The sequence below is a fragment of the Nicotiana sylvestris genome, chromosome 1, assembly GCF_000393655.2.
Source record: "Nicotiana sylvestris chromosome 1, ASM39365v2, whole genome shotgun sequence".
Taxonomy (NCBI): domain Eukaryota; kingdom Viridiplantae; phylum Streptophyta; class Magnoliopsida; order Solanales; family Solanaceae; genus Nicotiana; species Nicotiana sylvestris.
The window spans coordinates 141,367,393-141,437,282 of NC_091057.1; the positions used below are offsets into that span (position 1 = coordinate 141,367,393).

At 35.8% G+C, this 69,890-nt stretch overlaps 9 protein-coding genes across 11 annotated transcripts; 7 read left to right on the top strand and 2 right to left on the bottom strand.

Moving 5' to 3' along the window:
* The first annotated feature begins 267 nt into the window (after window positions 1-267).
* On the top strand, window positions 268-6,697 carry LOC104223790 (kinesin-like protein KIN-1). The gene is made up of 15 exons (XM_009775293.2): window positions 268-523; window positions 671-773; window positions 881-924; window positions 1,338-1,367; window positions 1,441-1,563; window positions 1,694-1,719; window positions 1,840-1,921; window positions 2,300-2,341; window positions 2,420-2,453; window positions 2,555-2,630; window positions 2,697-2,916; window positions 2,999-3,090; window positions 5,347-5,461; window positions 5,538-5,717; window positions 6,452-6,697. The coding sequence occupies exons 1-15, from the start codon at window positions 410-412 to the stop codon at window positions 6,548-6,550; spliced, it is 1,380 nt and encodes a 459-aa protein (XP_009773595.1). The 5' UTR covers window positions 268-409; the 3' UTR covers window positions 6,551-6,697.
* A 1,413-nt stretch (window positions 6,698-8,110) lies between these two features.
* LOC104223791 (GDSL esterase/lipase At1g54790) lies at window positions 8,111-9,867 on the top strand. Its single transcript, XM_009775294.2, has 5 exons — window positions 8,111-8,418; window positions 8,529-8,729; window positions 8,820-8,986; window positions 9,080-9,350; window positions 9,514-9,867. Exons 1-5 carry the CDS (start codon window positions 8,181-8,183, stop codon window positions 9,780-9,782), a joined length of 1,146 nt encoding a protein of 381 aa, XP_009773596.1. The 5' UTR covers window positions 8,111-8,180; the 3' UTR covers window positions 9,783-9,867.
* Window positions 9,868-10,028: 161 nt separating this feature from the next.
* On the bottom strand, window positions 10,029-16,330 carry LOC104223792 (UPF0603 protein At1g54780, chloroplastic). The gene is made up of 3 exons (XM_009775296.2): window positions 15,744-16,330; window positions 15,237-15,429; window positions 10,029-10,389 (listed from the first exon to the last, which is right to left on the bottom strand). Exons 1-3 carry the CDS (start codon window positions 16,194-16,196, stop codon window positions 10,142-10,144), a joined length of 894 nt encoding a protein of 297 aa, XP_009773598.1. The 5' UTR covers window positions 16,197-16,330; the 3' UTR covers window positions 10,029-10,141.
* Window positions 16,331-27,564: 11,234 nt separating this feature from the next.
* Window positions 27,565-36,133, top strand: LOC104223794 (uncharacterized). Of its 3 annotated transcripts, none has more exons than XM_009775298.2 (13): window positions 27,565-27,728; window positions 28,291-28,331; window positions 29,063-29,155; window positions 29,309-29,409; window positions 29,655-29,732; window positions 29,889-29,971; window positions 31,067-31,118; window positions 31,369-31,458; window positions 31,579-31,647; window positions 31,934-32,035; window positions 32,973-33,041; window positions 35,198-35,254; window positions 35,759-36,133. In XM_009775298.2, the coding sequence occupies exons 1-13, from the start codon at window positions 27,658-27,660 to the stop codon at window positions 35,843-35,845; spliced, it is 993 nt and encodes a 330-aa protein (XP_009773600.1). In that variant the 5' UTR covers window positions 27,565-27,657; the 3' UTR covers window positions 35,846-36,133. The 3 variants fall into 3 exon arrangements, 2 of the variants coding, with proteins under 2 accessions (XP_009773600.1, XP_009773601.1); XR_011405788.1 differs by having other exon boundaries at window positions 27,582-27,728; window positions 35,146-35,254; XM_009775299.2 differs by lacking the exon at window positions 29,063-29,155 and having other exon boundaries at window positions 27,582-27,728; window positions 35,759-35,999.
* Window positions 36,134-36,469: 336 nt separating this feature from the next.
* On the top strand, window positions 36,470-37,654 carry LOC104223793 (uncharacterized). The gene has a single exon (XM_009775297.2). It carries the CDS (start codon window positions 36,512-36,514, stop codon window positions 37,391-37,393), a length of 882 nt encoding a protein of 293 aa, XP_009773599.1. The 5' UTR covers window positions 36,470-36,511; the 3' UTR covers window positions 37,394-37,654.
* A 1,843-nt stretch (window positions 37,655-39,497) lies between these two features.
* On the top strand, window positions 39,498-46,041 carry LOC104223795 (glutathione synthetase, chloroplastic). Its single transcript, XM_009775301.2, has 12 exons — window positions 39,498-39,963; window positions 40,202-40,371; window positions 41,418-41,493; window positions 41,967-42,097; window positions 42,353-42,475; window positions 42,558-42,638; window positions 42,818-42,898; window positions 42,989-43,058; window positions 44,313-44,434; window positions 44,864-45,003; window positions 45,086-45,275; window positions 45,549-46,041. Exons 1-12 carry the CDS (start codon window positions 39,604-39,606, stop codon window positions 45,670-45,672), a joined length of 1,668 nt encoding a protein of 555 aa, XP_009773603.1. The 5' UTR covers window positions 39,498-39,603; the 3' UTR covers window positions 45,673-46,041.
* A 422-nt stretch (window positions 46,042-46,463) lies between these two features.
* LOC104223796 (uncharacterized) lies at window positions 46,464-50,602 on the bottom strand. Its single transcript, XM_009775302.2, has 4 exons — window positions 50,178-50,602; window positions 49,806-50,006; window positions 47,071-47,094; window positions 46,464-46,964 (listed from the first exon to the last, which is right to left on the bottom strand). Exons 2-4 carry the CDS (start codon window positions 49,993-49,995, stop codon window positions 46,666-46,668), a joined length of 513 nt encoding a protein of 170 aa, XP_009773604.1. The 5' UTR covers window positions 49,996-50,006; window positions 50,178-50,602; the 3' UTR covers window positions 46,464-46,665.
* A 4,144-nt stretch (window positions 50,603-54,746) lies between these two features.
* On the top strand, window positions 54,747-58,105 carry LOC104231491 (receptor-like protein 33). Its single transcript, XM_009784499.2, has one exon. The coding sequence runs from the start codon at window positions 55,017-55,019 to the stop codon at window positions 57,867-57,869; it is 2,853 nt and encodes a 950-aa protein (XP_009782801.2). The 5' UTR covers window positions 54,747-55,016; the 3' UTR covers window positions 57,870-58,105.
* A 4,818-nt stretch (window positions 58,106-62,923) lies between these two features.
* LOC104223799 (receptor-like protein 32) lies at window positions 62,924-66,196 on the top strand. The gene has a single exon (XM_070168551.1). The coding sequence runs from the start codon at window positions 63,221-63,223 to the stop codon at window positions 66,032-66,034; it is 2,814 nt and encodes a 937-aa protein (XP_070024652.1). The 5' UTR covers window positions 62,924-63,220; the 3' UTR covers window positions 66,035-66,196.
* Window positions 66,197-69,890: the final 3,694 nt, after the last annotated feature.

Sequence of the window (69,890 nt, forward strand, 5' to 3'; positions counted from 1 at the left end):
CGGATATAACAATATTCACCTTTGAGATGAATGGATTAATTTGGTTTAAATATTAAATAAATTTACAAAGAATTCAAGTTTTGCGGGTTGAGAGTATAAAAAATATTTACAGAATCATGTTACTTTTCAGATAAATTACAAGTGAATTTCTTGATAAGCAGTAATGGGTAATTTGGTAAATAGAGTAACCAATCGGCTATAAAAAGTTTAAAAATAAAACAAAAAAGGAAAATCAAAGACTTAAGTCAGCACTTCCGAAAACGCCCCATTCTCGTTCTGTTCACAAATCACTTCCATCAGCTCAGTGGCATCCCAACCTTTTTTTGGCGGGAAAACCTTCATAGCTTGTTCATCAAAGAAATGTATACTTAGATTGAGTTTTGCAAATTGATCGTTGATCAGCTCAACAATGTCGAATATGAAAGTTTGCGCGCTATTCAGACCTCTGAATTCGAAGGAACTCTCTGAGTTTGGCGATGCTGTCTCTGTTCAAGGCATTACCTCTGAGTCCTTCATAATTAAGGTTTTCTAGCTCAAAACTCTATAATCTTACATCAATTTTGAACTCGTGTATGTATCGCAAAAAGTTGGAATTATAGTACTTAATTTTTACATTAGCAATTTAGAATGTGGTTTTTGTGATTTAGTTGATTTTGTTCAATCATTATAGGATGAAAAGGAACAGGAATTTGATTTTACGTTCGACAGAGTTTTCTATCAAGGATCTGAACAAGCTGATATATACGAATTTCTAGCTCTGCCTATAGTCCAAGGTACGAATTGAATTTTGTGAGTGTCGTTATTTAAAAAATGAACTAGTTTTAAATTCAATTACTCTTTTCACTTACAATATTCGTTGTTTGGATGAATTTGAAACTAGGTGCTGTAGATGCAATAAATGGTACGATTATCACTTATGGACAGGTACATGTTTGATTACAGCCTTTTATGTTAGCATGCTGCGGTTTTATATGTGAATTGGAGATTTTCAGTACAAATAGTGCATCTGATTTGTTAATGGACCAACTGTAGAAAGATGAGAACAGAGAGAACACTCAAATCCTAGTGCATAATTGTTAATTTGTTAGTGATTGACATAACTATGCCTCAGTCTCAAACAAGTAGGAGTCGGCTATTTGAATCTTCTACGGACCATGTTACTCCATTTAAACTCATCTCTTGCCAATATTATGAAAATACAAAATAAAAAGTATAGAAGTCATGTATATTTTCGAAATAATTGTTAGTGATTTATAGGAGGAGAAAATTCTTCTTTTCTTTTCCGTATTTTCATTTTTGACAATTCTTTGTTCTTTGTTCTTTTGTTTCTTTCTCAGACCGGAGCAGGAAAGACATATAGCATGGAGGTAAAATGATTTTACAACATTCATGATTCTGCGTTTTGTGAGAGTATTAGCATTATCAACTCTGTTGGTTTAGGGACCAAGCATTGTAGATTGTGAAAGCAAGAACAAAGGACTATTGCAGAGGGTAGTGGATGGACTTTTTGAGGCCATAATGACTTCAGAGAAACCAATCAAATACACAATCAAATTATCAATGGTGACAATCTATTAATTCTTGATGTTATTGTTATTGATTTCGATCTTTTATGTGGGGAGTGCAATGCTACTTTAAGCTCTTAGTCATCAAGGAATGAAAGCGATTTTAAGCAGATTTCTGACTCTCACAGGTAGAGATCTACATGGAGAAAGTAAGGTTTGTATCACGTATCAACACCTGTACCTGAGGAGATTTTCTTGATCCACATCTGTCGCTTTAACTCAATCTCTCTTTACTTGTAACTAAGCATGACTTTAAGTTGTCATTTTCTCTCAGGGATCTCCTCGATTTATCGAAGGACAATATACAGATAAAGGAGAGTAAAGTACATGGAATAATTCTAAGTGGAGCAACAGAAGTAAGATTTGTGCCCTTTCATTGTCTCACAATTTCCTCAAATTGTTATACTATCTTTGTTTTCAAGCATGTAATATGCTCAACTATAACCTGGTATTGTCAGTTTGGATTTTCCTTGGATTGCTTCACTGGTCCTGTGCTTTTCCACTTGCATAATTTAAATACTTCATTAACTACCACCAAACAGCTGGCTGGCTTGATGTTGGACGCCTGCTTTGCCTAAGTGCTGAACTTTCTGACTTTCAGAAACAACATAGTTTATGGAAAAACTCAATATGCCCTCGATTCACAGCTCAAGTGCTGTATATCTCTTTCTAACTTTCTTTTATGTTTTCAGTGGAAGTTTCTAAAGCCTCCAGAATCTTAAATTGTTTTCCAGGTAGCTATATCCAACACTGCAGAAGCATTACAAAGCTTATCAGTAAGGAAAAAGGGACAATAAATTTCCATTTGTGGTGTTCTATATATTTTGGTTCTGAAATGGCTGTTGATGTTGCAGAGTGGGATAGCTAATAGAGCAGTTGGAGAAACACGTATCCTTGGCCTCTTTTTGTGCATCTTGTTGTTAAGAACATTTCTTCCTTTTAGGTCTCTATTCTGTTTATTCTCCGTTAAATTTTCTTAACTAGTCCAGAAATGAATATGTCAAGCAGCAGAAGCCATTGCCTTTACATTTTTACTGTCCACCAGGAGCTGACAAAGGATAAAAGGTATTATCCCTCAGTAGGTTTGATATACTTGAAAGATCTATCCTAAATATTTGAATTTCCAAGCAGGACCAAATTTGGAAAGCTGATACTCGTTGACTTGGCTGGGTCTGAAAAAGTTGATAAGACCGGAGCTGAAGGTAAAATTCTTGAAGAAGCAAAGACCATCAATCAGTCCCTCACAGCACTTGGGAAAGTGATAAATGCTATGACTAGCAGTGCTCCAGGAAAGCCAACTCATATTCCTTATCGTGATTCTAAGCTCACTCGGATCCTACAAGATGCTCTTGTTGGTTTCTCTTCCTAAGCTCCATTTTCACATACTTCCAAGTTCCAGCCTACATGGTGATCATCTACATTGTGTTTCGCAGGGGGGATACTCTCAGACTGCATTACTTTGCTGTTGCTCTCCGAGCCCTTACAATGCTTCAGAGAGCCTCTTCACCCTGCGATTCGGTGCTAGGTATGCAGAATTAGTTTTCTTTGAACTTGTTATCATAGCATCAAGAAGGGAATAATGAGGGACATAACGCACAAAAGGAGATAGGGGAAATTATGTAAAGACCTCTATTAGCTCTACACTTGAATGGAATTTAGGGATTTCATTTTAGTATTACTTTCACTAGAGTAACTTTGTTTATTTCCTTTATTGTGATCTCGTAAGCTAAAGACGCATGCTGCCATTGTAGTTTTAATCTTGTTTTCGTGTCCCTCCAATTTACATTCAAGAATATTGATTTTGCTCTTATTTTTCTTTCATCAATTTGTCCTCATGTTAGTTTACTTTGTATCCCAAGTAGAGGCAGTTTCAAGTACCTTGGGTCAGTTATCCAGGGGGATGGGGAGATCAACGAGGATGTCACATACCGTATTGGAGTTGGGTGGATAAAGTGGAAGTTAGCATCTTGAGTTTTGTGTGACAAGAGAGTGCCACTGATACTCAAAGGTAAGTTTTATAGAGTGGTGGTTAGACCGGCTATGATGTATGGGTCTGAGTGTTAGCCAATTAAGAACTCACATATCTAGAAGATGAACGTAGCAGAAGTGAGGATGTTAAGGTGGATGTGCGGGCACACTAGGATGGATAAGATTATGAATGCTGATATTCGGGAGAAGGTGAGCGTAGCTCCCATTGATGACAAGATGCGAGAAGCGAAGCTCAGATAGTTTGGGCACGTACAGAGGAGAAGCTCAGATGCTTGGGTAAGAAAGTGTGAGCGGCTGGCTTTGGAAGGCACGAGAAAAGGTAGAGGGCGGCCTAAAAAGTATTAGGGAGCGGTAATCGGGCAGGACATGGCGTGACTTCAAATTTTCGAGGACATATTTAGATCAATGTCTAGCCCAGAATTAGCCAGAACTACTCCAGTGAGTCCTCCTATGGTGAACAAAAAGATGAACCCTACAACAAATAACATGACAAAGCGGGCACTACAGTAAGACGTGAAAACACCCGATCCCATTCCGACCTCGATATGTGGAATCGTCTTGCGCCATATGTACTGAGATTGTTCGGGAGATATGGTCCAAGCCCGGTGAAAAGAAAGCATAAGAAGAGTCCGATAATGGTCGGTCTTTAAAGGCCCTTAAGAAAGAGAAGCCTAAAGGCACAATCAAGGGAAGGCTCAGACAGCTGCCAAAGGGCTTCCCTTAGGGGACCTATTATACCGCTTCCCGGAATAGAAGACAAGAAGGAGGCTTGACATCACTCGTGACACAAGAAGGTCAGCTCACCAAAGGGGGAAGAAAGGTCAGCACTTGAGACGCTCGCTTCGATCAAAGGTGGGAAGAAAGGTCAGCACTTGAGAGGCTTGCTTCGGTAGCCCTTGATAGAAAGTCGTGGAGGTCGAGTATTAGAGTTGTAGGTTAGGAGGTAGTTGAGTCTATTTCTACGTCGTACCTATGTGAAGCTAGTCTGATAGGATTTTTGTCTTAGACTGCTAGTGGTTAATATTGTATTCTCACTACTCTTTTGTTTTTCATATTGCCGGGTCTATTTATTGGCTATCGCTTTTGCTTTTCATCTATTTTTTGGTCTTTATGATACTGTTATTATTCCTATGGTTTCTGTTGGTGGTACTGATATTATCTCGTTTCATCTTCTTGAGCCGAGGATCTTTTAGAAACAGCCTCTCTACTCCCTCGGGGTAGGAGTAAGGTCTGCGTACACACTATCCTCCTCAGACCCCACTAGTGGAATTTTACTGGGTCCTTGTTGTTATTGTTGTTAGTTTACTTTGTATCAGCCAATCATGTCTAGCTAGCAATATTTCTGCATCTAGGACATTTTATTTGGCATTAACTGGATATGGCACTGTGAATGGTCAATGAGTCTAGGTAGTGCAGCATGGATCTGTTAATTATTAATGATGTTTGAACAAAGATTCCACTAAAAATTACAATAATAAATTCTACATATGGTTCTCTTTGTAGAATGCAGAGCTTCTTTACTTGTGTAAGGTGTACTTTCACAAAAGCTAGAAATAATCAGAAATATTCATATGAAAGTGATTATTCAAAACTGAAAATATGTATCATCTTTCACCAAAAACCCCAAATCTGCTCTCTCTCTCTCTCTCTGGGCTATCTCATTTGTGGCATGATCTAGTTTTATCTAAAAGTTATGCTCTTTGCTGCTCGCTGGTACTTGTAAAGTACCTGCTATTTCGCTGTGTTACATACCAGTATGGCTCTGAGTTCTACTTTCTGTCCTATCAAGCAGAGCAAAGCATATAAAGGCAACAGTACATGTTAGTTGCAAGGAAGATCTAGACAATAACAAGGAAGCAATCGTCTCAACCAATGTAGATGAGTCCAGGGAGAGGATATTGGAAAAGGTCTGAATTTCTTGATTCATGTAATTTAAGCTATCCTTGGTTACTCTACTATAAGCTAATCATCTTATTAACATAGATGAGAGAGAGAATAACTGCCGAAGATGTTAAATTGCTTGAGGAATTATTTGTACTGGAGGGGATTCTCTTTGATCCCAATTCAGTTGAGGAGATAGAAGTTGCGTATGAAGATATTACGTCAAGGACAATCTCATCATTATATAAAATCGTGGAAGAGCTGAGTACAGTTGCGGAGAAGGTAAAAGATGCATAATTTGGAAATTCACTGTGAAATAAATAGGGATCTATTCAGTTGGATTTCACTGATTTCCTTTTATTTGTTCTGTTATTTAACAAATAAGAAAAAAATCAAAAAATATATTAGGGGCAACTGAGCTTTGCCAGAAGTTCTTTTTGGCATTAAAAGCTCTTCTGCGTCGGCTTGTTATAAATGCTAGTGTGTTTGCTGGAAGTACTTTGGAAGGATTTTTCCAGAAAGATTTCGTACTCGGCAAAGGCTTCAATGAGTAGGTTAGGAAGGGGTTCTGCATATATTTTTTGACTTAAGACATTTTTTGGTACAAGATTCTGCGGGATTTTTGAAAAGAATGAACCAACTATACCTAAAGAAGGCTGAAATTGAGAACATTAGAGAACGATGTATGATTTCCGTAGAAGTAGTAAACTCCTCCACATTTTTTACCTTCCCTATTTTTTTTCCCTTCAAGTACGAGCAGAAGATTGATGTTAAATAAGTAATAGTTTATGGGTCACATACTGTTTTAGAGAACATTATCAATTGGACAAAACTATTGTATAGTAGAACCAGCAAGAAAAATATGTAGGGAAGTATTTTAGAAATTTATGATTAGAACTCTACCATTCAAAAGCTTTTCCCACTCAATCGCATAATTCTTTTACGAGGCGACTTTTCCTAATGACTATATATAGAGCTTCATTTTGATTGTGCGTGCCGTATAAATCATTTTGCAGTTAAAGAGGGAGAATGCCGCTCTTAAGGCCAGCTTGAAAGCTTCTGAAGAGTCTTATCTACATCAACTCGATAGAAGGCCGCTCTGCTTGATTCTCTGAATGTAATAATGGACCTTCATTTTTAAAGACGGCGTTTAAGACATGAATATCGAATAATCGATATTAGGTTGTTTGGCATCTGATGCTTTTGTTAATCCATCATAAAAGGTAGTAGGTCGTTTGTCTTTTTGTTGGCTTACTCACCAATCATATTATCATCTTCCATCAGGCATTGAACCATGCAAAGTGGTAAAACAGCTACAACTCATCCGCAGTTACAAGGTGAATTTCGTTTCAATAAGATTAACTGATTTAGGCATAAAACACTCTTTACCTCGTTGGCCCTAATCTTTTTACAATTTGCCCACTTTGTAAAGACTAAAAAGTGACCTATTTGCGTACGTGGTAAATGGTAATCTACTTTATGTTGAGTTCAAAATAGTCTCGTCAAAATAAATTCTGAAGGTAAATATAGAGTATTTCTTCCTAAAATGAATTATGAATTAAAGGGAGTCAGAAATTTGGGTGATAGCAAAGAGCTATTCAATCTTCGGTTTAGTTGGACTGATTTCCCCAGCCAAGAAAGACGTGTTTTTGATATTATTTTGCTGAATTGAGGTGGCGCTAGTAGTTTTCCGCTTTTATAGAAACCGAAAATCTGAAATGCTTTATTTTATTTTTGGCTTTTGGTTAAAAAATAACTTTTGCAAAAAAACTCTTCAAATTTTTGAAACAAACACCACCTTAGATTGGTGCACTTTCTTTTTATGGACATGTAACAGAAGCCTTAAAGGTTTGCTATTCGTAGAAGCAAGTTCCAATTTTGCTTGTAGAAAGGAATTGAAGCCTTTTGGTCCCATTTGCCTTAGCCTTATGAGATTTATAATTTTCACAGTACTCAAATTTGTTCTCAAGCAATATTTTGTAAAAAATGCCCTTATTCTTGCCAGGACTTTCGTTGATTGTGTAAAATATAAATGTAAACTAACTTGATAAAGAAGTATAGAATACCACTTATGGTTAGAGAAATATATTGTATGCATGGCAATCATTCAATCTAAGCTCAGATTAAATTAGTATAGATCACATGCGGAGAGTTGGCGACTTATTTAGTAGTTTACTAAAACATGTTTGACCCTCCACCTAATGTTCGTATTCTTCATTATTTTCTCTATTTGGATCCACCTATTAATTAATTAGTTAAATGTTTAAAAGTAGAAATATTACACTTGGGAAGTCAAGAAAAAAAGGAAACGACAATGCTAATCATAGAGATACGTTGAAGACAAGCAACTTTCAAATGTACACGCCTGACCAAGATTGAGTAAAACATGACATCTGAATTGAATGCACTGACTTTTTAAAATGTCTTTGTACAGAACTATATCGCCAGTTTTTTCAGCTGAGTAGTTTATAAGTGGTTAGAGAAAAGAACACAGAAAATGACAACTTTTACCTGATTGATTACAGGAAAAATGTCCTAATCAATCTGTTTTCTCGTTAATGGAAACACGTCTAATCATAGCATCCATTATCTTAGAAGGATATGTAAGTAATTGAACAACAACCCATTCACAATCTTTTAACCTTTCCCACATCTCAAAGATAACTTGAAAGTGAAACAAAAGCCCACCAGCTCTTATTTTAAGATGATGAAAAATCCAACCTTTCTGTCAAAGAGGCAACAAACATGGCTTCTTCAACCACTTGTTTCCTCCACATTCTTGCCCTCTTCTTCATCTGCTTGCCTCTGGCCAACACCATAGATTTCAATTATCCTGCAGTCTTCAACTTTGGTGATTCAAATTCTGATACAGGAGGCCTTGTTGCAGGTGTTGGAGATCGCCTGGAGCCACCTAATGGACAGACTTATTTCCAGAAACCATCTGGGAGGTTCTGTGATGGCCGGCTAATCATCGATTTCTTGAGTAAGCTTCCCAATTTAATGTGCCATTTTTTCTTTTGGGGGGAAATGGTCTTCATTTCAAGTTTATATTGATATCTTGGTGTTTCTTTTGGTTGTGTATTTTTGTTGCAGTGGATGCAATGGACCTTCCATTCTTGAACTCCTATTTGGATTCCATTGGTGCACCAACTTTCAGAAAAGGAGTTAACTTTGCAGCTGCTGGTTCAACCATACTTCCTGCCACTGCATCATCTGTTAGCCCTTTTTCATTTGGGATTCAAGTTGCTCAGTTTTTCAGGTTCAAGAATCGGGTTCTCGAAATCCAAGCTAAGAGTAAGTTTGATCATCTTTTGATTATCAGAACTGTTTTTACATAACATCAGAATCCTATATCTTGTGAGATTTTATTGATTTTCTTTGCAGCCAGAAAATATGATAAGTATGTTCCGGCTCAAGATTTTTTCCAGAAAGGTCTTTACATGTTTGATATAGGCCAGAATGATCTTGCTGGTGGATTTTACTCCAAGACATTGGATCAAATTCTAGCTTCAATTCCAACAATTCTCGTAGAATTTGAAGATGGTGTCAAGGTCAATTCTAATAACAGAAAATTATGCAGAACTCCTGTAGTTATTATGAAATGAAGTGCTAAACTTATTTCTGCTTCCTTTTTGACATCACAGAGATTGTATGACCTAGGAGCCAGGAATTTCTGGGTTCATAACACCGGTCCTTTGGGGTGCTTAGGTCAGAATATAGCCAAATTTGGAACTGATTCATCAAAGTTGGATGAGCTAGGATGTGTTAGCTCACATAATCAAGCTGCAAAAATTTTGAACCTGCAGCTTTACGCCCTTTGCAAGAAGCTGCAGAGCCAGTATGCAGATGCAAATATCACTCATGTCGATATTTTCACCATCAAGTCTAATCTGATAGCAAATTATTCCCGATATGGTAATTTTCTTTACTCACAATGCCAAAAAGAAAACATTATAGTGTGCAATTTCTTTGGGATTTTAGAATTTTTGAGAACTAAATGAAGTTACGAAAATTGTTCCTTCATCAATGTCATATGAACTTTATTTAACATTTGATCTTTTGCTTTTATGTATCGCAGGATTTGAGCAGCCCTTAATGGCTTGTTGTGGATACGGAGGACCCCCACTCAACTATGACAGCAGGGTTGCCTGTGGTCTGACAAAGGTGATCGATGGAAACAATGTCACGGCCAAAGCATGCAATGACAGTAGTGAATATATCAATTGGGATGGAATTCACTACACAGAAACTGCAAATCAGTTTGTTGCCTCACAAATTCTCACAGGAAAATACTCTGATCCACCCTTTGCAGACAAGATGCCTTTCCTTCTTAAACTGAAGTTTTGAGCAATTAACATGCTTGTCGTTGTTTTATTCTCTGTATAGTACTTATATATTCTGATTTATTAATGAAATTCATAGCTTCCATGAATGCCTGAAAATATAGAACAGCTTATCGATCATGTGATGAAATGTACCACACTAAATTAGTAAATTCCCCTTTATATTATCAGCAATGCAACAGGGAAGTTTCTCTACTCTCATAAAAAGAATGGTAATATCCCTTGTGTTAGGGGAGGTCCAAAATTTTCATTTTTATCCTTTTTAAAAAATTTCATGAATCAGTTATTTCAAAATAGACCATTTGTACAAGATGATATACATGCTTACTCAAGTCAAAATGAAATCTTCCAGAATCAGACAGTTCACTTCTTTGAAACATATGCATAGTATTGAGCCATGGGAACAACGAAAGCAATCACTAACAAGCCACCAACGACAAGTGTGAATTGTCCTCTTTTCTCGTCTGTTTCCTCTCTGGATTTGAAGTTGGACTCTCTTTTGTTATCCTTGAGCTGGGGACCACCAGGATCAGGAAGGCCATCAATGGCCGCAACAAGACGTTTGGCAGTGCTGTAAACGGCTTCATTGTACTTCTCTTCAGTAGCCAAGACTACAAACATTGAAACCAATAGCCCCACCATCAGAAACAAGAGCATTAGTGTACAAGTTTCATTATGAAACAAAAGATAATTGTTCTGGAGTCCTTAATTCTTCTATATAAACAACTGAAATAGAGAGATCTTCCACTTCCTTCTTTTAACTTCTAAGCAAGCTTGCCTCTTAAAGGTATACTCCAAGTTAATGAATACTCATAAGCCCCGTGGACCAACTAAAGGGAAGTTAAAGAATGGAGCACTGAAGGCTCGCAAAGTAGATATCAGTAGCAAGCAACGACTTCTTAACCCCCATATCTTTCGCAGAACATACTGCAAGAGTACTAATTAACCCTACTGTTAATGACTAGCTAAAACAATAGGAGTGGACTGATCTCTTAGTCGATAAGCTGACAAGCATCCTTTTCCAGTGTGCATTTTTCAAACAAAAATGACAACTATAGGATAAAATTCACTCTTCAAAAAACTACTCGTCCCATAGTTTCCGCTTGTTGTGGAATCTAGCTACTGAGATTCGATTTCAAGCCACTAATTAGTCTTTTCACCTTTATTAGCAGCCCTGGTAATTTGTTGTTAATCTCGAAATACAACATAACAATCAAAGTTGATACCTGACCTTTGTAGTTTTTGTTTCATTTGTCATGATATTCAAGATTATGAATGGGTATTCTCCAGCAATACTTCAAGTCTCAGACTTTCAACCTTCTTGGTACTTTAGTTGGACCGCAAAAAGCCAAAAACTATCTTAATGCATACATATCTAGCAGGTCCAAGCTATAGAAAGATTCCTTGAATGAAGGAAAATTTGCCACAATAATGAGATCTCGCGACAAAATAGCAGAGAAGCAAATCCTGCTACCGTAGAATATGCTCCTCAGTGAAGTTTAAAGGAAAAAAGAAAGACTAGGGAGAATAAATGGATATGTTTCCATTTGTTTCATGTTTACATGTCATTGCCATCCAACTAGAATCATTTTTGTTAAACAATTCTTATTGCATAAACTGAATAACTAACAAGAAAAAATCCTCATTCCTCCATTAGATTCTCTCAAGATCATTACGAATACATAAACAACTAGGCAACTCTTTTGGAGTTTGTGTTTCTAGGTACTGTTGGTAACTCCATAGACATGACAAGGTGTTATTTGTGGCTTGAATTATTTCCTTGTATTTTTTAGGAAACCCATAGTCCCTATAGGTTTAGGAAAACCCATTGTCCTAATAGAATTGGGAAAGGAAAACCTATAGTCCTTGTCAAATTGGGAAACCTTTCTCATATATGTTTGGGACCTTTTGGGATCTATATATAGGGGTTGTAGTTGGGGATTCTATAGATTGTATTGTGTTTTTCTTCTCATTCATAGTGGAAAACTCTCTCTGCTTTTGCCCCGAGGATTAGGCTTGGCCGAACCTCGTTAAATCCTTGTGTTGATTTTTCTTCTCTATTTGCTTTGTGTGTGATTGTGTGCTAGTTAACCCACGATATTCCGCAACAATTGGTATCAGAGCAAGATTCGGGTTTCTACACATAATTTAGGGTTAAGATGTCTTCATCATCTTTAACAAAGTACGAAGTAGAGAAATTTGACGGAGGTTCTAGTTTCAGTCTATGGAAGATTAGGATGAAATCGTCCCTGGTGTTACAAGGATTATGGAAAGCAATTGATGAGGATTTTCCTGAAGATATGAAAGAGACAAAGAAGGAAGACCTGAAGGAGAGGGCTTTGAGTGCGATCTTCATGAGCGTTACAGATAGCGTTCTTCGGGAAATTGCTGAAGAAACTTCTGCAGCAACGGCATGGAAGAAGCTGGAAGATCTGTACTCTAAGAAATCGCTGACAAACCGCATCTACCTGAAAAAGAGGTTATACAATCTCCATATGAACGAAGGTACACCTGTTAAAACTCACCTTGATGAGTTTAATTCAATTATAATGGACCTGAAGAATGTGGATATCAAAATTGAGAGTGAGGATCAGGCCTTGATTGTGTTATGTTCTTTACCACAGTCTTATGATACTTTTGCCGATACACTGCTATATGGGAAAGATAGCATTTCACTAGAAGATGTTAGTAATGCACTAAAATCTAAAGAGTTGAAAAAGAGCTTTCCAGACAACAGAATTGAGGGTGAGGGTCTTGTGATTAGAGGAAGAACACAACAAAAGGACTTTAACGGGAAAAAGCCAACAGCAAGATCAAAGTCTAGAGCAAGGAAGCAAAACTGTTATGAGTGCGGGGAGCAAGGTCACTACAAGAGAGATTGTCCTAAGCTGAAGGAGAAAAGAGGGAAGCAGAAAATAGATAATTCGGCAAATATTGTTGACACTGGCAATAATTCTGATGATAGTGATTATGTAGGGGAAGTTTGTGCTGTGAGTTCTAGTCATGGGCAAAATTCTTGGGTTCTTGATTCTGGTGCTACTTTCCACATGAGTCCACACAAGAATTGGTTTGCAACTTACAAACAAATGAGTGGGACTGTCTATATGGGAGATGATAATCCATTACCAGTAGAGGGGGTTGGTAACATCAAATTGAGAATGTTCGACGGAATAATCAGAAACATTGAGTGTTGGCATGTTCCTCGGATAAAGAGAAATTTGATTTCTCTTTCGACTTTGGATGATCAAGGGTATAAATTTCACTCCGAGAATGGAATACTTAAAGTGTGTAAAGGCTCCATGGTACTCATGAAGGGTAAACTACATTCTAAATTGTATCATCTTCAGGCCAGTGTAGTTGAAGGGGAAGCTATTGTAGCTTCTGGGAAAAGTGATCTGAATCAGTCTCATTTGTGGCACTTGCAACTTGGCCATATGAGTGATAATGGATTGTCTTTGTTGAGTAAGCAGAATTTGTTGAATGGGTACAAAAATCAAGCTTTGAATTTTTGTGAGCATTGTGTGTTTGGTAAACAGACAAGGATAAAGTTCATCAAGAAGGCCGAGCACAAGACCAGAGACAAGTTAGATTATATACACTCTAACTTGTGGGGTCTAAATAGAGTTCCCTCCAAGAGTGGTGCTAGGTATTTTATGACTTTGATTGATGATTACTCAAGGATGGTGTGGGTGTATTTTCTGAAAACAAAAGATGAGGCATTTTCGACATTTGTTAAATGGAAAACGATGGTTGAGAGGCAGACGGAAAGAAAAGTTAAGCGTCTTCGAACTGACAATGGGTTGGAATTTTGCAATTCTGAGTTCGACAATTTCTGCAGCAGGGAGGGCATAGTGAGACACCGCACTTGTGTCGGAACACCACAACAAAATGGTGTTGCAGAACGTATGAATAGAACGCTTTGTGATAGGGCATGAAGCATGCTTTCACACTATGTGTTAGCAAAGATTTTTGGGCTGAAGCAATCAATACAGCTTGTTATTTGGTCAATAGATCTCCATCCACAACTATTGAGTTCAAAACTCCTTTTGAGGTATGGTCCGGTTCACCTGCTGATTATTCAAATTTAAGGATATTTGGTTGTCCTGCTTATGCTCATGTGAGGGATGGAAAATTTGAGCCGAGGGCAAAGAAGTGCATATTTCTAGGGTATGCAATTGGAGTGAAAGGTTATAAGTTGTGGTGCACAAATCAAAAGACTCCAGGGCTAATTATCAGTAGGGATGTAACATTCAATGAATCTGCCTCACTAGACAGTCAGAGGGAGAAGGCAATAGCAGAAACAGATCGTGGTGTCAGTGACCGCATAGAGCTAGAAATTGAATCTCCACTAGCTCAGCCCAGTAGTTCTAAAGTAGAGGAAGTGGATGAGGTGCAAAATATTGATCAAGACGATAATTTTGATGCACCTGCGCAACAACAACCATATAGCATTGCAACAGGCAGAGAGAAGAGAGTGATCAACCGACCGCAAAGGTTTGCAAACGTAGTTGATGGGAATCTTCTTGGATATACGAATCCAGTGGGATTTGCTTTGGCAGTTGCAGAGACCGTTGATGCGTTTGAGTGTTATAGCTATCTAGAAGCTATTCCGAGTATAGAACCAAATCGACGGATTAGTGCTATAAGTAAAGAGATTGAGTCTCTTAACAAGTTTAGGTGTTTCCTAGACTTGGTTGATGCATGCGAAAATGGATAGAGCCCTTGCGAGGGCTGAGGGCAAGGTAGAGAGACGTTGTTCCTGTTGATGAAGAGAATTCAAGCCAAGGGGAAGATTTGTTATTTGTGGCTTGAATTATTTCCTTGTATTTTTAGGAAACCCATAGTCCCTATAGGTTTAGGAAAACCCATTGTCCTAATAGAATTGAGAAAGGAAAACCTATAGTCCTTGTCAAATTGGGAAACCTTTCTCATATATGTTTGGGACCTTTTGGGATCTATATATAGGGGTTGTAGTTGGGGATTCTATAGATTGTATTGTGTTTTTCTTCTCATTCATAGTGGAAAACTCTCTCTGCTTTTGCCCCGAGGATTAGGCTTGGCCGAACCTCGTTAAATCCTTGTGTTGATTTTTCTTCTCTATTTGCTTTGTGTGTGATTGTGTGCTAGTTAACTCACGATATTCCGCAACACAAGGAAACAGCTTTTCTAGAAGCTAAGACCTAAGACTAGAAAATCAAGCATTTATCAAACTCACTAAATTGTTTAAATGCCATTGTTAATGTTGACGAAGAGCAATAGAACTTTTCTAACCTAGTAGCATCTATGCAAAGTAATATTCTCTCATATTCTAGTTCTCTGTACTATACTTAATGTCCTACCAAGATTGTTATTCTTACTTCTTGCGAATAATCCATTCAGTTGGAAATCAATTTCCATGACAAATTCAATCAATCAACACGCTCAAAACAATAAGGAATAGAAAGGAAGTGTTGCCTACCTGGAAGGTTCTCTGAGACGGCAGCATCAAGAACAGTGTCTCCAACAGCCTTTACAAATTCAGGACCACCAGTTATCGCGCCTTCCTTTTGACTTGTAACGAGCACAACTATACCCTTGTCATTTCCTTGTTCAACACTCGGGTACCATTTCTCCAAAACAGTGTCAGCGTACTCAAAAGCATCAGCTTTGCTCTACAACCCAAAAAGTTAACTTTTTGATTATTTTCCTCCCTCATTATATGACAGGTTCATTTTTTTCTTCTCCTACTGATCTTGTTATCGGAAAAAGAGAAAATGGGTGGGGGGGGAGTGTAATTTACAGGTTTAGGGTTACCAGCACTTAAGTTTCACAAAGGATTTATGAAAAAACTTAAGTTTAACAGCAAATCAAGCAGAAAAACACCATAAAGATTGAATTTTTTCTTCTTCTTATCATGGTCTATTAACAATTGATCATTCATGTTGTGGCTTCTCATGACAAAGATAAAGAAGAGAAGGAAAGTTACAGTGAGTTTGCGGACAGTGATGAAATTAATGTGGAAGCCTTTTCTCTTCTCCACATCAGACAACAATGCCTTCAAATCAGACTTTGTCACTCTACTAAGTACACCAGCATCATCAACCACGTAGGAGTCCTTTGGAGGACCTTCATTTAACACATCAAATTCAGATGCTAATGAAGAACCAGATGACACAACTGGACAAAAATTGAGGGCTAAAGAAATAGCTACAGCAGCTAATCCTTGCTGAACACTGGAAAACCAACTTTTGGGTATTGAAAAGGAGGAGTCTTTGCCAATCTTTGAAGCCTGTTTTTTAAGGCTGCAGCATATTGGCTTAGCTGAACTGATTGAACTTGATCTTGGTAAGTGAAAAAGGGGAAGAAAAGGCTTTGAAAGAGAAGCTGTTTTGGGGTTGAAGAGAGGATAACGAGAAGGAGGGGAGAGAATGGTTTCCATTAGTAAGAGATCAGAAATGGTGAGATAAGAGAGAGGATTCTGTACATGAGGAAGTTCTTGTTTCTGTTTCTTTTTGTCATTCGGGTGGTTTGTGTTGTCTCCTTCATTGGTTGTGGCTGAATATTAATCCCTATGGATAACGTTTTTCTCCACCTGTCCGCTGTGGAGAAACATAAGGGCCTTTTGGTCTTATTCATTTTTAGAGGGAACCTTTGTTAGAAAGTATTAGAAAAAATAATGCAAGTATTAACTCTATGTATTATTAATATTGTATTTGGTATATTTTTTTAATTTGTGTATACTTAATGCTTGTGTTAGTTATACATCATACTTGATATTATCCTATGTATAAGTAATGCATAAAAAAACATGGCATTAGTAATACCAAGATTATTAATGCATGCATTAGTATGGTTAAAGACAAAATTATCCTTAAAATATCTTAAAAGCTAGAGAATATGGAGGGCATTTTTGTAAATAACTATTTTTCTTAAAAATTATGCAATGCATTATAATTATAATACACGACACCAAACAGTAGATAAGAAATAATATGTGCATAACTAATGCTTGCATTACTAATACACCTTATTCCGTACTATTTTTATACACCCTACCAAATGACTCTAAAAAATAATTCCAACATAAAAATTTGTATAAGCTAATGCTACTACTACAATATTTTGGTTGGTTGTACAAGAAAAAATAATTGTGGGTTGTCTTTTTACGCTTTGTATTGTTAATATCTCATAAGTTATGTGAGAATATGTGTATTATTCATGCGTCAAATAATATAAATAAGAATATATTTATTAGCAATACGCGAGTAAAAGTACTTAGATATAAACAATGTAAGATAATCAATCTAATTATTATAACAATCCCCATGTTAGTATTATTATTGTACCAAATAAAAATATCATTCAACGCATAAACAATTCTTTCACTATAATTTTTTATATTAAATTCCAATGTAAGATTTCATAAACCCAAAAACTCCTAATTTCTTTTCTTTAATTTTCTTCATTTTCTTCTAATCCCCTAATTTCTTTCTTTTTTGTTTTCTTTCAATATAATTTTCATATTGCATTCCAGTGTGATCATTACATAAAACAAACAACTCCTAATTTCTTTCCTTTATTTTTCTTCATTATCTTCCAATCCCTTGATTTCTTTTCCTTTTCTTGTTTTTTTGTTTTTGTTTTCTCTGTACTATATAAGTTGAACATCTAATGTTTTGATTAATGTCAAAAAATACATTGCAATTTTGATATACCATGCACCATGGTCGAACATGGCAATAAATTTCACTTACCTATTATTTTTTACTACAAGACATTGATGTTGGAACTGGGTCACGTAGAGCTTAGACATGTCTACCAAGAAGCTAATATTGTAGCAGATGCCTTGGCTAAGCACGTGATGAACCTCACTCCCACGAATGGACGACATCCCTTATACTACTTATGCCCCCCCCCCTCCCTTTGCTTTATCAGCTTTCAAAAAGGACAGTTAAGAACACTTATACGTTTGAATAGTCTTGGCTTGTAATACAACTCTTATGTTACTTAATTTCTAGGGTTGTTCAAAATCAAACCGAAAACGTTTATCGAACCGAACCGATGGTTTATTGGCTTATTGGTATCGGATCATCGGGGTAATGAATGGTGAACGGATTTAGATTTTATAACTAACGTTTTTGTAGCAACCCCCTTTGGGAGGGTACTACTTAGGAAATAAATCTAATTTCCTACTTACAAAATATTAAAAGAGATATTAATAAAAATATTCAGAATAATTTTAGTGGCGGAAGTAGGCCCATGCGAAAAGGCTCAAAGTGCAATATATATATATTTTTTAAAAATACACCATAATTTTATTTTAAATAAAATACCATGTCAAAATATTAACATATGGTGATATAACCCTTCTTGATTAATCAACAGATTAAAGCAGTTTCCTAACAGATTTATACAATCATTCAAAATCACTGCAAGTTTGTATTGTACATAAATTTCAAACTATTGGGTATAAAAAGGAAACTAGTTTTCTCCTTTTCTACATATTTACAAGACAAAGTGTAAATTCAGCATATTACAAGACTTGAGTTATTAAAACACCCTAATACAATAAAATAGGTTACAAATTCAAGTTACAAGATCTTGGTCTTTAAAATCCAACAAGCCTCCAAATAACATAAGTGTGACATATATATATATATGTATATATCCTGTATATATATATATATATATCCTGGATATCCTATATATCATGTACATGTCCCAAAACTATGCAAACTAAGGTGCATATGCAAATATGATCTCCATAAATTCTCCCAAAAAGACTACTTCACCCTGGCCATCTTCAGATTTCATCCCGAACATTTCCTACGATAGAAAACAACTATCGCTAAGCATAAAGCTTAGTGGTGTATAAACTTTAGGCTTGGAGTCATTAAATTCTCCAATTCCCCTTTTCAGTCATAGTTAGCTCAATTTAACATAATTTAAAACAAGTGAACAAATATATCAAACATATCAATATCAAACTTTGAAGTGTTTCCAAATATCAATAACAATGTTCAAGAGTCTAGAAAGTGTATACTATCAATTTAAGAGAGTATACCAAATATCCATTTTTCGCCCAATATGTACGTCATGCCATCACACTAAGCATAATCAGATATCAAGATGGACCGAAGCCCCAAATCAAGTAGGGTCAAAACCCAATAGACAAGAGAATCAAGAACCATATTAAAAATGGCTTCCTAGTTCGTACTTAACACGGACAAATTTCATAATTCAAGACGAACTACAAATCCAAAGTCAAGATGGAAAAAGATCAAGAGGCATGCCAAGATGAGTGACAAAGTCACTACCACAAGAAGGACAAAGTCCCAACAAGAATGCAAAATGATCAAACAATCCGTACGAATGGGCAATTTAGCAAATATCTTACAATACTTGATATAATATGAATATAACAATATAAATCGAAGATAAGAAAAATAAAGTATCAAGTTATTTCAACATATTCAATCAAGCAAAAAGAGTACAAGTTTATACACAAACTTTGGTATTTTACCACAAAACAGTTCATCACAACTTGGGGACATTTGAATCTACGCCGTACATAAGTTTAGTGATTTAGCAAGTCAAACTAAACATGATATTGGTAAAAATTACCCAAAAACGTTTGAAAGCTAGACCAAAATCTAGATGTAAACCTCGGATCTCTATCAGACAAAATAGAAATAGGGATTCCATGCAGCTTCACAATCTCATTAATGTACAATTCTGCTAAAAGTTCAAGTGAATAGTCCATTCTGATTGCCAAGAAATGAGCACTCTTAGTTAGTCTATCTACAATGACCCAAATTGCATCATGATTTCTTTGAGTGCATGGAATTCCAGAAATAAAGTCCATCGTTATCCTTTCCCATTTCCATTCAGGTATTGACAAAGGTTGCAGGAGACCAGCTGGGACTTGATGTTCAGCCTTTATTTGTTGACATACCAAGCATTTAGAAATGAACTCTGCAATGTCTTTCTTCATACCAATCCACCAATAGTGCTCCTTAATGGTCCGACACATTTTAGTACCACCAAGATGCATTGCATAAGGTGAACTATTTGATTCAATCAATATCTGCTTTCTCAATTCATCATCATTAGGAACACACAACCTATTTTTATAAAATAAGGTACCATCTTTCCTTAATGAAAAATCTGATTCTCTTCCATTTTGGACTTCTTCAACCCGTTTCACAAGTTTCTTATCTAACTTCTATGCTTCTTGGACTTGCTCAAGTAAGATTGGCTTGACTTGCAAATTAGCAATGATAGAACCATTAGAATTAAATGAAAGGCAAACATTCATGGCTCTTAGTTCAAGAAGCAAAGGACTTAGAGTTAAACTTGCAAGGGAATTGCGACTCAACGCATCTACAACCACATTGGCTTTACCAGGATGATAATCAATCGTGCAATCATAATTTTTGATGAGTTCAAGCCATCTACATTGTCACAAGTTTAAATCTTTTTGTGTACCCAAGTACTTCAAACTCTTGTGATCAGTAAATATGTGACACTTCTCTCCGTATAAGTAATGCTTCCAAATTTTTAAGGCAAAAACAATGGCAGCAAGTTCAAGATCGTGAGTGGGATAATTCAACTCATGCGATTTCAACTTTCAAGAGGCATAAGCAATTACTTTCCCTTCTTGCATCAAAACACAACCCAAGCCACGAGGAGATGCATCACTGTATACCACATAATCTTTTCCTTCAGCTGACAAAGAAAGTATTGGAGCTTGTGTCAACAAGGATTTGAGCTTTTCAAAGCTCTCTTGACACTTGTCATCCTATACAAATTTGGCGTCTTTCCCTAAAAGTTTGGTCAAGGGAGAAGCTATAATAGAGAAGCCCTTCACAAACCTTCTATAGTATCCTGCTAAACCCAAGAAACTTTTTATCTCAGTTGGAGTTTTAGGGAGGTTCCAATCAACAATAGCTTGAATCTTACTAGGATCAATATTCACACCTTCAGATGATACAATGTGCCCTAAAAAAGCCACTTCATTCAGCCAAAATTCACATTTGGAAAACTTCGCGTAAAGTTGTCTCTCTTTCAGAATTTGCATGACAATTCAGATATGCTTATCATGATCTTCTCTATTCTTGGAATAGACTAAAATGTCATCAATAAACACCACCACAAATTGATCGAGATAAGGCTTGAATACACGATTTATTAGATCCATAAATACAGCGGGAGCATTTGTCAAACCAAATGGCATTACCAAAAATTCATAATGGCCATACTTGGTCCTAAAAGCAGTTTTAGGAACATCTTGCTCCCTCACACGCAACTGATAATATCCAGACCTCAAGTTATGTTTTGAGAATAAGCTGGAACCTTTCAGTTGGTCAAACAAGTCATTGATTCTAGGCAGTGAGTATTTGTTCTTGATTGTTACCTTGTTCAGCTGTCGTTAATCAATACAAAGCCTAAGAGTGCCATCTTTCTTTTTCACAAATAAAACAGGAGCTCCCCAAGGTGATATACTAGGACGGATAAAACCTTTCTCAAGAAGTTCTTGCAATTGAGCCTTCAACTCTTTTAATTCAGCTGGAGCCATTCTATAGGGAGCGATAGAAATAGGAGTAGTTCCAGGGACAAGATCTATAGGAAATTCAATCTCCCTTTCTGGAGGCAACCCAGGAAGATCATCAGGAAATACATCAGGAAAGTCGCACACAGTTGGTATGTCCTTAATACTTGGACTCCCCAATCGTGTATCGGCTATATGAGCAAGATAGGAATCACAACCTTGACAAATCATCTTCCTTGCCAAGACCGCAGAAATAATATTAGATGTCAATGATCTTTCTCCTTGAACTACCATGTGTGAATATGCAGGAGTTCTAAATGTCACTTGCTTCAACCTACAATCAACCAATGCATGGTGCCTATGGAGCCAATCCATGCCAACAATAACATCATAGTCTTGGAAGGGCATTTCAAGCAAGTCGACAGGGAAAACTAGATTTTGAATTATGAATGGACAATCTCGATAAATCCTGTTAATAACAGCCTGATGACTTAATGGACTCGTGACCAGCACATCAAAGTCAAGTCTCACAGATTTAACAGTATCAGGAAATGCAAGTGATTTGCAAACATAAGAGTGCGAAGATCCAGAATCAAATAATGTAACAACGTATATGTCAAATAAGTGAAACTTACCAGCAACCACGTCCGGACCATCCTAGTCATTCTTCTGTCTCATAGCATAAACTCGTGCAGCAGCTCTCGATCCACAAGCCTGATTAGCTACACTCGAACCCACTGCTTGCATTATTCGAGGTCTAGCACTACTATTAGCTTGAGAATTAGTAGTGACAGGCTTTTGAACTGATCCTTCTGTATGTGTATAAGAAAGAGGATTAGGATTAGGACAATCCTTCACTTTATGATCTATACTTCCACAATTAAAACAACTTGGAGTACTGGCAGTAGAAAAATTTGACTTATTCTACTTATGATGTAATGATTTATGTGTACTCTCGGTCTTGGAATAGTCAAACTTTCCCTTTTTGGATGGACCGCCATAATCTGAATTACCCTTCCTAAACCTGTTTTCTCTCCTACTAGCTTCTTCCTTGTCAATTCTTTTCCAAGTAAGTGCACCTGAAATCAGCTTGGAAAAATCCTCAAGTTGTAAGATTGCCACTGATTTTCGAATGTAACCATTCAAACCTTCTTCAAATCTTCTGTACTTGTCTCTTTCACCATCAATAATACCTTTAGCATAGCGAGAAAGCCTGAGAAAGTTTTGTTGATACTCTGCAATAGACATACTCCCTTGTCTTAAATTTAGAAACTCTTTCTTTATAGCATCATAATAGACATGGGGAACATATTTTGCACGAAATGATTTCACAAAGTCATCCCAAGTCAGCACCGGAGGTTTTGCTTTTGCATTTGGCACACTTACCCACCAATCATAGGCATCTTTTTGTAAAGGGAGATAACATACTTAAATTTGGCAATATTAGTACACTCCAGTTGTTCAAAGACCCTCTCCATGCGCTCGAGCCATTGTTCAGCTACCGTGGGATCTGTAGTGCCTTCAAATTCAACTCCGCCCATTTTTCTCATCTTCTCATAAATTCATTTCACTAGGTTCTAACATTGTCCCAGCTAAGTGACGAAAGAATTCAGCCATCTGCTGGAATGGAGGAGTCATAAATGGAGTATTATGACTCATTGCTCTTGGATTATTGCCCACTTCATTTCCACTAACACGAGGAGGATTTAGGTCAGGCAAAGGGTTCCTCATTTCCTCCCTGAAGGTGAGACATGGCATTATACTGGGCCAGACTTTCATCAACGGATTCAACAACTCTATTCGAAGAAGAGGCCATATTAAAATTCCTATAAAAAATAAGATCACACTGCATTAGGGACATGTACATGATGCATATGCACACAAAATACAATAAATTAAATTAAACAAGTATGCAAAAATTTATAAACTCTAAGTCATTTTCAAGAAAAGAAATAACAACAAATACTAGGTACTATCACAACAAAACAAATCCTAGAATCATAAATCGTGGCTCTGATACCAAAACTTGTAGCAACCCCCTTTGGGAGGGTACTACTTAGGAAACAAATCTAATTTTCTACTTACAAAATATTAAAAGAGATATTAATAAAAATATTCAGAATAATTTTAGTAGCGGAAGTAGACCCATGCGAAAAGGTTCAAAGTGCAATATATTATTTTTGAAAATACATCATAATTTTATTTTAAATGAAATACAATGTCAAAATATTAACATATGGTGATATAACCCTTCTTGATTAATCAATAGATTAAAGCAACTTCCTAACAGATTTATACAATCATTCAAAATCACTACAAGTTTGTATTGTACATAAATTTCAAACTATCGGGTATAAAAAGGAAACTAGTTTTCTCCTTTTCTACATATTTACAAGACAAAGTGTAAATTCAACATATTACAAGACTTGAGTTATTAAAACACCCTAATACAATAAAATAGGTTACAAATTCAAGTTACAAGATTTTGGTCTTTAAAATCCAACAAGCCTCCAAATAACATAAGTGTGACATATATATATATATATATATATATATATATATATATATATATATATATATATATATATATACTGTATATCCTGGATATCCTGTATATCATGTACATGTCCCAAAACTATGCAAACCAAGGTGCATATGCAAATGTGATCTCCATAAATTCTCCCAAAGAGACTACTTCACCCTGGCCATCTTCAGATTTCATCCCGAACATTTCCTACGATAGAAAACAACTATCGCTAAGCATAAAGCTTAGTGGTGTATAAACTTTAGGCTTGGAGTCATTAAATTCTCCAATTCCCCTTTTCAGTCATAGTTAGCTCAATTTAACATAATTTAAAACAAGTGAACAAATATATCAAACATATCAATATCAAACTTTGAAGTGTTTCCAAATATCAATAACAATGTTCAAGAGTCTAGAAAGTGTATACTATCAATTTAAGAGAGTATACCAAATATCCATTTTTCGCCCAATATGTACGTCATGCCGTCACACTAAGCATAATCAGATATCAAGATGGACCGAAGATCCAAATCGAGTAGGGTCAAAACCCAATAGACAAGAGAATCAATAACCATATTAAAAATGGCTTCCTAGTTCGTACTTAACACGGACAAGTTCCATAATTCAAGACGAACTACAAATCCAAAGTCAAGATGGCAAAAGATCTGAATCAAGAGGCATGCCAAGATGAGTGACAAAGTCACTGCCACAAGAAGGACAAAGTCCTAACAAAAATGCAAAATGATCAAACAATCCGTACGAATGGGCAATTTAGCAAATATCTTACAATACTTGATATAATATGAATATAACAATATATATCGAAGACAAGAAAAATAAAATATCAAGTTATTTCAACATATTACATCAAGCAAAAAGAGTACAAGTTTATACACAAACCTTGGTGTTTTACCACAAAACAATTCAATCACAACTTGGGGACGTTCGAATCGTCTACGCCGTAAACAAACCAAATCTGTCCACTTCCTCAAACACTTCCCCTTTGATTTTTTTCAAGGGTTTATATACCTTAAATACATAATCAAATATCTAAATAAGTTCAGTAATTTAGCAAGTCAAACTAAACATGATATTGGTGAAATACCCAAAAACGTTTGAAACAGAAATTCTTGACAGTATCATTATTCCGAGTTGTGACTCAGTTTTGAAGATTTACACGGACAAACTAGACTTTATAGTCTTCACAAAAGTTGTAGATCTATGTCTTACAGTTTGAGAACATCTTGACTCACCTCCATATCAATTATGAAAAAAAAGTTATGCTAAAATTACTAACAACAGTACATGGAGTATTTCTAAAACCGGAAATCTGGACAGCACCTGCCCTGTACTTTCTGATCCTTTTTCAGGTAAATACCAACAAAACTAGATTTTGGTTCCTTCATAAGAGTTATAGATTTATGAAATACCTTTCCAGAAAGTCCTGGATCACTTAAATCGGAGCTCTGTATAAAAAGATATGTATAAAATACTAGTAGGTGTCTAGTATAACAACGAGTTTAGAAACTTACCAAGAGGAACAACTTGATCTTCACCAAAAACGAAATTTGCTTGTTGATTTAGTAGAAATCCATGATTTTTTTCAGAAACTTCAGATTCTAGTTTCTACGGAGGAGAGAGAGAGAGAAAGAAAGAGAGATAGATAGAAAGAGAGAGATGGATAGCTATTCTTCTTTGTCTTGAAGAGTAGAAAAAATGGGGAGTTTATGGATAAATATGAAATAAAATGGTTACCCAACTACTAAATATTCTTAGATAAATACAAAAGGTTGAAAACCCAAAAACTTAATTATATATTATATTTAATAACAATTAGTCAAAATAATATTAAGTGTTACATATAGCAACATCATGGAACTTCATTGCCAATATTAACACAACCTAAAGTAAGAAATTTTCATATATTGATCATTTCACATTTAGGAAGTGCAAAGTAAAATATTTCCTCGTTACAAAATGCTCAATCAAGAATGCAAATATTATAAAAAATTTGGGGTGTTACAGTCTTAACGGTTTGGGGGCATATTACTCAATTTTCTTATCGGGTAAGCCGTTAACTCGTTAAGAATTTTTATATTACACTAGTCTTTTTCATGTTTAGGATGCTCATATGGATTTTGTATAGTGCAATGTACTGGAAGTACTTGACTGATCATATTGTAATCCAGAACTAGAAGTAATTTGTTGAATTGTCTGCTAGTTTTATTCGTAATAGTTGGATTGTCTGGCTTTATGTCCTTTTTTTTTGCACGCATCTAACAAATTAAAGTATGATTTTTTGGGACCGAGTGTTGGCCGGTTAAGAACTCACATATCCAGAAGATGAAAGTAGCAGAGATGAGGATGTTGAGGTGGATGTGCGGGATGGATAAGATTAGGAATGAAGAAATTCGAGAGAAGGTGGGCGTGGCTCCCATGGAGGACAAGATGCGGGAAGCAAGACTGAGATGGTTCAGGCACATTCAGAGGAGGAGCACTGATGCACCAGTGAGGAGGTATGAACGACTAGCTGTGGTGGGCACGAGGAGAGGTAGAGGAAGACCTAAGAAGTATTGGGGAGAGGTGATTAGGCAGGACATGACGCGCCTTAGGATTACTAAGGACATGACCCTTGACATGGAATTGTGGAGGTCGAGCATTAAGGTTGTAGTTTAGGGAAAGTTGTGAAAATTTCTACAGAGCACTAGGGTGAGACTAGCCAGTTAGGAGTTAGTCTTAGGATGCTACTGGTCAGTTACTGATGCAGGGCTTTATATGCTGGATAGTATTATATCTTCCATCATGTTCGTATTTCCTATATTTCTTATATTGCTGTTATCTTGTTATTTTATGTTATTTTATGCTTATGTATATTATGTTATTTTATTATGCGCCTATTGATAGTACTAATATATAGTCTCTCTTGTTGCTTTCTTGAGCCGAGGGTCTCCTGGAAACAACCTCTCTGCCCCTCGGGGTAGGGGTAAGGTCTGCGTACATATTACCCTCCCCAGACCCCACTTGTGGGATTATACTGGGCCGTTATTGTAATTTTACAATCTGAATTTCTTGTGAAGAACGAATGTTACTGAAAGTTTGATTTATTCATACGTGTATGAGTAGTCTTGAATATGAACTAGATAGGAACTTGGAAGAAGACTCTTCAATTCAAAATATTGTTAGATCTTAGATGATATTAAAAATTTGGTATCGATTTGAAACTGTTTTGTATTGATTGAATGATTGTTCAAAACCGTTTTAGCCAATAAACTGCCCGATAATCACCAGATAATCGTTAGTTCGATACAATTCCACCCGTTGTCTTTATTGGGCGGTTAACGTATTACTACATTTATAATTCTATAACCGATAAGCCGAACCGTCCGCCTAATAACCACCCCTATAATAATTTCTAATATTATAAGTCTCCTTATTAGTACCAAAAATAAATTTTAATGAAACTTTGATGTCTTCTCTACGAATCTAGAAGTCTTGTCATTTAAATACTGTTTGATTTGCTAGTACTATTATTAACTTTTAATAATTATTTTTTAAAAAAATATTCGACCAACCAAGCACAATAAAAAAAATCATTTCAAAAATTTTCGTCACACCAAAGGGTAAAACCTGGTGCAAAAAAGATATTAGTGTAAAACCAGAAAATGGAAATTCTTAAAAAAAATGGTGACAGGTGGAAGTCATTAAGTGGTAAGAACTACCAGCTAAGTTATACTGCGAAGGAGCAAACAAATCCTCCTTAAACCCTCTTCTCCAAATTCCAAAAACCTTCCTTTTCCGTTCTGTCTCCGCTCTTCTTGATCGTAGATGGCTTTAGGGCGATATCACACGCTTCGAAACATCTATCAAACACTTGAAATTCGAGACTTTTCTACCTTGTAAGTAGCTTAATTATAATTTCAGGCATTTTTTATTCTGTATTCTCAAATTCGAGTAATGCGTATATAATTTTTTCTCCAAAGACTGGTAATTTATCTGCATACGATATCGAGTTTATCAGCAATAAGACAGCTATCCTTTTTTCCATTATCTTGTTTGATGCTTTTTTTTTTAAAACTTTTTTTTAAGATTAATAGCGTGTTTGGCCAAGCTTCTAGAATCAGCTTAGAAGTGCTTTTCTTAAAATTATTTTTCAAAAAAGTACTTTTGGTGAGAATCATTTTGTGTTTGGCTAATTGATTTGAAAAGTACTTTTGAGCATTAATTAGTGTTTGGCCAAACTTTTGAAAAATGCTTCTAAAGCACAAGCAGTTTTTGAGAAGAGAAATGCTTTTCAAAAACTGTTCTCCTCAAAAGCACTTTTTTTTCATCTAAAAGCTTGGCCAAACACCTCAAATTTTGGCCAAAAGTGAAGCACTTTTGGACCCCAAAAAAACTTGGCCAAACAGGCTATAATTGTGTCTCTTTGTTTCAAGTCTGACTCTTTTTCTGATAATGCAGGCTAACCAGCTCAAGAAGCTATTCAAAATCTATTGCAGATGGTATGTATATGCATATAACGCTAATACGTGCTGATGTTCTATTTCTCAAATGGGGTTGTTGAAATTTACTTCATTTTGGTTGTGTCTAGAAGCTGATGGAATGATATAAGTGGAATAGGCGAATGAATTGTACCTTATATTGTTTTTAGGGAAACGATCCAAATTTGCCCCTGTGCTGTCCAAAATTGCTCAATCCTCTGTTACACCTTTGGTCATTTCATAACCTTGCCATTAGCAAATCTTCTCATATTTGCCCTTGCCATTACCGGAACTTCAGCATGAAATAGGTGGACTCCAGGTGTCCATAAACCTCCAGAAAAAGGGTCCATTTTTACCCTCAATGGTTGACTATGGTTTAAACTAACCGTCAGGTTGGAGCTCCATTAGTGGTCAAGAGCAAAAAGCGAGACTTTTTCATGACAGTGAGCGTATAGTAGACCAAAAAATTAACGGAGGGTAACATTGCTGTAATTTGGAGAATACAGGAGTAAATTTGATCATTTCCCCTTGTATTAAGAGTGTCGTGTTCACTTAATGGGATTGGCTACACTGTGATATGCTCTATTAAACTGGTGTACGTATAGCTTAATTGCATTCATGTTGGAATAAATATGTTGTTTTCTGACTATCCCATTTACAATTTCTGCTGTCCTTTTTGCGTTTCAATCATTTAGTTCTTATTAGGGATAACTCTATCTGTAATGGAATGAATCGTCTTTTCCTGTAATAAGATACAAAGTGCTGGAGCAATTCCTCTTGCTTATATAAATGGCCGGACTTCCATCAATGGAATAATAGATCTACGGCAAAGACCTGTTCACTTGGTGAAAGACTACTTACTCTAAATCCACTAATTTCTTTCTTCATTTTCTTTCCTTTTTTCTTTTTGTTGACCTTTCTCCCTTTTAAAATTTGAATTCTGAGCTATTATTGGAAAGAGGACCTTTCTTACTTAAACTGTCTACTCCTGTGGTCAGTTCCACATCTCACATTGAGGAACATATCATCCTGCGTACATAAGGACCACGGAGGTATTCCCCGGACATTTGGAGATAAACCAATGCTCCATTCCACTACGGTAAGTTATACTTAAAACAAATATCAAAATTGTGTCAGGAGCCCTTTTTTTTTTCTTTTTCTTTTTGTAATTCTTATTTTGTGAGCATTTTATCTAAGTTTTAACTTGCTGAGTATCTATCAGCTGTCTCAAGTCGTTTCAGCACCTTGTGTTTGATAGAACGTATTGAAAGTCAAGAGAATCATTAGGAATATTTTGTTGAATGATAGCTTTGATTACTCCCATCACCTTCACTTTCCATGTAGATGCAGGAGCCAATAAGCAATGGTTACATGCGATCAGTTACAACGCAAGCAAAAGCTCCAGCCCAAGCACGACAAATGGTAACAAAACCTTTTAATGGAGACACTGCTAATGATGGATGAATATGCATCGTTTCATTTTGGTTGTCACTTGTTAGTATATAACACATTAATCTGTTACAGCTTTTAGAATTAAGTTGGATAAGCGTTTAAGTTTTTTATTTTTTCCATCTATAGGGAGCAGTCAAAGTGTCTATGGTGAGTCCTGGAATCGTGTATGATCCTTATGCCCCTCGTGAAAGAATCCCATTCTGGAAGAGGTATGAAGACTTTTTGTAAAATTGGCTATAACTGCTCTCTCTTCTGATTAACATCTAAATATAAGAGAATACTCTCTGGAATCTGTTTTTGTGTATATCTAACAGAGAGAAAAATATTATGGTATTTAGGTAACTTTTGGTGTGGCAATCTGGGACCGCCCAATTCTTTTTATTATTTTTTTGATAAATGGGAACCGTCAAATTCTTGTTCTAGTTAATGGCATTGATTAGGACAGGATGGAACTTATATGCTCACAAGAGAAGGTGTCATAAGTAAAAAAGTATAATGTGGAGGAAAAGTGGGGTAAGCTAAATATGGACAACAAGCATCATGGTGCACAGAAGAGGTAGTAAGTTCTAATGGGGTTGGTGTATCAAAACATATAAGAAAACCAATGGACTATTTTATTAGCAATATTCTAGTTCAAAATAGAAATAAATACTTCGTGCTGTAAAATATAGAAGTGTTCAAAATTTGTACTTTTGGATGAAAGTAAATTTTGTTTTTAATATGTATGACATGCTGGACTTGTTAGAATCTTTGAACCTGTAATGTAAACAAGTCCTGCTTTTTGTACTTGCTGCAGTACTGTCTTGGTCTGTTATCACTTATCAATAAATACCTTATCAAAAAAGAAAAATGTTTAGTTCAAAGTGGGGAATGGCAGAAGAGTTCACCTTGGCTTCATCTGTTCATCAGATCCTTACAGCCATATATCTAGGCCTGTGTAAACCAACTTATGTACTCCCTGCACTTAGTGCTGATTGTACTATTAACAAATTCTTGCATTCAATCATCCAATTAATCAACTGAACCTCCAATCCCAAATTAGTTGGGGTTGGCTATACAACTCCTCTATATCCATTTTGCTCTATGCGGACAAAATTCTAACATTACTTACCAAAGAAAGAAAAGGATCATTATTCTTTTAGTTGTGCTTAGTTCAGTTTTCATAGACCACTATCCTTAATTCATCATGAAGGGATGACGACAACACCATCTTTCTAGACCAAACTAATTATACATAAAATTAAAAGTGATTAATGTGATCGTGCAAAACTATCTTTGTTCAACTTTTGTAATGTTGATGTCAGGTATTTCACTAGAAGTGGTTGGAAAAGGACAAAGGAGGAACTTAGTTCAGAGGTAATTATTTGTGTATCTGACCATTATCTATGTACACCCTTTTGTGTATCTGCTGCTTCACCAAAAGAAATTGTTTCAAGATCTGCTATTCTAAAATTTCTTTCCCTTGTAGCATATTCCTTTACCTAGACTCTGAGTGGTTAAAAACTTTTATTGAGATTATATAAGGGTGAGTACGCACAAAGTTCTGATTGCATGTCCTTTATCCTTATTGTGATTAGTTTTTTACGCATCAAATTTGTCTTTTCAGCTCAAAAGTGCATATGCCATTGCTAAATTACGAAAAGGTGGATATTCAAAACAAAAGTTCTATGCTGAAGCAGTTGGCATATACAAAGAGGTGTGCTTTTTTCATAATTGTAGACTTTTGAGTGATCATCAATCTCTGGTTTCTGTGTATTTGTTACATATTTTATGTTCAGCATTTGACTCGTGTGTATTTCTGCCTTTTCCCTTTTAGATAAATACGCAAATGGCAAACGGAGGAAAGACACCTTTGAGAAAATTAGTCACAGAGCATATGTACTCTGTAGGTTCTTTTACCTGGTATTTTTATTCTGAATTCTTACAGAGCCTTCATCTTACTGCTTAACCTGTTCATTTGGATGAAATGTCGAGATTATGCTATTGACATGGGGTTAGGAACTGTTTGTGTGAGTGGATCTTGGACCACTTTGATTTTTATACATAGTTGGCGGTCGAGGTGGCGCAGTGTTATCTATGTCTGTCATAGGCCATTAGTTAATTCCTTCTTTCTGACTAAAAATAAAAACTAGTTTGTTTGACATATTTCTTCCTTTGATCTTACAAGACAGGCTCTCAAGAATGAGATCAAGCAACGAGAATCAGTATGGCCTACTGTCTACTGGGAACTAATTGAACCAATTGTAAAAGTGCGAACTCTGCGAGCTCGATTGGCAAGTACCAAACCTTTACCATGCTTAAGCTTGTAACTGCCTTGATTTGCATGTGTAGGGAACCTTATATAACTACCAGGACACTAGGTGGAGTTCAAGATGATTCCTTTTTCATGTGATAGATATGAATTATGATCTACATTTTTGGTCTCTTCTTATTTGGTTTGTCAGGAGCAAAGCCTTTTCTGCTGGCCCTTTATAAATTCTTGTCCTTGGGTTCTGATGGCCACTTCTATCATGTGATAGATATGATCTACTTTTTTTGGCCTCTCTGATTTGGTTTTTCAGGAGCAAGCCTTTTTTGCTGACCCTTCATAAGTTCTCTTGCTGGGTTGGTTTTGGTAATCGTCTTTCTTGGAGAAACCATATTCAATGGGGTTGATAACAAAACCCATCAGGGTTTAAATTTTAAAATAAGTGTACTACAGCTTTTGATAATGTTATTAGCTTTTGTGCCTGTGATATTGCCTATGTCTTAACTTAAGATGAGGTTACCATGTGATTGATTGGGATAGAGTTCTAGTTTAACTGGGATGATAAAGATTAATGCCTTAGAGGGTATTTGGATATTGGAAGTTTTTGAGTTGCTTTTCTACTCAGTTTTCGATATCATATATTTGTCTTGGATTTCTTCTTACCCTTTTTAGACAAAGCCAAACTGTAGAGAGCTCACAAAAGATTATGTGAACTGAAAGCTCTTTACTTTCTGCTGTTAAATTGTTTACCCTTCTCCTCCGCTCAAATCTTTTTCCCAAAAAATTGAGAAATATAACATCAAATGGAACCTCTATTATGTAACAAGGAAAAAAAGAGAAAAATTCACTGTCCTTTAGATTTTCTCTCTGCCAAGTGATTATTCATGTGAAAGTCTGGTCCTTGAACTTTTACCCCCTCTCAGTTTTGCAATGATAGAACTCTGTAGCCGCTTCTTTTGCAGATTGGTGTTGATAAAAATGATCTGAATAAGGCGTTCATACAGCTTACACTTGAGTTTCTGTCTAAGCAGGTAAACTAGCCAGTAAATCGATTTTTTTTGGACTGTTCTGAGGTCATTTTGTGCTGATGCCTGCTCCCGTCGATGGTGTTGTAGTTGTTTCAACTTTTCTGCATCTCATGATTGTAGTAATGCTTGATTCGGTTGTAACACTTGACATCCAAACCTGTTGATATGACCCGGCGGGCAATGTTTGTTCATTGCTAATTACTAATCAACATGGCAATCAAAGACATCCATTTTATAGAGAATTACTCGGAACAGAAAAAAAGACAATCAAAAGATAATGTCACCATTCTGATCGTAACTTGAGAAAAGAATGAAGGGAATAGGTGCTGTCTGGTGTTCTCCTATCCCTAGTACCTAAAACAGGCCCCGTGTACACAATCTTAAACTTGAACCATGTCATGGCAGTAGGCAGTGAGTTGACCTAATTGCTTTTTTGTTTTGATAGACTACTTTAGCTCATGAAAATTTCCTGCTTGCAAGGAAAGAAAGAAGAGTATTGAAAGATCAGTTTCTAGTTTCAAGCTGCTTATTCATGAACCAGGTGGCCTCTATACCCAAAAGAGATGCACTAACTGGACTGTGCTTGCAAATGACAATGACTTTGAGTTAATGACAAACTTGCTTCTTTGTCTGTAAAAGGACTTAAATTAATTGATTTTTGCAGATTTATTCACTAGTGTTTTGAAAATTATGTTTATGCTTTGGTCACGTTGCATAATAAAGAAAAGTTAGGATAAATTAATTTTGTGGTTGTTAAATAAGCCTCAAAAAGAGAGAGTTCTGTAGGCATCATATCAGCATTATTTTGCTACCTTGAAACTAAGAGATCCTGCTGCAACTTATGGATAAGAAAAGGAATAAAACCTTATCTTGCTACCTTTAAACTAATAGATCCTTCTTCCACTTATGGATAAGAAAAGGAATAAACTTTGAGGGTCTGAGGAAGAGATTTTGTTGTCCTTGTCAGGAGTTGAAAAATAATAGCAGTGAAGAGGCCATGTTGAAAACAATGAAGACAAGAATAGTAACAACAACAAAATAACAGGGCAATAAGAAAACCGACATAAGGGAAACAACTGGTAGTAATAAAAATTGAAGGCTAAGATAATACGAGAATGATAATAATCATACACATGATATGAGAAAGACGGAACATATATGGTAATTCTAAACTCGACTACCTACTAACTTTCTACCATAATCCTCGACCTCCACATTCTCCTATCTAAGATCATGTCCTCGGTAAGATGGAAATGTGCCATATCCTGTCTAATTACTTCTCCCTAGTACTTTTTCGGCCTACCTCTGTCTCTCTTTAGACCCACAATAGCCAACCTCTTACACCATCTCCACATCACATGCCCGAACCGTCTCAACCTCGCTTCCCTCATCTTGTCAACCATGGAGGTCACTCCTACATGGTCCCAAATAACTCCGTTCCTAATCTTATCTGCGCTATACAACATAGCTGGTCTAAAAACAACTCTATAGAACTTACTTTTAAGTCTTGATGGCACCTTCTTGTCACACACAACACCAGATGCGAGCTTCCATTTCATACACCCCACTCCAATACGATGTGTGACATCGTCGTTAATCTCCCCGTTTCCTTGGATTATTGACCCCAGAAACTTGAAACTTCCTCGCTTGGGGATGACTTGTGTACCAATCCTCACTTCCTGATCCGCCTCATGAGATTCGTCACTGAACTTGCGCTCGAAGTACTCCGTCTTGGTCCTGCTCAACCTGAAACCTTTAAACTCTAAGATCTGTCTCCAAATTGTTTTAAGGTCCTTTAGAAAATTTAAGGACCTTTATCAAAATTTATATATTAACTTTTCAATGAATGTGATAGGACTCTCTGTGTGAATCAAGTAACTAGATTATATCTGTGCTTTTGGTGGAGTAAGCTGGCTAAGCGCTGATGTCCTTGATTTTAAACATCATATCACCTGAGAAAAATCAGTCTGTAGAAAATGAAATAATTGCAGAAATAATTGGAGAATAGCCTCTCTCATGTTTTAACATTTAGTTTCCAAGAGTGCATCAGGTTTTACTTTTCATATTGAAAATTTAAAAGACCAACACGTCTATTGTTTTTATGCAGTCTAGGGTATTAGAAATGACTGTCCTGGGTTGATATTAAGCTATTATTGCAGAAGTTTGAGGCATATGACGGGAAAGGAGCTGTTGTCTCTGGAGATAGAAATAAGGAGGTATGTGATAGAGAGTCTGTATAATGCATTCTCGCAAAATGCCAATTTCATTAACTGAATTAGCATCCTACATCACTGTGAAGAAAGTCACTTTTCTACACTCCAAAATTGGTGAATGCTGAATAGTGGTTATCTAGACTAGAACCCTAGATAATGGCTTCCTATCTTACAAATATCTATCTGGGATATTAAGATATGGATTGTGGGATGCCAGAAGCATTACCTTTCAAGCCTCTTAAAACTTTAAATTTTTTTAAAAAAAGAAGAAGCATTCCTGGTTGCATCTGGTAAAGGGCTGCTAAGTTAACCGCAGATATTAGTGACAATGAGACCTACAAGGTCTAAATAATTTGATATTTTCCTGCTGAAATTACAGGTTTCCACCATCATAGTATGTTAGTGAAGCATTTTGGTAGCATGTACAACCATCTGACTACCTAGTACCTACTCAATAGTAGTAGGAAGCACTATATTCTCATATTTGTTTTTTTTTTTCCGATCCAGGTCTTGGTACGTGATATATGGGTTTTTGAGAAGTCTCTCTTCCACCCTGGAGCATACTGGCGTCTATGTGGACGAATCAAAGTTTAGATAGACTGTTGTGAAGAGGAAATGGTTTTCTTCAACTTTGTAAGATGCTAGAATTTGTAACTTATTAAACCCTTAGACATACATGTCTTTGGTTTCTCTCGAGCTAATTATTTGGGGACTTCCACTTGGGTTGAAGAGTACTTTTATGTCTCTTTATTCTGTAGTCCATTCAGAAAATTTTCCTTTAGACTTGTGTAGCTACCATTTTATGACTCAATAAGCAGGTGCAAGTCCTGCATAATTGTTCTTAAAGGAACACCTATAAAGATGTATTTTGGTTTTCTGGAATTGTTTTAAAGAGTTGTCAGTGTGATTTAAGGGAAAGTCTTTCCTTTGACTTGGTGAAAATTGTGCAAGGAGAAGCATATTCACTTGCTTTCATCGCTTGGTAAATGGTAATCCATTTTGTTTGGTTTCGTTCTCTTCATGTGCTCCTCTGATCAATTAGTATTTGGTGTTCCAAAGTAAGTGCTTAGTTGAAGCTGCACAACTACTTTAATCCTATTTATTAGTTTACCTTGTTCAATTGGCTTCATGTTCTCAAGCTGAAATTGACAATCAGAGCCACTTCTTTGGTAATCATTTGTAAGAAACTCAAGTTGAGAAAGAGGGAAGGAATAAAACCTTGATGCCCTATAAGCATTAGCTTTATGGAGGGGAAATAAGATGCTATCTGGCTTTGCCTTTGTTTTTGCTCCCAAGAAAAGAAAAGGAACATTGCTTGCAACTGTTGCTTGTCTTTGGCAGAAAGAATCTAATGGCTACAGCAGTCTAAAAGCCTACATTATTTTTTCAATTTCCTTTCTTAAAACAGACCAAGAAATGGACAAAAGAGAAAACAAGATCCAGCTCCTTGGCATATTCAATGAATTCTTGTGTTATATCATGTCTTTTGGATGCCCTGTGTGCTACAGTTTATCCATCTGTAGATGGCTATTCAACTTGTTCAAAGATACTACTGCAGGTCATGTTAACATGATCACGAGTTTGGACTATTCTTGGCGCAATGGCTTCCTTATTATCAATAGGCTCTTCGAATTTGTTGTGCAGAGCCTTGCTGCTGAAGCTATCAAACCTGTGACTTTGGGTGACTCCATGAATTACAGTTTGGTCAAAACGAGCCAATCTCGAGCTAAGCCAGGTAACAGGAATAGCTCAAGCAATGAACAGATTCTGCATTCTGAAGATTCGACTTCTGATGTACTTCCCAAGTTGGAAGAAACTGCAGTTGAAGATGATTCAGTCCTAAAAAATGGAGAAAATGATCTTTCTCAGCTAACCAATGAAGAGAATGAAGGTGACGTGATTGTTGAGGAAGAAGCCCCTAGACCATCAATGGAAACTCAAAATAAAGCTCCAAAGAAAATGGTTAGCATAAATGATAATGTGGAGGAGATTTATTTTAGTAAGAAGAAGAAGATGAAGAAAAAGAAATCAACAGAGAACGTGCCTTCCATCAAAGAACAAGAAAAAGAAGAGCCAAAACCATTGAAATCAATTCTCAAGGTGGGCTCGAATATAAATGATAATTGGGATCAGAATAAGTAAATCATAGGTGAAACAAATATTATTAAATGAAAAGAGAAAGATTTCCTATTGTTTTTAGGAAGATTGTTTCGTCTTTTAAGATAAAATCCTCCGATAGAGGAACCCTGTTGTAGGGATGGTATCAACGATGCCCATTTAGATAGATCGATTCAGACTACTTGGATGGTTACAAAAGTTAAAATTTAATAACTACAATATGTATGTTGAATATTGTCCATTGATCACAATTAAGATTTCTAATTCATTGTTGTTGGTATATAATCACTAAACATACAAATTTGAAATGACGTCCTTGACAATTAAATGTATGAAATGTAGCATTTGTTGGAACATATATGAATGTCACAAAAAAAAAAAAAAAAAAGAGAAGAAAAAATTCCTTGGCATCCAAATATATCCACTTGTAGCATTTTCGTTAGAAAGATAACTTTTCACATTTGATATTTTACACCTAATGAAATTTGACTAATCTTTTTAGAAAGGGATCTTACAGTTAGTTACCGTGACAATTTAAGATTGTTATGAAATGTACTTATTTTACCAACTCCTCAAGTTAGATAAACTTAGATAATCGTCAAAGAAATATTAGACACTCATTCTAAGATCTTTTTTACAAACACAATCTCAAATGAGCCATAAACATCGGTTAGTAATTTCAGAAAAAGAATTATTGACCTCATATTTTACAATAGCTAACTTCTTTATGTATATAGGCGTGAGGAGAAAACAAACCTCCATATGAAGGGGATATAAGGACGGAATTAAGTTATTTACTTTGGCAATTAAATGGAGGACAAGATGCAGGAAGCACGACTCAGTTGGTTATGGTCATGCGAGGAGGATGAACACAGACGCACCAGTGAGGAGGTGTGAGAGGTTGACATTGGAGGGCCTACGGAGAGGTAGAGGTAGGCCAAAGAAGAGGTGGGGTGAGGTGATTAGACAAGACATGACGTAGCTTCAGCTGAGCGAGGACAAGACCCTTGATAAGAAGATATGAAGGTCGATGATTAGGGTAGTAGAGTAGGTAGTCTAGAGTGTTCATAATAGTAGTATTGGCACGCAGTCTCACTTTCTGTTGGTAGTAGGTTTTTATGACTAACAGTTGTTTTCTTCATTGATGATCACCTTATTGTCTTGTTATTTTTATTCTGCTTTTATATGGCTTTTTGGTACTGTCTCTTCTTGTCTATATTTTCATTAATATGGTGCTTATGCTTTCTTGAGCAGAGGGTCTATTGGAAACAACCTCTCTATCCTCACAAGGTACGGGTAAGGTCTGCGTACAAACTACCCTCCCGAGACCCCATAGTGTGGGATATTACTGGGTATGTTGTTGTTGTTGTTGTTAATTAAATGGACTTTTACGTCATTAGATCAATTTAGCCAGTTATAGTATGTTACTCTTCCATTTTATTGTAAGTGAAATAACAAGATGTAATGATGGTGATTAGGGGTGGCAAAATGGTTAAAGAAAACAGTTAATTACCTATATTATCCATTAAAAAATGGTTGGATAATGAACTTTTTAAAAACGGGTCAAATATGGATAAGAACCATATTATCCATTTAGAAAATGGATAACCAATTGATAGTAATGTGTTTAACTTTTATATTTGTAAAACCTCAAATTGGGGTCTCCTCAAGTTTGGGAGACTAGTAATTCTCCCAAAAGTGATCATATTCATGAAGCCATGGATAATATGGTTACCCATATTATCCGTCGGTTAACCCGTTTTTTATCCGTATAAAATATGGATCGAATCGAATAATTTATCCGTTTTTCATTATTTGTTTTCGACCCGTTTCATATCCGACCCGCCTTTTTTGCCGCCCCTAATGGTGATATATGGTTTACAATCTATTTGTGTTGCACAATACTTTGGAAGAACCCACAAGAAAAATTTTCCTACTCCTTCAATACTCCAGTTTGTCATAAATATAGATAGTTTTTAACTAACTTGCCAGTTTCTTGATGTAAGCAGTGACATCTTCCCATTGTTCAATCAAAGAGTGGGTTCATTGTAGATTATACTTTACTAATATATATGGAATGAATTGATAATTTATACTAGCATCTTCTTTTTTCGATTGGTCCCATAATTAAATAAGAAAGAAAACACAGATTCTCTCACTTTAGACATAACGGGGCACAGGGCACTTTGGACGATAATAAGGTAACACAAAAGAGGGGTCCAAACAACGTCAAAATGGGCAGCGGCTATTCCTCTTCATCTTTCTCGCAAAGCAGCAGCACTTTAGCGCAGTGTTGTGCTACCGTTCCTTTACAACTCCAAGAATCACACTCAAACTCTTTAAATTTCTGCTCCGCTACTAGATTCTTGGAACCCCATCTTATTAAATCTTCCAAAATTCTAATACCCAAATCCCCATTTTCAGCAATTTTGCCATTGAAGTGTGCTAAAAAAATGCAGACCCAAGTGGAAGATTCTGTGAAACCCATTGTTGATCCTCATGATATTGACCCGAAATTGCTGCAGAAACTTTCTTATGATGCACTTGTCTTTTGCTCTCTTCGTGGTCTTGTTGTTGGTGACAGAAATTCAGAGGTCAGTCTATATGTCAATATAAACCTTATTTATTTCCTCTTGTTGTTTTTTGTTTAATCACAGAGAAAGGTTGTATATATTACTGAATTATGTATGAAAATTTTGGATCTTTTTTAACTTCTTGTATTATTTTGATTAAAGTTTGGTGCTTTATTTTATCTTTTGTTATTTGTTGATCAAGAAGGTTGTAAGGTGTTATTTATCTCCTGTGATAATTGTGTTTTCTTGAAATTTGAAGAGGTCAGGAACTGTTCCTGGTGTTGGTATGGTTCATGCTCCAGTTGCTCTTTTACCAATGTCATTCCCTGAAAGTCAATGGAATCAAGCTTGTGAAGTTGCTCCTATTTTCAATGAGCTCGTCGATCGTGTGAGTCAGGATGGAGAATTTTTGCAGCAATCACTCTCTAGGTTGGTAATTTTCTCATTTGCACATAATTGCTACTGACCTACTGTGCTTATTATGCCCTTAAAATGTATTGAAACAGAATGCACAAGTGTCTAGTATATATGCATATGTACTTGTAATAATTTGTCCTGGCTGACATATAACATAGTTCAGGTCTTTTGGAATTGAAAGAGATAATGGTACTTCTTTCAGAGTTTTGTGAAACTTAAATGCCATTTTCTGTGGGAGCTCTTGTGCGCAATGGAGATAACCTGTTTCTGACACTTTTAACCAGTCCACGTAACCTTAATCTCGTTTGACTCAACTAATATCATCCCTGGCCCACAAAATCAGTGATACTTGAGTGCTTCCTTCATTTCCTACTGCTTGAAATGTCAAAGATGCAACCTTTTTTGGTCCTCCTGTAGTTATGCTTAATTGTTATTCAAGTTTCTTTCTTAAACCAGCATGGTGTAACAGAAAGTCCTTTACTTTGTACAGTTCGTCTTAATATAATATTACTGTCTCTTCAACAAAATATGTCTGCCAGTCTTTATTGGCATATACAGTTAGGCCTTGGTGCCAATCTGATGTTGGAAACAGGATTATAAACATTGAGATGCCTACGTAATATGCCGTTGACATGACATCTATGAAAATAAAGGTTCTATTGACATAATGACATCACAACTTTCGGTAATTTTAGTGATAGAAGGTTGCTTTTGGAAGTCCATGGTCCAAGGACTAAGTTCCCATGAAAATTGGAATTCACTGGATGACCAAAAATAAGTTTAAAAACATGTAGAACTTTACGAGTATTGATCAAATACCGTAAAAATAGCCTCTACTTAATGATTTTCTGAAGATTGCAGTTTCAAATAGGAAAGCCATTCTGTTTTGTTTTTTTCCTCTCCTTTTTTTGGGTGAAATCGATCCGAACTAAGCATCTAATGTTTTTGAGATCTCTTCCTCCAAGGATTACATACAATATTCTTTGTGAATGCGAGTATCTTTTGGATCAGGAGATTTGGACAGATCAGATTTGACCTTTATCTGCTTTATATTATAGGACGAAAAAAGTTGATCCGTTTACCTCCAGACTACTAGAAATCCACTCCAAGATGCTACAAATCAATAAGAAAGAGGTACATTTTGATCATGCATGCATATGCAATTTCATATAGCATGTACTGCATTCGTAAGATTTTTATATATTGACATTTCTTTTCAACTTCTTTAGTTTTTTCAGTTGAATGTAAAGCATAAACTGACGAAGTCAAGTTTCCTAGTTCTATGGGGTTGTTACGTGATTTTGATATTCCTAATACTAGATATCAATCACCATAATTTTGTTTGGGTCGTTTATCATTGAGCTTGTGTTCTCTGATTGTGCTTTAGTAAAAAAATGCTCCTTGCTGCTTCAGATGTTGATTCTCTCATATTTGACCATCAGGAGAGGAAAGGTTGTCTTGTATTTTCTTCGTCTTTATAAGAAGGGGAATGTTTTGTAATTATGTGCCTAAATCTACTTTTCTTAGTTGTAGTCAGGCTGTCAGAGTATTTTGTTATTTCTTTGGTTTTAGGGGATGATTTACCATTTGATATAACATTAATGTAGGAAATACGCTTGGGGTTGCATCGCTCAGACTATATGCTGGATGAGCAAACTAAATTACTTCTGCAAATAGAGCTTAACACTATTTCATCATCATTTTCGGGGCTAAGTTGTCTTGTCAGTGAGCTTCACAGGTAAAATTAGTTTATGTTAACTTTCATGGTAAACCTTTCATTTTTGAAATTATGAAATGCTATCTTAATATTCTAATCCAGAAATTTTATTGTAATTTTATCAAGTTATTTGCTGTTTTCATTTTTTTAGAGGATGAAATTGCTGTTGTATTCATGTGTGAATGCTCAAAAAGATACTTCAGAATTTCAGATCATATTGCTAACACTTTCTCCTCTGAAGCTCATACGGAACTGGATCTCAATTGTCATTTGCAGGAGCTTGCTTCATCAATACAGTGAATGCATTGCATTAGATCCTAACAAAATTCCCACAAACAATTCCGTAAATCAATTTACGGATGCACTGGCTAAAGCTTGGAATGAATATGGTGATCCAAGGTGTTTGATTCGAGAGATGTTTAGTTTCTTATGCTACAATGAAATATCTTTGAAGTTACACTAACTTAAATACGTAATGCAGGGCTGTGGTTATGTTTGTGATTCTAGCTGAAGAGCGCAACATGTACGATCAGCATTGGCTTTCGGCTTCACTGGGAGAAAAATATCCTACTTTACGTGATGGATTTGTATTTGATGTGCATATCATAATAAGAGGAAATGGCCATACTTGACAATTAAAATTATATTGGTTTGAAATATAACAAAATATGGATTGGTAGTACATCTGTCATGGTTTTTGCTTGTAAATTCTCCTGGAAATATTTCCTTAGCTTTTAACACACATCAAGTTACAACTATCAGAAAGACGCTAGCGGAAATTGATGCACAAGGCGAGCTTCTAGAAGATGGTACCCTCATTGTGTATGTCACTTTTTAGTAAAGTACATTTCAATGTTAAATCTGTTGAATTTGCAGTTTCTATATGTGAAGCTTAAAATCTTAGGATTGCAGAGATGGTGAAGCAGTGGCGGTCATTTATTTTAGAGCTGGCTATGCACCAAGTGACTATCACTCGGAATCTGTAAGTCAACTTTTGTTCTGCTTGGCATTGTCTTTTACTTTATGCAGCTGCTGTCGTTCTTTTGAATACCCATGCTCCACCAAGCAATCTTAAACACCTTTTGCTGTATCGTACCTGCAAAACTTCACTCTTTGCTGACTGTTATTATCTATGCAGATACAATTTTGTGCGCATGGATCGATTTGTTTATTGAGTCCCTAATTACCTTAAACCAAAAAGGGGAAGAAAAATAGTTCCAAGGGGAAATCTGTAGTGAAATTAGTGAGCATGGTGTCCCGGGTGACGGTGGATCAGGTTGGCTACCTCAAATAAGTTTGAAGTAACAAAAAACTTTCCGTAGATGTGCTGTTGTCCGTACTTTATGCTTATGCACGTTTTCACTTATTGTTTGATTATATACACTGTAATATGCGCGAATAATTTCTGAACTTTCCTATTGAAAATCAGCTTACAGTGTTTGGAGGATCAAACTTTATGACAGGCTGTCTATCCATTTTACAAGGCATATTTTGAATCAGGAAAAACACTGATTGATCCGATAAAGCAAAGCAACCTGGCCCACAGCTCTTTGTGTTGGGGCTTGATTCCCAGCCGAGATAACCATTTCATACCTCCCCTGATCCTTGAAATTGCCAGTTGCCAAGGGGGGGGGGGAGATGAATGAGCACATGGTGGAGTGTGTTGAGTGGAAGGGTGGAAAGGCTGGTTATGAAGATTGAGAGTAGAAGGAAGTCAGTAGACTTCTGTCCTTTAGTTGAGGATGGAGAGAGTTCTAGTTGTTTGACATTGAATTGGCAAGAGGTTAAATGCATTTTAAACAAATCTAACGGAAGCATTACTACTGAGGCATTCTCCTGATAATTGAAACAGAAGCATTGGAATGTTTAACTCAGGGTTAGATAACTATAAAAATATGTTCATCAAGGAACAGTTAAAGAGGCAGTCTGTGGTTCTTTTAGTGAAGGTGTTATGCATATCTACTTTCTGCATAATCTTCTGAGACATCTCTAATTTGACTGTGTCTGTGTGTGTGCATGAGCACAATTTTAATATTTGATTTTTAATTTTTAAAGTTTTGGAGGTTGGGCTGGGTTTGGTTCATAATTACTTTTCAATTTTGGGACTGTGGAAGTGATCACAAATAGAGAGATAGTCCATTTTACTATTTCATCTCAATGTGATTCAACTTATGCATGCACTTAACAATAACCTACGGTCTTTCTTGATATGTTTTATGCAACTCGTTTATTTTAGGCGTGGAAAGCTAGGCTTCTGATGGAGCAGTCACGTGCAGTCAAGTGCCCTTCAATTTCCTATCATTTAGCTGGGACCAAGAAGATTCAGCAAGAGCTTGCAAAACCCAATGTACTAGAAAGGTAAAATATAATTCAGGTTGCGTCTCTTGTGATTTTTTGATAAGCTTAATAGCTGTCTATAGGTAGTCTTTCAAGTTGAGACTGGATTGTTTTTGGTGTATTCCTTTTTCCTCTCCTTTATGGGTCCTGGAAACTGGAAAGGCAAAACTCAATGCATTTAGTGATTCATAAATTGATAAAGATGAGTATTGACATTCCGTGCACCCTTTGTCTGTGGAGTAAAGGGAAAGCAAAAATGAACATAGGAAGGGAAAAATTTATAAAATTCCAGATAGGGTATTAGAAAGAAAATGAAGTAGTAACTCTATGTATACTTTGTAAGTTGAGAGCATTAATTAATGTGATTATGCAATCATTTGTTGAGAAATTAACTGCTTGGAACATCCATATGTATAATCTGTTAAACTTTCGTCCTTGTTTTATGAGCAGGTTTCTTGAAAACAAAGATGACATTGCCAAACTACGAAAATGCTTTGCAGGGTTGTGGAGTTTGGATGAATCCGACACGGTCAAGGATGCAATTGAGAGACCTGGCTTGTACGTAATGAAACCACAACGAGAAGGAGGAGGTCTTGCTCATGAAATTGTTTCTATGTATACTGTAATTGTAATTTTTATCAAAATCTCTGACATTAGATCATCTCATCTCAGGAAACAATATCTATGGGGAAGATGTGAAGGAAGCTCTTCTGAAACTGCAGAAGGAAGGCACTGGAAGTGATGCGTTTATACTAATGCAGAGGATTTTTCCAACCGTTTCTCACTCGATACTAATGCGAGAAGGCATCCCTCATAAAGAGCAAACCATATCTGAACTTGGGATATATGGAACTTATTTAAGGTAAGTACTAAATATCTCATATTTCTCAACCCCCTCAAACAGAAGAATCAAGAAAGAAAATTAACTCCCAGAAGGTGAGAAACACTGAAATGACCCTTATCTGTGAGCCACTGTCCAGTCCCATTTTCAGCTTATGTTTGATTCATAATGTTAAATAGGATACATTTTCTTTGAGAAACAAATTGGGCCAAGAATAATGGATATCTTTTAACCTTAATTTTAAATTAATCACTGCCCTCTAGTTCCTTGTATTGATATGTACTTCATATGCAGGAACGAAAAAGAAGTTCTGATCAATCAACAGTCGGGTTACTTGATGCGGACAAAGGTCTCTTCATCAAATGAGGGTGGGGTTGCTGCTGGTTTTGCAGTGTTGGACAGTATATACTTGGTTTGATGAGATTGGCCCTTGCATTGTTACTGGGGTTGAATGCGGAGGCTGCATCAGTCTTTCCTACATTACATTGGAATGACATGGTTTTAGCTTGTTCAACCTTGTTTTACGTTGTTTTTTTCTTGTTTAATCTTAATAAATAGAGTTCCATATTTTTTCTGAAAGAAGTGGACACAAGATAGACAGTAGATCCAAAGTTCTTAATTGTAAACACAATTCAGTGCTCTCTCTTTGTTTACGCAAGGGCTTTACTTATCTGCTACAAGCTGATCACTGAATTTGAACGCATCTGCGCATTACTCATGTTATTTACATTTGCTTGTAATACCATGCTTAAGCGATAAATTTATATGAGAATCTGTATTGATTAAATATGGTTTAGTTACAAGTGTATTTAAGAAACTTTTACCGTATGTAATTGTTAAGTTGGTGTATGACACAGAAATTTCTCAAATATTATTCTATTACTGGACTCCCAAAAGTGCAATATGTACTCACATGGCAGCGACAACAACAACAACCCAGTGTATTCCCACAAATGGTATCTGAGGAGGGTGAGATATACACAACCTTACCCCTAGACGGGCAGCCCCTAGACGGGCAGAGAGGCTGTTTCACATGGCAGCAAGATGACCAAAATAGGCAGGTAACATATCAAATCAAATGTTTTCCCCAAGTCAAGACCAAAATAGGCAGGTAACATATCAAATCAAATGTTGTCCCCAAGTCAAGAAAATTCGTGTCACAAGTATGCTGCTCCAAATTGGAACCACACATGTTCACTAAGATATGAATTGTAATAACACCACTTAACTTTTAATAAACCAATTAACTGAAATCAACATAATCTGAAGTACAAAGAATGAAAACCTAAGACCAAAAGCATAAACCATATTCACAAAAAGGGTGTACACAGAAAGAGGCATACAAGGGCATGTCTATTCTCTACCGGACAACAAAATTTGAGTAGTTATTTTCCTTTGAATAAATTCTTTACTAGTCCTTCCAGCCAAACTCAATGGCTCGTGCCTCCCATAATGCAGAGAGCTTGCGCTCTTCTATCAAAGCAGCTTCAGCCTTCTCCCTACCTCCCTCACATGTATCTATCCCTATGTTGCACTTCTCTGATTCTTTTTGGTAGTGTGAAGATGCTCTTTTCGCGCTCATAATTAGAGCCTTGGTGCGATCCAAAACGTCATTAGTAACATTCTTCTGCAAGTTAATCTCCTCTGACAGTAAAGTTGCAATATCCTTCTTCATCTCTTCATTCATTTGAGGATCATCTTTACCACAGTCTGCATCCACAAAAAACAAAGTAATGCTAGGATTTGAAGAAGCAGCTTAAACCAAGTTAAACCACTCCTTAACTTTTTCAGGGATTAAATGAAGCAGTGAACTAACCTGCCAATGAGCTGTTTAAGATGTCTGCAAAACAACACATAATAGGAGATGAGAATCATCAGGAAAGAGGGGAAAATACAATAAAAAGAACATCAAGGATGTCAATTCTGTGTTGTTGGATAAAAGTATTTCCAACAGTTATGCTGTTTTTCCAACATCAAACTGCAAGAGAAAACAGGAACCACTGAATAAAGATACACCTTAAGGGGATTTTGAAGGCAACCAGTAGTTCCTGTTATAATAACTTATACGTAACCAATCCTCCTCCTCTTCAAAAGTAGAGTACATCTACTCTTAGTTGATTTTGAAGGCATTCAGTCGCTCCAATCAGGCTAAGGGGATAAATCATTTCAGTGAACTCTTGGAAAAACTCTTTCTTGAACCTTCTCTTGTACTGCTTTTTGCTGATGTAATTTTATCAAAAAGCTCTTATTTTTAAAGAAGCTTGACTGACATAAAGAATTTCTCCCCTGTACCAGCAACATGCAATAGTTCCTCTTTCAGTACACTAATTCTCATATGAACCTTGAATTAGAAATTTCACTTATAGGGCATTTCGCTAACATTTTGTTTTAAACTTGAAACCAGCACCTGTTCTCAACAAATTCCACTAACTTCTTGTCAATTTCCCGGAAGACCTAACTTAAGATCAACTGCCTGAACTCCTTGTTACGAATTTGGAAGTATAACTATACACAACATTTGTTTTTTTTTTTTGTTTCAATAACCGTGGTGTACCGACCAACTTGCTCTCAATCCACTTGATAGGGGTGGACTTTCGGTACTTCGGTATGATATTTAAGAAATTTGGTACGGTACTTCAGTATACGGTTTATCAATCATGCATACCAAATACCGTACCAAAATAGTTCGGTACGGTTCGGTATTTTCTTGTTTAGTTCGGTATGGTTTTCGTACGGTTTTGGTATCGTACTAAGTCTTTGTAAATGGAAAAGTGGTAAATTTTAATTCAAGATTTCACATAAGAATATAAGATCAGTTTTTCTAATGCGTTTTGTTCTGGATTTCCAGAGGTAAAGATCTGTTTTTGTAATGCATTTTCCAAGGAAAGAACTAGAGGTAAAGCAGAAACGGCAACCACACTACACTAATTCAGAGAGGAATGGCAATTTGAAGCACAAAAAACTAGGCTACATCACTATGTTCCACAAACCTTGGGATAATAGTCCAAAAAGGGGATGTCTGTAAGCATGGATTTATCTTATTTGGACAATTTGTAGTTTTAATGTGCTATGGAGGCATCACATAGTACATAACCAACGCGCATAGGTATCTGAAGACAAAAAGAAAGTTCTCCAACGGTAGGATAAAAAATTAGTACACTGTCATAAAATTGAAGAAACCTTCCTCAAATGATGACCTGGTTATATCTCTAACAAGAATGTTTGCATTTTTAGAGTAAGAAATATCCTTTTTATAAGGTTTCGGAAACAACAGAAACCTCTATTTGCTTAAAGATCAACTTCCTCCTTTTTCAAAAGTTTGGTACTTCGGTATTTCGGTTTACCGAAGTATCGAAAGTTCAATACCGAGAATCGTACCGAAGTACCGAACTTTTGAAAAAATTATACCGAATAACTGATGAACCGATACCAAAATACCGAACTAATTCAATCCAGTCCGTTTTTTCGGATTTTATGCCCCCCCCCCCCTAATCCACCAAGGCATAGACTGGAAGAAATAAGTTAGTCTTTACCAAGACGATAGTCTTTACCAAGACGATAGTCTTTACCAGCATTTGGTTTTGTACCAGGACGATATAGTCTTTAAATATATAACACAATTCACTCCTTCGAGTTACTTCTGTCATGATTATTCTCTTGCCGCACTCAAACAGGAACATATGGTACCTCCAAGGTTTCATTCACATCTAGTTTTAGTTTATTCTCCACCTTATACAAATGGTAACAACTAACAAGCAAGGTCATATAAATTTGAGGATTCCACCAGTTTTTTCAATTCGTTAATAGAAAAACAAATCAATAATTCACAAATTTTGATGACAAGCCAACCCCATGAAGGCATCTACATTACCTTATCAAAAAGAAAGAAAATATTCCCATGAAGGTTATAAAGTTTTCTGTTTAAAGAATCAATTCATGTCCCCAGAGAAAATTCCACATATACATCACATATCTGAATAAAACGAGAGCAGACATAGATTAAAGACATGAAAAGTCACTTTATGTAATGACGGATTTGGTGTGGTGGCGTAGTTACCACGCTTCTGAAAACAGACTCCCTACCCCCGGGTAGAGGTAAGGTCCGCGTACATTCTACCCTTCCCGGACCCCGCTAGTGGAATTCTAGTGCGTGGTTGTTGTTGTTATACTTTTTTTTATATAATAATTCTACTATCTATCCTACTTTTTCTTATTAATGTTGCAAGAATTATTCTTCATATTGTTGGTGCGTTATATCCTGAAACGACGGCAAAAGATACAATCTATTCAAACATTGTATTCATCAAACAATACAGTATAATACGACACATTATAAAACGACATATAACAACCATCCAAACAAGCTGTTAAGCAGCATTTCAACTTTAAATGAACCGATGAATGCAACATGCTTCAATATGTAATCAGGCATTATGTTTAGTCACTAGGATCAAATTAGGCAACATAAGTACACATCCTATACATTTTTGGTCCATCAACAGGCATTTGGTAGATAAGCAAGACTTAGCATACAAAGAAAGATGAACTGACCTAAAGGCAAGGAGAGCATGGATTCTTCCTCACAATCACAGAAACAAGGAGGACATGAATCCAAAGCCTTAGAAGAGTGGCGCAATCTTGGTGGTCTGACTATGTAAACAACCAGAAACAAACCCAACAGAACCATAACAAATCTCACTGTCCCCCTACTAGAGGACCTCTGGTCTGATGGGTAAGCCATAAAAAGTTCTCCTAAAACAACAGCAGAAATTCCAAAAACCCAACTGTCAGTGTAATAGAAACAAACAAATAGGACAAACCAAATCTTTTTATTTTCAAAATGAAATTACAAGAAGACAACAAAAGAACAAATCTGAAAACCCCAATTTCACATTTCATCCAAAAAACTATCATTTTTCATACCTGGGTCAAAAGAGATCAAAACTTTATTACATAATCTTTAACTCAAACTCAATCATTTGAGCAAGTCTGAATAAAACCCACTTTAATAAAATGGGTGTATATCTGTCTAAATGCCTTATGAACCGCCAAATGAAAAAGACTTTAAAAAGCAGAAAGTGATTGTAGTGAGCAGTAAGCTCAATATTCTAAGAGACAGAGAGGCTAATCAAAAACCAAATGTTGGCTGAAGTGTTTTGAGTTATTATTAGGGAAAGTAAAAGTGACTCAGATCCCAAAAAGGAGAGAAACGAAAATTATGGGGTTCTTTACAGATGCAACATTACTAGAACAGTTGTGAAGAGAGAAAATCGGAGACATTATATGTAGTGAAGAAGAAGTCTCTGCTTTTTAATGAAAGTAGTAAAGGTAGTGTTTGATCATGATTCAAACACTAGAATAGGTGATTTAGACGTAATCACATTTGAATTAAAGTTAATCAAAACCGGGAAATGTGGTTGTGGGGAAGCTAGAGTAGTTATATTATTTAATGGACCAATCTGGTACAGGCATGTCATTTATTGTTCCTGATTTTGCTACATTGGCCCATATTTTAAAGAAAGAATTAACTTTAATAATCGTCCACCAAACTACTTAAATTAAATATAATTGTTGGATGTATAATTCATATATATAATTTATGTATAATCGTATATAATTAATAAATAATTTATGTATATCAATTAGAAAAAGTAAAAGCGAATTTGATCAGCTATTTGGGTAAAGATCCTTATTTTTAAATCATACCATTATTCACTCACCCTAAACTCCTCCCCTTCCCTAGCTCCATAGTTGGACTAGTCACTGGCTAGAGGTCGACCGACCTACCGGCAAGGAAAAATGTTATGTAGAAAGGACTAAAAGGATCCTATTCTAAAGAGAAGGAGGAGTAGCCCTCCCCTCCTGGCCCCCGCCCCAAACCCTAAAAAAATTTATGATATAACACTACGAATTATTGAATTTGAAAAGGCAAATTAGACCTCAACAAGCGGCATTTCCTCCTATTGAAAATGGGCCAAGCCGACCTGGAACAATTGACTCCAAGTGATTATGTGATGCCCCGTTATTTTACTATTTATCCTCTACATGCATTTAATGCTTATATTGTGCTAAAGTATGACTATAACTTGTAAAAGATTTCACGAGTATGTTGGAGGTGTGAGATGTTGGATGGGTGCTTGAGGCTGAATTTAGTATGGCTGGGATAGCATGGGTGTTTGATGCAAGGTAGTAAGGTAGCGCCCAGAAAATATAGAAGCTATTTAAAATTATGTATCGAAAAAAGAGAAAAGTAAAAATATAAAAAGCAATAAATAAATAAACAGGCGTTCCTAAAAGATTGTTTGTATTGTTCCTGAAGGAGACCAACCATTTAATGTGAATGTAATCATAAATAACTCTTTCACATGATATATTACCCACATACAAATTTAACTAATCCAACCAAACAAGTCTATATATTATTAAAAGGAGAGGAAAAAGCCCTCTCCTTAAGTCAAGTGGCAGCCTAGAAAAAAGACACTTGACATAATTAATTATTTAGTTAATATTTAGTTATTGGTTATTTTTTTGAATTTAAATAACTATAAAAAAATGAAAATAAGAAAAAAAATTAACAATTTAAATTGGGGAGTAGTTTCTTCCTAATATATATATATTAATTCACTCATAGATTTTCTTCTAAATTACCTAGAAATATGGAGGTAAAAAATTAATTAAAAAACTATAATTGGAAAAAATAAAAAATATATAAAAACGTAAATTGAGATAACCTATGACTATTTATACTTTGAAGTAAGTTAAAATATAAAATAAAACTAAAATTTACTTATGCTATTAAAGATTTATTGACTTCAAAAATTAAAATATTCAAGCAGTAAAATAAGATCTTACATAAAGTATATAATTATTTATAAGATAAGAAAAAACTTAAATATTTGTATCTTCTATATATATTATATTAAAAGGAAGGTAGTGAGGCATGACATTAAGCCAAGGGGCATATTCAGAAAATGTCACTTAACATTTTTAAGACATAATCTAAATAGATTTTTAGACAAATTTAATAAGGATTAAAACAAATTAGATTTGATCAAATTTAATTTATGGTAGAAATCAATTAAAATTGACTCACATTCTTATAGTAAATAAATTTTGATAGCTTTCCAAATATAATTATTCACTAACCACTTGATCTGTTTTCTTTTCTTTCATTTCATAATTTTATTATTTTTAGAAATAGTACATAGAGAAATAAAATGATAATGAAAATATTATCATCAGATATAATGTGTTCAAACAAATAAGAAATTAACTTTTATGATTAATACTAAAATAAGAGTGGTAGAAATAGATACTAAATTAAACAAGCTAATGAAAGCCACATAACAATGTAATAATATTATTTGTTTAAGAATAGAATAGCAAAAATAAGGAATAAATAGAGAGAAATTAATCAAATCTTTCATCATAAAGAAAATGATAAAACTTATTTAAATTTGAGAAGAGAAAATTGTTATTTATCTATTATGATAAGAAATATCATATTGTGGATAATACCACGCAACTTATGTCTAACAGATAAAATAAGAATTTAAAAATATTTAAAATAAATTAGAAATAACGTGAGAATATTTATGCTAAGAATTGGTTTAGAAAATAAAATAAAGTGAAATAAAATAAATAAAAATACTATTGATAAATTTAAATAACTTAAGAATTCAAGAAATATTTTAAAAATAAAATAGATATTTATTTTAATATTAAAAAATTTCTGGATTATCTATATTATATTAAAGGATAGTAATGGATAATAATACTAAATAAAGTGGCACCAGAAATTAAAGTCTTGCTAGATATAGAATTAAAATTTAAAAATATAAAATAAATATCTAATATAAGTAATTTTATCAACTAAAATTAAAAGTCAAATTTTGTATGTTGAAACTAAAAGAGATTTTTTTTTATTGTATGTAATACAAAAAAATAAATATAAGAAGACTTAATAGATTTGGAATATAATAATCAAAGAACTTATATATTAATATTTTATACTAATCAAAGTTACAACTTAAAGTCAAATATGATATTATTTTGATTACGGGTAAAATACTAATTAAAAATTTCTTAATAGGGAAGAGACTGTATAAAGAAAAAAATAGATACAATGTGAGAATATTTATACTTTAAATTAATTTAAAATAAAATAAAGTAAATAATTGAATTATTTTCAAAAATATTATTGATAGATTTAAATAGTAAAATAGATTTGAGTAAGAGGATAAAAACATAAAATATATTAAATTTCAAGAATAGAAAATATATTATAATTATTAAAAGGATAATAAGCAAAATATAAAGTCAATTAGTAAGCCGAAAAAATCACATGAAAGTATAATAATATTAAATAATAAATAATATAATAATAATAAGCAAAGAACAAAAAAAATTGTGTAAAATTTAAAAGAATAAGACTTATTAAAACTTGAGATAAAAAATAAACTAATACTGAAAATTTTATTAAAATAATATAATTTAATATGTTCAAACGAGACAAATCACCACATGACATAGTTAGTAATTTTTAATATTGATAACGAAACGAAATTCAAGTACTAAAATTAACCTATTGGATTATATAAATATAGAAAAAGAAAACAGGTTATCCACTATGAGATTTGCGAAATAGTTTCATGTCTTGCTTCTTAATTAATATATAATGATTATCAATAAATTTTATCTGGAAGGTTTATATTTTAAAGTTATTTATACATAATTCAAATAATCAAAATCACAACACGACATGATTTGTGTCCGCGCATCGCGCGGGTACTAATACTAGTTTATATTTAAAAAGAAAGAATAAAAGAAAATAACCTCTCGGCCTCATAATCCTTATTAGGATTGCTTCTTTTTGTAAAGCAAGTGTGAAAGACAAGCTTGTATTTTGCACCCAAAGGTGTGATCCCATGGCTAATAAAATGGGTGAGAACCATAAGGTCTCAGGATCAAATTCCAACGGAGGCAAAAATTAGGTGATTCCTTCCAATTTGTCTAAACCTTGATGGACAAAGTTATTTGGTATCTTATGTTGGTGAGAGGTGACAGATATCTCATAAAATTAATCGAGCCCAAGGTGTCATGTGTTTGTTAGGAATGAGGATGAGTATTTAACAATAACTTAGTGGAATCAAAGGGCAATGAAACAAATTAAACAGTCAAGAAAAAAAAACAGAGAAGAAAATCAGTAAATGTGATATCAGAAGATTGCTACACTGTGAAGCTTCCTCAAGGGTTATATGGACTGAGACGACACGGTATTTAAAACATAAATTAAAGTGCCATGCATCATCTTGTCTACTAATGTCTGTTTCCTCCACCCTATAGCAAATAGATAAATGATTAATCATCGTACTGCTAGCAAAAGGATAAGAAAGAAGGCCTAATATCAAGAAAAGCATCACGTTGCTTATTTCACGGGGATGATCCCACATGCCTTAGATAAATTTATTGCTATTAAAAGCTTCAACTTTCCTTTCTGGTCATAGTTCCACACGGTTTCACAACGCTTTTCAAATATAAATTAACTGCCATGCATCATCTTCTTCTACTTAAAATACGCAAATTATCAATCTTTTAGCTGCCAAAACATAATATAATAAAAGCTAACAATTAACATCGACAAATAAATCCACATTGTTTATTCCCACGAGGATGACCCCACATCATCATGCAAGTTTATTCCTATTTTAGACGTTGCAGATCAGCAGAAGCCTCAATTTTCCCTTTCTGCTCACAGTCCAAATGAGAAGTCAAATGTTTTCCCAGCTCTTCTTCATCCTACTACTCTCTATCTGCAATAAAATGAATGATGCAATGGCAGCTAATTCCAGCAAATGTCTTGAGGATCAGAAGATGTTGCTGCTGCAGCTCAGAAATAATCTTACTTATAATTCTGAAGTATCCACCAAGCTGGTTAAGTGGGATCAGAGGATTGACTGCTGTCAATGGCAGGGCATCACCTGCAATGATGCAGGGCAAGTTATTGGTCTTGACCTTAGCTATGAATCGTTCTCGGGCAGTATCACCCCATTAGCAAATCTTAAGTTTCTCTCTGTTATCCGTCTTGATGTGAACAATTTATCTGCTCCAATTCCAGAGTTCTTTTTGGACTTCTCCAACCTGACTGTCTTGAGTCTATATTCCTGCAACTTGATAGGGGAAGTGCCGCAGAAGATATTCCAGGTATCAACTCTGCAGACTATTAACTTAGCACAAAATGAACTTTGGGGTTCTTTACCTGAATTTCCTTCAAATGGATCTCTACACACTCTGGATCTCAGCTATACAGGATTCTCAGGAAGTATACCCACGTCCATTGAGAACCTTACGATGTTGTCGCGTGTTGAGCTTAGGTTATGTAATTTTACAGGTCCAATTCCATCTTCTATGGAAAATCTTACCCAGCTTTCTTATCTGGATTTCAACTGGAATAGCTTCACTGGTTCTTTTCCAACTTTTAAGCTATCCAAGAACCTCACCTATATAACTGCTGCTGGAAATAATTTTACAGGAATATCATCCGACTGGGAAGGCCATGAGAATCTTGAGTATCTTGACTTGAGTAACAATTCACTTTCCGGGCTCATTCCAGCGTCATTGTTTTACCTACCCTCACTTGCGAGTTTATATCTGTCCAACAACAAATTTTCTGGCCAAATAAATGAATTACAAAATGTAATTTCTCCACTAGTAACTCTTGACTTGAGTGCCAACAAATTGGAAGGGCCAATACCTGAGTTTTTCTTTGAGCTACACGATCTCGGAACTCTTGCACTTTCATCCAACAATTTCAGTGGAACTGTGCACTTGAAGAAGTTTACAAAGCTCAATAACCTTGGAAGCCTTGATCTATCCCACAACAGCTTATCAATTGACACAAATATAAGTGAATCAGACCTTGCTTTGCTCCCCCAGCTTAGTGGTTTATTCTTGGTGTCGTGCCACCTGCAGAATATCTCCTTCCTCAAGAACCAATCCAGCTTGCAGATGCTAGATCTCTCAAGCAGCCAACTTACTGGTGAAATACCAAACTGGTTGTGGGACATCAGTGATGGAAATCTCCGTTTTCTGAATCTTTCTGGCAATCGATTCACGCATTTTCAAGAGCCTTATAGATTTGGCATTCTAGATTTCCTTGATCTGCATTCAAATCTGCTCACTGGAAATATTCCACTACCACCAATAGCAGTTAAATACGTGGACTTCTCCAACAATAACTTTTCTACGTTGATGCCGCCTGACATTGGCAATTATCTTGAAATTGCTTGGTTCTTCTCAATTGCAAACAACCAAGTTATTGGCAATATCCCTTCTTCAATCTGCAAGGACAGATATCTTGAAGTACTTGATTTGTCTAACAATAGATTGAATGGCACAATACCACCATGTTTGGCAGAATTGAGCAGCACACTGAAAGTATTGAACCTGGGGAAAAACAAACTTGCAGGAAATATACCTCGAAATATTTCTCATAATTGTCAGTTACAAAGCCTTGATCTCAGTCAGAATCTCTTATCAGGTCAGCTTCCTCGTTCTTTGTCCAACTGCACAAATCTAAAGCTAATGAATCTGGGAAACAACAAGATCAGGGATACCTTCCCCTGTTGGTTGAGGAACTTATCCAATTTGCGCATACTTGCATTGCCCTTCAATCGTTTCCATGGGAACATTGATTGCTCTGGAATGAGTTCCAACTGGACAGCTCTTCAAATCATCGACCTAGCATCCAATAATTTAGGGGGCATTCTATCCCGAAATTCATTCTTGGAGCTAAATGCAATGACTGTTGACCCAGTTGCAGCGCATGCACGCTTTGATCACTTGCATTTTGAGTCTATATCTGTTAGGCCAATCTACTATCAGGATACAGTCGGTCTTTTTCTTAAAGGACAAAATATTACATTGGAAAAGATCCCTATTTTCTTTACCTCTATTGACTTTTCAAGTAACAATTTTGTGGGGGATATACCAGAGACAGTTGGAGATCTCAAATCACTTTATCTTCTGAATATTTCACACAACAATCTCAGAGGTCAAATCCCTCCAGCACTTGGAAATTTGAAGCAATTGGGATCACTGGACCTGTCATTCAACAAGTTGGATGGAAATATTCCAGAAAAGCTTGCTAGCCTCACATTTATTTCCTTCTTAAATTTATCATATAATGAACTGGTTGGAATGATACCACGAAGTACCCAATTTGATACCTTTGCAGAAAGTTTCATCGGAAACAAGGGGCTATGTGGGTTTCTGCTTAACATAACTTGCAAAAATGATTCGGCAGTGGCACCTTCAGAGCCAGAATTTGAGGAGGAGAAACTATTTTCAAGTACGGAGATTTATGTAAGCGTTATATTAGGGTTTGTTGTTGGCATCGGGATCACTGTTCTACCGCTTTTGTTCTCTAAAAGATGGAACCACTTGTACAACAAACTAGTTGACAGATTGATTTTAAGGATATTTCAGCAGCAAGATCAAGATGGGAGAACTAGTACGAGCATTAGTGAAGCATCTTGGAAGAAGGCAGCAGGGAAATCAAGAGCGCGGTCATCAAGTTCATCAGTTCCTCCATCTTGTAACTCTCCCATTACATAACTGTTTCCACTGTGAGGGATCAGTGCTTCTTAATTGCTGGTCCATTCATTTTGATTGCTCCTTACTAGATAGCAAAGTAGTTTGTCAACTCATAAGATAAAAGTTCAAATTAAAACAAAAATGCAATCTTGCTTTCCACTCCGTAATTGTTGGCAACGGCCAGTGCATAGTGATAACGAACCTGATAACTACTATACCCACTAAGTCCAAGTAAAATCAGCTCCAGCACATTTTTCCCCTGAAAGTGAATGATTCTTAGAAAAATTAATCTAAATAAGCAGTTTAAACCTTGTATTGCAGCAAGTAGAGAAAGAATGTCCTAATGGATATTCATGTACCGCTCTCAAAAAGTAAACCAAAGCATAGCATTGTTAGAAGCCAAAAAGGAAAATAGTTTTACCTCAGGTCAACTTCGAAGAAGCATTTCAACAAGCACCAGTTCGGCACTAGGCAGGTGAAAGTTGTATTCATGCTACAAGAGATAGAATTGAGCTTTTAGAATGTGGTCTCATTATTAGTACTACTATTTTTGGCAGAATAGGTAAAGAGCCCCCGAACTTAACGCTTTTTAATGAGCGTACACCTTAACTATACGTGATTTTAACCTTCACTGGTTAGAGGGGTAATAACATTCGAAAAAGTAAGTGTAGGGGATAATTAAAATCACGTATACGCTCATTAAAAATTAAGTGTCAAGTTCAGGGGGTCTTTACCTATTCTGCCAAAAAATAACCATGCCTACTACGTATAAAAACTAATCAACTCTAGAGGACTTTTCGAGAGATTTTGAGATTTCATTATCAACATTCTCATCGAATTGTTTCTTCCTATATATCACACGTTTCTTACGAAATTTGGGTTCGATGTTCATTTCAGAAATCTGATATTGAGAAATCGTTATCTTCACTGAAATATGTTTCAATATAATATTCAGACTTGAAAGCAAGATCTTCACCCGGCTTAACCACTAAGAACCCCAAGCATCAGATAAACCAAGTTCGGGTTGGGAAAATGGCTATTTACCCCAGCAATATAGAATAATTAAACCGAGGTATTGATGGTGATTTTCTAATCTCGCAGAACAGTCTTTTAGAATGAATGTGAAAAGTAGAATCCTCAAAATCATATGATTCAGATACTCCTGCAAAAGTAATAACAATCAAAGCCGTAGGAGGGTATTCAAATAAAGGGGAGCACCTTGCTATCATGAAAACGCCAGTTGTTACCATAGTAGCTGCATGAATCAAAGCGGATACTGGAGTGGGACCTCTGCCGCCTGCTTTTGCGTTGTTGTTACTTACGACGTCTCTTCTCTTACGCAATTCCTGACTAGTCGTAGTTTTTCTAAGGACCGGAATAAAAGGTTTCGGCTTTGAGGCATACCTAATTAACAATAAGAGCATAGATCTCCTCTCTCCTTCGGACTCTCTACCTCTACTTCCCTTCCATTCATAAACAACCTTCTAGAAATTTTTGTGAATGATCGTGACAGCTTTTCAAATCCTATTCAGTTTGATTAGATATGTCACTGAAACAAAGTGATTCCGGCATGCGATAGTTATTAAAGTCTCTCGACGGCGGGAATTGGAGATTACCGGTAAGCCAGATGTTTCACGAACCATATTCAACTTTAAGGAGTGCAATTTCCTTGGCAAAAATCATAGCAGTTGCAAATTCTTCTTCTCTTTATTTGTTAAAGAAAGAAATCAAACATTTTCATTTTACAGAACTTTATTTAAACATATATATATAGCTTATTAGGTCATGTATGTGGCAGTTGATGGCTATTGGCAATGGAACAGCGGAGCATCGTGCAAGTAGCGCAGCAAGGTGCCATGCGCATTGGGCGAAGCTCAGTATATTGTTGATTGCCATCAGTTGTTGAGGGCAATATCGGGGGGCTACATCGCTCGTGGCAGCTGATGGCTTTTGGCAACAGAACGGCGGAGCGTCGTGCAAGTAGCGCCGCAAGGTGCCATGCGCATGGGGCGAAGCTCAATACATTGTCGATTGCTATTGGTTGTTGCGGGCAATATCGGGTGGCGACATCGCTCGTGACAACTGATGGCTTTTGGCAACGGAACGGCTGAGCATCGTGCAAGTAGCGCCCCAAGGTACCATGCGCATGGGGCGAAGCTCAGTAATTACACTGGATTTGTTGTTGTTGTTATTTAAAATATAGTCTATTAAGTATAACAAAAAATAAGCCCCTTTACAAATGTGGGTCCCAAAACAATTGCTTAACCTGCTTTAAGGAAGGGACCTGTATAACTATAACTTGTAAAAAATTTCACGAGTATGTTGGAGGTGTGCGATGTTGGATGAGTGCTTAAGGCTTAATTTAGTATGGCTGGGATAGCATGGGTGTTTGATGCAAGGTAGTAAGGTAGCGCCCAGAAAATATAGAAGCTATTTAAAATTATGCATCGAGAAAAAGAGAGAAGTAAAAATATAAAAAGCAATAAATAAATAAACAGGCGTTCCTAAAAGAGTGTTTGTTTCTGGAAGCGTACCGGAGACCGACCATCTAATGTGAATATAATCATAAATAACTCTTTCACATGATATATTTCCTAAATACAAATTTTACTAATCTAACCAAACAAATTTATATTTAAAAGAATAAAAGAACAGGATCTCTCGGTCTCATAATCCTTATTAGGATTGCTTCTTTTTGTAAAGCAAATGTGAAAGAAAAACTTGTTTTTTTCTCGTAAAGGTGTGATTTAGTGGTTAATAAAATAAGTGAAAACCATGAGGTTTCATGTTCAAATTTCAACGGAGACAAAAATACTAGGTGATTGTTTCCAATTTGTCTAAGCCTTGATGAGCAGAATTACCTGGTATCTTGTGCTGGTAAGAGGTGACAGATATCCCGTAAAATTAATCGAGATGCGCACAAACTAGCTTGTTGTATTATGTATTTATTGGGTTGGTGTTGATTTCAGCAATAATACGAGCGAATAATTAGAAATAAAAGAAAAAATAGTCTCTTGACCATATACAATTTGATGTAGCACGGGAAAATGTTCTTGACCATATTCAAATGATCTATCGAAAGTAGAAGTATAGTGTTCAGTAAATCAGTAAATGTGATATCAGAAGTTTGCTACACTACTCGTATACTCAGCAGGGTATAGTATATCCATGAATCTGAGGTTGCGGGTGCCACTATTTTATGCATATAGTATATCCAGGGACGGATATACATGATACCAAGTGGTGTCACGGGACATCACTTTCCCTAAAACTTTTACTAAATATATAATATATAAATAATAAATAAAGTAAAAATATTGGATAAATATACAAAAATTGACTGTGTCACTATAGTAATTCATTTGTTCACTTCTTCAAATGTTGACACCTTTTATGAGAATTTATGTGTACGCCTCTAGGTATTACCTACAACTAGCTACTATTAAAGACCGAATTGGAAGGATGGGTTGGTTCGGTTAGTTTATGATTAATTCGAATATGTTTTTCATTCACAAAGCAAATAAGTTCGATTTAGGTTCATACTACATATTCTTTGTTTGACTAGATTAATTTATATTTATCATTCTTGGGTTATTTTTTACATGTTAATTGTTGAGTTATATGATAATTATGCTCGTTATATGTAACGCACGTGGCGAGAAACTAGTTAAAAATAAAAGAAGCAAGTCCCTTCGAGCAAATCATATATAATTTGATGTAGCACACTGGAATAGTTCTTGACCATGTTCAAATGATCCATTGATAGAAGTATAATTTTCAGTAAATCAGTAAGATTGCTACACTACTCGTCTACTCAGTGAAGCTTCCTCAAGGGTTATATGGACCGAGACGACACGGTATTTAAAACATAAATTAAGGTGTCATGCCCTCTGTTTTAAAAGGCAGAACTAGGACTCGCTCCAGGGCGGAGCACTCATAAAACGCTCCTGGGCTTATGTGTGGGGCTTAGTTCCATGAGGCTTACGCCTCAGCCAACGGGACTTACGTCCCGGACACGCCCAACACCCTAATAGAACTTTATGCAATTGAGTGTAACTAACCTTGTAAATGCACAAATTTTCTTAATAAATCGTTGACTATTCAAAATTACTTTTTTCTTAATCATAAATCGTTAAGTTGAGAGTATTTTATGTCATAATTAAAATAAAAATTATTGCACATTATCCACTAAGACTACTACGATAGTAGATTTGACATAAATCTTTCATTTAAAAATATTTATTTATTAACTTTTGTTATGCCTTTATTATATAATACTCCATAATTGTTTTATAATTATTTTCCTTAATATTTTTTTTTTCATGTTTACGTGATACAATACTTATTAATTTTATAGCTTAGTATTAGCTATTAACTATTTACAAATAATTAGTTATCATGGTATTGTATGGTGAATTATGTGTCATTTTATTAACTTGTAGAAACTTAAAAATAAATGATGCTAGAGAATCATAATTAAATTGTGAATAATATTTTTATATAAATTCTCTTTCAAATAGAAAGCATATTAAATAAAAGGAGTATTTTATAAAAAATATCAAATTATAATATTGAAATTCTTTCAAGATTCATTACTCCTTAAGAGATACGTATAAAATTTCGTATTGAATACATTACTTTTGATGTTTGAGTTGTAACGACGTTGCAGCTAATCTGCATATTATGATATATGTCATACTTTTCATATTATTCATGGTTGAATTATAATTTATAAATATTTTAAATAGATTATTTATTATAATTTTGTGATTTTAATGTAATTTTTATAATTATTTTTTATTTTATAGTATTATCTTAAAATTCTTGAAATTAGTAAAATTTAAAGATCTGTGGGACTTGCGCCCCATGTCTACGTCTCGCCTCACGTCCCCACCTTTTAAAACATTGGTCATGCCTCATCTTGTCTACTTATGTCTGTTTCCTCCGCCCTATAGCAAATAGATAAATGATTAATCATAGTACTGCTAGCAAAAGGATAATAAAGAAGGCCTAATATCAAGAAAAGCATCACGTTGCTTATTTCACGTGGATGATACCACATGGCTTAGATAAGTTGTTGCTAGTAAAAAGTTTCAACTTTCCTTTCTGGTCATAGTTCCACACGGTTTCACAACGCTTTTCAAATATAAATTAACTGCCATGCATCATCTTCTTCTACTTAAAATACGCAAATTATCAATCTTTTAGCTGCCAAAACATAATATAATAAAAGCTAACAATTAACATCGGCAAATAAATCCACATTGTTTATTCCCACGAGGATGACCCCACATCATCATGCAAGTTTATTCCTATTTTAGACGTTGCAGATCAGCAGAAGCCTCAATTTTCCCTTTCTGCTCACAGTCCAAATGAGAAGTCAAATGTTTTCCCAGCTCTTCTTCATCCTACTACTCTCTATCTGCAATAAAATGAATGATGCAATGGCAGCTAATTCCAGCAAATGTCTTGAGGATCAGAAGATGTTGCTGCTGCAGCTCAGAAATAATCTTACTTATAATTCTGAAGTATCCACCAAGCTGGTTAAGTGGGATCAGAGGATTGACTGCTGTCAATGGCAGGGCATCACCTGCAATGATGCAGGGCAAGTTATTGGTCTTGACCTTAGCTATGAATCGTTCTCGGGCAGTATCAACCCATTAGCAAATCTTAAGTTTCTCTCCGTTATCCGTCTTGATGTGAACAATTTATCTGCTCCAATTCCAGAGTTCTTTTTGGACTTTTCCAATCTAACTGTCTTGAGTCTAAGTTCCTGCAACTTGATAGGAGAAGTGCCTCAGAGGATATTCCAGGTACCAACTCTACAGACTATTGACTTATCACAAAATGAAATGCTTGGAGGTTCTTTACCTGAATTTCCTTCAAATGGATCTCTACACACTCTGGATCTAAGCTATACAGGACTCTCAGGAAGTATACCCACGTCCATTGAGAACCTTAGCATGTTGTCGCATGTTGACCTTAAGTTATGTAATTTTACAGGTCCAATTCCATCTTCTATGGAAAATCTTACCCAGCTTTCTTATCTGGATTTCACCTGGAATAGCTTCACTGGTTCTTTCCCAACTTTTAAACTGTCCAAGAACCTCACTTCTATAGCCTCTGCTGGAAATAATTTGACAGGAATATCATCTGACTGGGAAGGCCATGAGAATCTTAAATATCTTGACTTGGGTAACAATTCACTTTCGGGGCTCATTCCAGCGTCATTGTTTTACCTACCCTCACTTGTGGGTTTAAATCTGGCCAACAACAAATTTTCTGGCAAAATAACTGAATTACAAAATGTTACTTCTCCACTAGTAATTCTTGACTTGAGTGCCAACAAATTGGAAGGGCCAATACCTGAGTTTTTCTTTGAGCTACACGAGCTCGGAACTCTTACACTTTCATCCAACAACTTCAATGGAACTGTGCACTTAAAGAAGTTTACAAAGCTCAATAACCTTGGAAGCCTTGATCTATCCCACAACAGCTTATCAATTGACACAAATATAAGTGAATCAGACCTTGCTTTGCTCCCCCAGCTTAGTGGTTTATTCTTGGTGTCGTGCCACCTGCAGAATATCTCCTTTCTCAAGAACCAATCCAGCTTGCAGATGCTAGATCTCTCAAGCAGCCAACTTACTGGTGAAATACCAAACTGGTTGTGGGAAATCAATGATGGAAATCTCCGTTTTCTGAATCTTTCTGGCAATCGATTCACGCATTTTCAAGAGCCTTATAGATTTGGCATTCTAGATTTCCTTGATCTGCATTCAAATCTGCTCACTGGAAATATTCCACTACCACCAATAGCAGCTAAATACGTGGACTTCTCCAACAATAACTTTGCTACGTTGATGCCGCCTGACATTGGCAATTATCTTGAAATTGCTTGGTTCTTCTCAATTGCAAACAACCAAGTTATTGGCAATATCCCTTCTTCAATCTGCAAGGACAGATATCTTGAAGTACTTGATTTGTCTAACAATAGATTGAATGGCACAATACCACCATGTTTGGCAGAATTGAGCATCACACTGAAAGTATTGAACCTGGGGAAAAACAAACTTGCAGGAAATATACCTCGAAATATTTCTCATAATTGTCAGTTACAAAGCCTTGATCTCAGTCAGAATCTCTTGTCAGGTCAGCTTCCCCGTTCTTTGTCCAACTGCATAAATCTAAAGCTAATGAATCTGGGAAACAACAAGATCAGGGATACCTTCCCCTGTTGGTTGAGGAACTTATCCAATTTGCGCATACTTGCATTGCGCTTCAATCGTTTCCATGGGAACATTGATTGCTCTGGAATGAGTTCCAACTGGACAGCTCTTCAAATCATCGACCTAGCATCCAATAATTTAGGGGGCATTCTGTCCCGAAATTCATTCTTGGAGCTAAATGCAATGACTGTTGATCCAGCTATAGCGCATTCACACTTTGATCACTTGCATTTTGAGTCTGTATCTGTTAGTCCAATTTACTATCAGGATACAGTCGGTCTTTTTCTTAAAGGACAAAATGTTACATTGGCAAAGATCCCCGTCTTCTTCACCTCCATCGATTTTTCAAGTAACAATTTTGTGGGGGACATACCGGAGACAGTTGGAGATCTCAAATCACTTTATCTGCTGAATATTTCACACAACAATCTCACAGGTCAAATCCCTCCAGCATTTGGAAATCTGAAGCAATTGGGATCACTGGACCTGTCATTCAACAATTTAGATGGAAATATCCCAGAAAAGCTTGCTAGCCTCACATTTCTTTCCGTCTTAAATTTATCATATAATGAACTGGTTGGAGTGATACCACGAAGTACCCAATTTGATACCTTTGCGGAAAGTTTCAGAGGAAACAAGGGGCTATGCGGGTTCCAGCTGAATAGAACTTGCAAAAATATTTCAGCAGTAGCACCTTCAGAGCCAGAATTTGAGGAGGAGAATTTATTTTCAAGGACAGAGATTTATTTAAGCGTTATGTTAGGATTTGCTGTTGGCATTGGGATCATCTTTCTACCACTTTTGTTCTCTAAAAGATGGAACCAGTCGTACAACAAACTAGTTGACAGATGGATTTTAAGGATATTTGAGCAACGAGATCAAGATGGGAGAAAGAGTAAGAGCATTAGCGAACCATCTTGGAAGAAGACAACGGGGAAATCAACAGGCAGTCATTAGGTTCACGAAATGATTGTAGAGAAAGGTTTATGTTTCTTATTCTATTGGCCTAGATAACAGTTTTGAGCTGAAATCCTTCCTATTTTTTTGAAGCAATTGCAGTACATTCCTCCATCTTGTAATACTTCAGTATATAATTGTTTCCACTGTGAGTTATCAGTGTTTCGCTGTTGCTGGTCCATTCATTTTGATTGCTACTTATTAGATAGCAAAGTAGTTTGTCAACCTATAAGATAAAAAATTTAAATTTAAAAAGACGCAATCTTGCTTTCTACTTTGTAATTGTAGTGAACATCAGTGCATATTCATAACGAACCTGATAACTACTATACTGACTTAGTCAAAGTAAAACCGGCAACAAGCACGTTCTTCCCCTGAAAGTGAATGATTTGTAGAAAAATCCATCTAAATAAGCAGTTTAAAACTTTTATTGCAGCAAGTAGAGAAAGAATGTCCTAATGGATATTCATGTAAGGCTCTCAAAAAGTAAACCAAAGCATAGCATTGTCAGAAGCTAAAAAGGAAAATAGTATTACCTCAGTTCAACTTCAAAGAAGCATTTCAACAAGCACCTGTTCGGCACTAGGCAGGTGACTGATGAGAGTTGTATTCATGCTACAAGAGTTAGAATTGAGCTTTTAGAATATGGTCTCATTATTAGTATTATTTTTTTCTTAATATCCAGGTCAAGTCAAACTAGGTTGGTATTGTTGGATCTGTCGAACAACCAAATCAGAGGTGAAATACCAAGCTGGATATGGAAACTTTTCACACAGAGAGCCATTCACTGATCTATCTCATAATCAATTCACACATTTACAAGCACCTTTTAGAGTTGGCTTTCTAAATTCCTTTGATATTCAAGCAAACCTGCTTCCCGGTGAAGTTCCATTACCACCATCTACAGCAGTATATGTGGACTTGTCTAGAAATAAATTTGATGGTTTTATCTCACCTGATTTCAGCAATCACCTCTCAAATGCCTGTTCTTCTCATTGCAAATAACAAACTCAGTGGTGCTATCCCTTCTTCAATATGCAGTGCGACCAATCTTGAAGTACTTGACTTGTCCAGCAATAGTTTGAATGGCAGTATACCATCATGCTTAGCTAAACAAAGCCTGACAGTACTGAACCTTGGAGGAAACAATATCAGAGGTAATATGTCTGGCAACTTTTCAGAGGAGTGTCGCTTGGAGACAATAGATCTAAGACATAATCACTTGGAATGGAAGATTTCTCGGTCTTTATCCAATTGCAGCAATCTAAAGGTATTAAACGTGGGGAGCAACAAGATAGGTGATACCTTTCCTTGTTTGGTTGAGAAGGTTGCCCTATCTCCATGTACTTGTGTTACGCTTCAATAATTTCAATGGCAACATTGATTGCTCTGGGGTCAATTACACATGGCCTTCTCTCCAAATCATTGACCTAGCTTCCAATAATTTTAGGGGCATTCTGCCTAGAAATTTATTCTTGAAGCTGGAAGGTATGAAAGTTGACTCAGCATGATAGCGATATCACGCGTTGATCACCTGTATGCTGCCAACAGAGTTTCTTTTGGAGATGATTCAAGCGCACAAGTATCAGGATACAGTCACTCTTACTCTTAAGGGACAAGAAATGTCCGTGCCAAATATTTGGTTTACCTTCAACTTAATTGACTTTTCGAACAACAGTTTCGTTGGAGGAATCCCTGAGACAGTCGAAGAACTCAAATCTTTTATCTTCTAAACTAATCGCACAATGCTCTCACTGGCCAAATCCCACCTGCAATTGGAAATTTGAAGCAATTGGGATCACTAGACCTTTCATTCAATAAGTTAAACGGGCATGTCCCAGAGAAGCTCTCAGGCATCCCACATCTTTTCTTTCTTAAATTTATCATACAATGAACTTGTTGGAATGACCCCTCGAGGCGACCAAAATTCAAACCTTTTATGACAAATCATTCATGGGAAACAAGGGATTGCGCGGCTTCCCAATGAACAAAGCTTGCAATAAGGACAGAGAAGAAGCACCTGTGCAGCCAGCATCTGAAGACGAGCAAATGTTTAGCAAGGCTGACATTTATGTACCCGCTGCATTAGGCTTTGCAGTGGGTATGAGAATCATATTTCTCTCACTCTTGATTTCCAAAGGATGGAAAGGTTACAACAAGCTGGTTGACGGACTAACTTTCCGGGTATTTAGCAGGTTGATGTAAAGAAAAGACGTGGTACTAGCATTAGCGAACTATATTGGAAGAAGAAAGCAGGGAAATCCACAGCCAAGTTCCAAGTTTACGCAGATGATTAATGGCTTTCAGGTCTTTTATATCATAACATATCTCATTACATGTAGCTGAATAGACGCATTTCCATTGGCTGCAATGCCTGAACATTTCATTCCCAATTAGATTAATTGCAAATGAATATTGCTTCCCCCTTATTTATATATCTTTTGTTTGTTGCTGGCTAGATCAATAAACTCTTGATCAAATACGATAGTATAAAAAACCTATAAAGCAGCCTTTTAGGAAAGTGCAATGCGCTAATTGAAATGCATCATAGTTACAGCAAAGCATGCCCTTATATTAAGCCGGCATGTGTATTCTTTCGTTACCAGAAAGCTGTCTGAGGCATGACAGGCGTCTGGTGACCATAGGAAACATAAGTGAAGTCATGATCCAAAAAAGTCCTTTATACTAATAGATCACAATTTACAAAGAATTAGATTGTGGGATGAAGAATCCAACACAAAATGTTACTCCATCTTCCTTATTGGAATAAGGAGTAGAGATGTGGTACCATCAGTGCTTTAAAAGGCAATTTCAGGGCGAGCCCCAACGTGAGTCGCACCAAAAATGCCCCGAGGCGATGGTGTGAGGCGAAAGTCCCAAGAGGCGTACGCCCATCAATTTGGGGCGTAGGCCCGGGCATTCAAGATGTAAGTGTGGGCATTTGAGGAGCGTTTTTGTAGTGAGGCGTAAGTTCTGAGGACTTTTTAAAATTAAATTAAAATTTGTTGAATAAATACTTCATATAATACCCAAATTCTCAAAAGTCAAGCTTGTAATTCTCAAAAGTTTTAAAAGGAACTGAAATGTATTAAATTTAAAAGTCAAAACCTTTTTTATTGCTTGAAACCCTAATTTACGATCTTTCCCAATTCTTTATCTTGTCCGCTAGTCTGTTAATATCTTCCAAAAGCAACGAATATTTAATTTTTGTACAAATATAAAGAGAACTTCATTCTCCTTCATAACAATAAGTTCAAAGTTCAAATTGCAGGTTAATTGTCCTTTTTATTCCTCCATGTAGAAAACTTTATTCTTTTCGACTCAAGTTACTTGTGCTTGTAACTTACGTCCATGTTTTTAAAACGCATTGCCTTAAAACATAAGGCGTCTGATGCATTTTAAATACACATGGGGCTTACGCCTTGCTAAGACATATGTAAAACGCATCGCCTTACGTCCATGCTTTTTAAAACACTGGGTACAATAAGTGAAAAAGGTGCGTTATGAAGTATTCTATTATATTAATGAAACTAAGTGAATTTAAGATATTTAACATTTTGCATAATAAATTGAAACCTAAACCTACATTTATGTCGTGCAACTTAGGGGAAAAAATATTTACATGCAAAACACACCGACTTTATTTTTTTCACTTTATTTACTTTGTGATAAACTTAGTTGTTTACCTCGAAAAATGGGGTAGCAATTAAATGTAATTTGTGATTTTAAAGATATGTGATTCATTCTAATACTAGTGAATATTCAAGTAGTATCAAGTTTAAGCAAGAAAAATTGATAAACCAAACCATAGTTTCTGTAACAACAAGGACCTCGAGCTCGACTTTCTTGGGGGCCT

Coding starts and splice junctions, on each gene's coding strand:
- LOC104223791 (XM_009775294.2), top strand. CDS start 8,181: ATGGCTTCTTCAACCACTTGTTTCCTCCACATTCTTGCCCTCTTCTTC. Junction 8,419..8,528: donor GCTAATCATCGATTTCTTGA/GTAAGCTTCCCA, acceptor TTTTTGTTGCAG/TGGATGCAATGGACCTTCCA. Junction 9,351..9,513: donor AGCAAATTATTCCCGATATG/GTAATTTTCTTT, acceptor TATGTATCGCAG/GATTTGAGCAGCCCTTAATG.
- LOC104223793 (XM_009775297.2), top strand. CDS start 36,512: ATGCTATCTGGCTTTGCCTTTGTTTTTGCTCCCAAGAAAAGAAAAGGA.
- LOC104223799 (XM_070168551.1), top strand. CDS start 63,221: ATGAGAAGTCAAATGTTTTCCCAGCTCTTCTTCATCCTACTACTCTCT.
- LOC104223796 (XM_009775302.2), bottom strand. CDS start 49,995: ATGGCTTACCCATCAGACCAGAGGTCCTCTAGTAGGGGGACAGTGAGA. Junction 47,095..49,805: donor CATGCTCTCCTTGCCTTTAG/GTCAGTTCATCT, acceptor GTTGTTTTGCAG/ACATCTTAAACAGCTCATTG. Junction 46,965..47,070: donor CTTAAACAGCTCATTGGCAG/GTTAGTTCACTG, acceptor TTGTGGATGCAG/ACTGTGGTAAAGATGATCCT.
- LOC104223795 (XM_009775301.2), top strand. CDS start 39,604: ATGGGCAGCGGCTATTCCTCTTCATCTTTCTCGCAAAGCAGCAGCACT. Junction 42,098..42,352: donor CTTGTCAGTGAGCTTCACAG/GTAAAATTAGTT, acceptor TGTCATTTGCAG/GAGCTTGCTTCATCAATACA. Junction 45,276..45,548: donor ATATATGGAACTTATTTAAG/GTAAGTACTAAA, acceptor CTTCATATGCAG/GAACGAAAAAGAAGTTCTGA.
- LOC104231491 (XM_009784499.2), top strand. CDS start 55,017: ATGAGAAGTCAAATGTTTTCCCAGCTCTTCTTCATCCTACTACTCTCT.
- LOC104223792 (XM_009775296.2), bottom strand. CDS start 16,196: ATGGAAACCATTCTCTCCCCTCCTTCTCGTTATCCTCTCTTCAACCCC. Junction 15,430..15,743: donor TCACTGTCCGCAAACTCACT/GTAACTTTCCTT, acceptor TTTGGGTTGTAG/AGCAAAGCTGATGCTTTTGA. Junction 10,390..15,236: donor CGTCTCAGAGAACCTTCCAG/GTAGGCAACACT, acceptor CAATGTTTGTAG/TCTTGGCTACTGAAGAGAAG.
- LOC104223794 (XM_009775298.2), top strand. CDS start 27,658: ATGGCTTTAGGGCGATATCACACGCTTCGAAACATCTATCAAACACTT. Junction 31,459..31,578: donor CAGTTGGCATATACAAAGAG/GTGTGCTTTTTT, acceptor TTTCCCTTTTAG/ATAAATACGCAAATGGCAAA. Junction 35,255..35,758: donor CTGGAGATAGAAATAAGGAG/GTATGTGATAGA, acceptor TTTCCGATCCAG/GTCTTGGTACGTGATATATG.
- LOC104223790 (XM_009775293.2), top strand. CDS start 410: ATGTCGAATATGAAAGTTTGCGCGCTATTCAGACCTCTGAATTCGAAG. Junction 774..880: donor AGCTCTGCCTATAGTCCAAG/GTACGAATTGAA, acceptor ATTTGAAACTAG/GTGCTGTAGATGCAATAAAT. Junction 1,720..1,839: donor ATCTACATGGAGAAAGTAAG/GTTTGTATCACG, acceptor ATTTTCTCTCAG/GGATCTCCTCGATTTATCGA.